Source organism: Haliotis rufescens, unplaced genomic scaffold (genome assembly GCF_023055435.1).
Source record: "Haliotis rufescens isolate VD_foot unplaced genomic scaffold, xgHalRufe1.0.p SCAF_18, whole genome shotgun sequence".
Classification (NCBI taxonomy): Eukaryota; Metazoa; Mollusca; class Gastropoda; order Lepetellida; family Haliotidae; genus Haliotis; species Haliotis rufescens.
The window spans coordinates 14,266,389-14,321,943 of record NW_025963868.1 but is presented as its reverse complement, the minus strand read 5'-3'; the positions used below and the strand labels follow the sequence as shown (position 1 = coordinate 14,321,943).

General features: G+C 39.8%; 1 protein-coding gene across 2 annotated transcripts; it reads right to left on the bottom strand.

Annotated features, from left to right (window-relative positions):
• Positions 1–5,391: 5,391 nt before the first annotated feature.
• On the bottom strand, positions 5,392–50,751 carry LOC124112974 (follistatin-related protein 1-like). Of its 2 annotated transcripts, XM_048398269.1 has the most exons (11): positions 50,461–50,751; positions 35,563–35,640; positions 35,168–35,183; positions 24,393–24,608; positions 21,615–21,752; positions 17,822–17,963; positions 17,051–17,163; positions 13,502–13,565; positions 12,332–12,405; positions 10,164–10,342; positions 5,392–7,710 (listed from the first exon to the last, which is right to left on the bottom strand). In XM_048398269.1, the coding sequence occupies exons 2-10, from the start codon at positions 35,638–35,640 to the stop codon at positions 10,164–10,166; spliced, it is 1,020 nt and encodes a 339-aa protein (XP_048254226.1). In that variant the 5' UTR covers positions 50,461–50,751; the 3' UTR covers positions 5,392–7,710. The 2 variants fall into 2 exon arrangements, with proteins under 2 accessions (XP_048254226.1, XP_048254227.1); XM_048398270.1 differs by lacking the exon at positions 24,393–24,608 and having other exon boundaries at positions 50,461–50,747.
• Between the last annotated feature and the right edge of the window lie 4,804 nt (positions 50,752–55,555).

Below are 55,555 nucleotides of genomic sequence, written 5' to 3'. Positions count from 1 at the left end.
CTCACTCATTAGACTCACTCATTAGACTCACTCAGTCAGTAGACTCACTCACTCATTAGACTCGCTCACTCATTAGACTCACTTACTCATTGGACTCACTTTGTCATTAGACTCACTCACTCATTAGACTCACTCACTCATTAGACTCACTCACTTATTAGACTCACTCACTCATTAGACTCACTTACTCACTCATTAGACTTACTCATTAGACTCACTCATTACACTCAATCAATCATCAGACTCAATCACTCACTCACTAGACTCACTTACTAATTAGACTCAATTGACTTACTAGACTCACTCACTCATTACACTCATTAGATTCACTAGACTCATTCATTAGACTCACACACTCATTAGACTCACTTGCTCATTAGACTCGCTCACTTATGATACTCTCACTCATTAGACTCACTCGTTAAGATCATCACTCCCTCATTAGACTCACTCACTCACTAGACTCATTAGACTCACTCATTACACTCACTCATTAGACTCACTCACTCATTAGACTCACTCACTCACTCATTAGACTCACTCACTCATTAGACTCACTCACTCATTAGACTCACTCACGCATTAGACCATCACTCACTCATTAGACTCACTCACGCATTAGACCATCACTCACTCCTTAGACTCACTCATTAGACTCACTCACTCATTGGACTCACTCACTCATTGGACTCACTCACTCATTGGACTCACTCAATCATTAGACTCACTCACTCATTGGACTCACTCACTCATTAGACTCACTCATTAGACCATCACTCACTCATTAGACCTTCACTCACTCATTAGACTCATTCATTAGACTCACTCACTCATTAGACAAATTCATTAGACTCACTCATTAGACTCACTCACTCATTAGACCACTCATTAGACTCACTCACTCATTAGACTCACTCACTCATTTGACTCACTCACTCATTAGACTCACTCACTCATTAGACTCACTTACTCATTAGACTCACTTACTCATTAGACTCACTCAGTCAGTAGACACACTCACTCATTAGACTCGCTCACTCATTAGACTCACTTACTCATTGGACTCACTTTGTCATTAGACTCACTCACTCATTAGACTCACTCACTCATTAGACTCACTCACTTATTAGACTCACTCACTCATTAGACTCACTTACTCACTCATTAGACTTACTCATTAGACTCACTCATTACACTCAATCAATCATCAGACTCAATCACTCACTCACTAGACTCACTTACTAATTAGACTCAATTGACTTTCTAGACTCACTCACTCATTACACTCATTAGATTCACTAGACTCATTCATTAGACTCACACACTCATTAGACTCACTTGCTCATTAGACTCGCTCACTCATTATACTCTCACTCATTAGACTCACTCGTTAAGACCATCACTCCCTCATTAGACTCACTCACTCACTAGACTCATTAGATTCACTCATTACACTCACTCATTAGACTCACTCACTCATTACACTCACTCACTCATTAGACTCACTCACTCATTAGACCATCACTCACTTATTAGACTCACTCACTCATTAGACTCACTCACTCATTAGACTCACTCACTCACTAGACTCACTCATTAGACTCACTCATTAGACTCACTCACTCACTCATTAGACTCAGTTACTAATTAGACTCACTCATTAGACTCGTTCACTCATTAGACTCACACATTAGACCATCACTCACTCATTAGACTCACTCACGCATTAGACCATCACTCACTCCTTAGACTCACTCATTAGACTCACTCACTCATTGGACTCACTCACTCATTGGACTCACTCACTCATTGGACTCACTCAATCATTAGACTCACTCACTCATTGGTCTCACTCATAAGACTCACTCATTCATTAGACTCACTCACTCATTGGACTCACTCACTCATTGGACTCACTCAATCATTAGACTCACTCACTCATTGGACTCACTCATTAGACTCACTCATTAGACCATCACTCACTCATTAGACCTTCACTCACTCATTAGACTCATTCATTAGACTCACTCACTCATTAGACAAATTCATTAGACTCACTCATTAGACTCACTCACTCATTAGACCATCACTCATTAGACTCACTCACTCATTAGACTCACTCACTCATTTGACTCACTCACTCATTAGACTCACTCACTCATTAGACTCACTCATTAGACTCACCCATTAGACTCACTCAGTCAGTAGACTCACTCACTCATTAGACTCGCTCACTCATTAGACTCACTTACTCATTGGACTCGCTTTGTCATTAGACTCACTCACTCATTAGACTCACTCACTCATTAGACTCACTCACTTATTAGACTCACTCACTCATTAGACTCACTTACTCACTCATTAGACTTACTCATTAGACTCACTCATTACACTCAATCAATCATCAGACTCAATCACTCACTCACTAGACTCACTTACTAATTAGACTCAATTGACTTACTAGACTCACTCACTCATTACACTCATTAGATTCACTAGACTCATTCATTAGACTCACACACTCATTAGACTCACTTGCTCATTAGACTCGCTCACTTATGATACTCTCACTCATTAGACTCACTCGTTAAGATCATCACTCCCTCATTAGACTCACTCACTCACTAGACTCATTAGACTCACTCATTACACTCACTCATTAGACTCACTCACTCATTAGACCATCACTCACTCATTAGACTCACTCACTCATTAGACTCACTCACTCACTAGACTCACTCATTAGACTCACTCATTAGACTCACTCACTCACTCATTAGACTCAGTTACTAATTAGACTCACTCATTAGACTCGTTCACTCATTAGACTCACTCATTAGACTCACTCATTAGACTCACTCATTAGACTCACTTACTCATTAGACTCACTCACTCATTAGACTGACTCACTCATTAGACCATCACTCACTCATTAGACTCACTCACTCATTAGACTCACTCATTAGACTCACACTCACTCATTAGACTCACTTACTCATTAGACTCACTCATTAGACTCACTCACTCATTAGACTCACTCACTCACTTATTAGACTCACTTACTCATTAGACCATCACTCACTCATTAGACTCACTCACTCATTAGACTCACTTACTCATTAGACTCACTCATTAGACCATCACTCACTCATTAGACTCACTCACTCACTTATTAGACTCACTCACTCATTAGACCATCACTCACTCATTAGACTCACTCACTCACTTATTAGACTCACTTACTCATTAGACCATCACTCACTCATTAGACTCACTCACTCATTAGACTCACTTACTCATTAGACTCACTCATTAGACCATCACTCACTCATTAGACTCACTCACTCACTTATTAGACTCACTCACTCATTAGACCATCACTCACTCATTAGACTCACTCACTCACTTATTAGACTCACTTACTCATTAGACCATCACTCACTCATTAGACTCTCTCACTCATTAGACTCACTCACTCATTAGACTCACTTACTCATTACACCATCACTCACTCATTAGACACATTAAAACCTCACCTGACATAACAGATTGCCCTGATGAAGATTTGGATTTGAATTGGTCTTTCAGCAACCCCTGCTTTTTGTTAGAGTTGACTTCTGGGATTGGGTGGTCAGACCCACTGACATCACATTCATTATGTAGATCAATGTTCATGATGTCAAGGCCGCTGTCATATAGCTGGACTATTGTGGAGTAAGTGTCTGTTGATTGTGTGTTTGTTAACAACGCACTCAGCAATATTCCAGCCATATGGCAGTGGTCTGTACATAACCATGTCTGAAACCAGACAATCCAGTGATTGACCTGACCATTGTTTGTTTGTTATTTAACGCTGCACTCAGCAATATTCCAGCTATATGATGGCAGTAATCGAATGTGGACCAAACAATCCAGTGACTGACATCATGAGATCGATTCCCAGCTGACTTTTCACCCTGTCTGGCACTTGGTATTAAGGGGATAAACCATTTACTGGTCAGCTTGGAGGCAATGTACAGTGTTTGATGGGGTATTCATGTTAAACTGCGGCATGGTATCTCAGTGGGCTAGCACTATGAAACCAGCGTACGTCCGGACAAGTACAAGCAGCCACACACACATGGCCGCACATCTCTGGACAAGTGCAACAATCTTGAACGCTAGGTTAGACCCTATTTCACCTCCCTCAGCTAATTATAGATATAGATAGGTTACAACACACCAGTCTTGCCCAGGCTCCCCTTGACAGGAGTTACCTCTGATTCAACACTAACGAATGAAGGGCGGTGGGGTAGCCCAGTGGTTAAAGTGTTCACCTTTGATGTCACAGGCCCAGGTTTGATTCCACACAAGGGTACAATAAGTGAAGCCTATTTCTGGTGAACCTGCCATGATATTTTAACTACTCACTCACCATATCAGTTGAATGTCACTCACTCACTCACACAATCACTAATAGTTGACCCGTGAAGATCCGGGGTAGAATAGGTCTTCAGCAACCCATGTTTGCCGTAAAAGGCGACTATGCTTGTCGTGAGAAGCGACTCATGGGATCGGGTGGTCAGACTCGCTGACTTGGTTGATGCATGTCTTCATATCCCAATTGTGTGGATAGATGCTCATATTGTCAATCACTGGATTGTCTGGTCCAGACTCGATTATTTACAGACCGCCGTCATATAGCTGGAATATTGCTGAGTGACCATAAACAACAAACAAACAAACCAACACTAATAGTTGATTATGACTCATCCACTCAGTTGATTGTGCCAAAGACATTTGAGTCATCTGTCCCTAACTTGTCTCTTGCCACCACTCCAGTAGTTCATAATGCCAGTGACCGCCTCCGTGGTCTTGTGGTAGAGCGTCCGCCCGGAGAGCGGAAGGTCCAGGGTTCGATCCCGGGCCGCGTGATACAAAAAGACGTTAAAAGATTGTACTTGTTGTTACCCTGTCTGGCGCTCGGCATTAAGGGGCTAAAACAAGGACTGGTCGGCTCGGAGTCAGTATACTGTGTCTGAGTGGGGTATTCATGTTAAACTGCGGCATGGTATCTCAGTGAGCTAGCACTATAAATCGGCATCAGTCCGGACTAGTACAAGCAGCCACACACACACACATACACGTGCATGCACGTCGCTATATAAGTGCAATAATCTTGGACGGGACGTTAAACCCTATTTCACCTCACCTCATAATGCCAGTACGTAGGCCATCACCTGAGGCGACTAGATTGAACATACTTTTACAAGCTTTAGACTAGTGGTTAAAACCACAGAATAGTTTGTATCAGAAAGATTATGTGTTATGTCAACATGCATAAATTCCAAGATGAACGTTCTAGACTTCTCCGCATCTGAAATAGGAGCTTCACAGAAGACCAGGATACAATTTTATCAACTACTTTTATTTGGAAAAATTGTAAATACATCAAGCTTTAGCATACAATGGAATTAAATATGACTATAAGAACACATGCATTTTGTTAAAATGTAACCAAATTAAAACAAATATCTCGACAAACAGAACTGCTACATTCACATGTGTTTTAAAGTTGTTTCAACCCAAGCTATCTCAATTACTTGTTCAGAATATTCTGGGGGCCATTTTTGCAATATTTTTGCCAACTTTTTGTTTGATCAATCGGCTTACAAATCTTGCAAAAGTAAAATGTAACTTGTGGGAATACTGGTCAAAATGAGAATAAAATAAACTTGCAAAAACATTGCAGTTTATCTCTCATAAAATCATCTAAAACAAAAAAGATGCTGCTTGGTTGGTTATTTTGTATGAACAACAGTAAAGTTCTAACCATTTTTATCAAATCTAGAGGGTTTTACATTACTGAAATTCAACAGGAAGAAAACTTACTGTTTTCAATTAATTCAAACCTTTGTGAAAGTAATGTCTCATTTTTGAAAATCATGTTTATGTTCACTTTTTCCTTTAAGAAATCGGCAGAATTGGCAGAAAATAAAACAATTTTTGAAATACTAATTTCCATATTTCTGCAATCCGTGAACCAAGTTAATAAATATGAATAAGATGTGAAATATGAAATATGAATTCATATAATAAGAAGTAGGCCACCTCGAGCCAGCAGAAACACAAACTGCACTCTTACTGCCATTTTGTTTCTGCCCCCGAGTCTTCAGTCCTGACAGTAGTTCTGAGTGAGTGAGTGAGTGAGTGAGTGAGTGAGTGAGCATAGTTTTACGCCGTTTTTAGCAATATTCCAGCAATATTACATCAAGGGACACCAGAATGGGTTTCACACATTGTACCCATGTGGGGCATCGAACCCGGGTTTGCCGCATGACAAGTGAACCCTTTAACAACTAACCTACCCCAGTAATTCTGACAAACAAGTAATCAATGATGTCTGAGCATAGAAAATTCCTATCCCTGAACACATGAACTTGACAACAGAATTAAGCAAAATAGTAAAAACTATTTATTTACAATTTTGTAAGTGTTTGGGTAGTAAATAAAACTACATAGAATCAGATCTGAATAGAATACTTGTAAAATTGAAGAATAAATAAGATGGTACACATATATATGCACCACATGAATATACACATTACACATGCAGGATATAAAACATCTATTGTCATGGGCCAATATATATGATATAGGCACCTGATATTTAGCAGAATAACTACCCTGTGTATTAATTAAGAGGTTGTCATCAAGCACTATACCTAAGGCTTCCAGACCTTAAGTATCACATGACACAAACATGCATTCTGGAATTCCTTTTTTCATATGACAACTTCCTGTAATAACAAATGATTATTTGCAGTTGTGCAGTAATTGTGCACTGACCTACAGTTGAAATTACCTGCCTAACGATCTGTTAACCATGTTAACAGACGAATAAGAATAATAAGCAGTGTCTGTGATCTCTAGAAAGTGAGAAACATTCAGAGATAAACTTAAAACTTTAAATCATTATGTATGCAGCAGGCATGGAGTCATCACACGGATGACATCTTAAAAAATAAAATCCACATGGAGCCCAAACAATCCTTGATTTCTAGACTTGCCAAATCATTCTGGACATGAGTTGGACTTTTTATATTTATTCTCTAGGGTCTGGGAGACAGACTAGCTGATAAGTAAACATCTTTGGTCATGCGCACAAAGCATCCCACCATGGATAAGAAGGTCCATGGTTTGACACCCGTCACGGGACTCAGAAACCTACAGAGATCAATCATGTATGTATTTTATATTTGCAAGATTTAAAGTTTATAATGGAATGCAAAATTCAAATTCAAACTATTCCTTCCCGTTAATATTGTGGGCTTGTCACAAATATGTAACACAGATTTATAGCTTTTGTAACTTTAAACAAGGTCATCATGAAATAAGATGAATAAAGTGTCACATTTCACATACCAAATGGACAGTAAACAACAGTTAACAATGATAATTAAACAACATCGAAGAACAAGTCATCAGCATAAACATCCAAATATACAAACCACTGAAACATGTACATGCTGGAGATGAGTGAAAGTTGACCTAGTACAGAATCGTAATGATTCCGAGGTACATGTTGTTATAACTTATATCAACGAGTAACTGTGATTAACCTGGTAAATATTGGTGGTATGTTCAGCCTCTGGTTTCAGATGGAAATTGCTGATGTCGTAATATCCGGCATCCGGATTGTGGCCAGATTGTCAGCGGTTCATCCAGCCCCTGTAAACAGAGATGGAGATGAGCTTTACTATACGCACATACCGCCTCCCTGGTCTAGTGGATAGAGTGCCTGCCCAGTGAGTGGAACGTTGGCCGTTCAACCCCCACCCATGTCATATCCTAAGACATTAAAAGTACTTGTTGTTACCCTGCCTGGTGTTCAGCATTAAGGATAAGACCAGGACTAGTTGGCTTGGAGTCAGTATACTGTGTCTGAGTGGGGTGTCCATGTTAAACTGGTTGGCTTGGAGTCGGTATACTGTGTCTGAGTGGGGTGTCCATGTTAAACTGGTTGGCTTGGAGTCAGTATACTGTGTCTGAGTGGGGTGTCCATGTTAAACTGGTCAGCTTGGAGTCGGTATACTGTGTCTGAGTGGGGTGTCCATGTTAAACTGGTCGGATTGGAGTCGGTATACTGTGTCTGAGTGGGGTGTCCATGTTAAACTGGTTGGCTTGGAGTCGGTATACTGTGTCTGAGTGGGGTGTCCATGTTAAACTGGTTGGCTTGGAGTCGGTATACTGTGTCTGAGTGGGGTGTCCATGTTAAACTGGTTGACTTGTAGTCGGTATACTGTGTCTGAGTGGGGTGTCCATGTTAAACTGGTCAGCTTGGAGTCGGTATACTGTGTCTGAGTGGGGTGTCCATGTTAAACTGGTTGGCTTGGAGTCGGTATACTGTGTCTGAGTGGGGTGTCCATGTTAAACTGGTTGGCTTGGAGTCGGTATACTGTGTCTGAGTGGGGTGTCCATGTTATACTGGTTGGCTTGGAGTCGGTATACTGTGTCTGAGTGGGGTGTCCATGTTAAACTGGTTGGCTTGGAGTCAGTATACTGTGTCTGAGTGGGGTGTCCATGTTAAACTGGTCGGCTTGGAGTCAGTATACTGTGTCTGAGTGGGGTGTCCATGTTAAACTGGTCGGCTTGGAGTCAGTATACTGTGTCTGAGTGGGGTGTATGAGATATAGTCTGACATACAAGGCTAGCTGAGAACCTCTCTTAGATAAAGGCTGATGAAATTGTACATCTTCATCCCAATTCAAGACATACATACAAAAAGAGCAAGTTATTGCACCTCCATGTTTTTCCTATGGTGTTAGAAAGTTGAATATTTATCATACTTGATTAAGATACATGAAGAGCCAGTTAAATAATGATTTATACAGAATAGAGATAAAATGTGATACAATATGTCAATGTGGTAATCCATGTGAAAACGCACATAATTATTTATTAGAGTGCCGAATGTATGTCCACCAAAGAAAAACTATGTTATTAATAATTCGGGACATTTTACAGAACGCTGTGAACAAAAATGTTAAATTAGATTTAAGTTTGATGTTAAACGGAAATGAATGTTTGTCCATTATCTAAAATCAACACATCTTTAAAGCAGTGCAAATGTTTATAAGTCATACAAAGAGATTTGGGTAACACTTTAATGTACATATACTAGTCTCTCTCTTGTACATTTCTTGTTATCTTTACACTCATATCCTTTTCTGTTTTCCTTGTATATGATTTACTGTACAAGCTTTGTAAATACCATGGAGAGGGAGTCCTAAGTTGGATAACTTGTTCCCAATCCATTTCAATCTGATTAAAATATGTTTCAATCAAATCAAAGGCTGATGTACAAAGCTTGAGGACCTCTATGAGATATAGGCTGATGTACAAGGCTAGCTGAGAACTTCTCTGAGAATAACGCTGACCTACAAGGCTAGCTGTGAGCCTCACTGAGATATAGTCTGACGTACAAGGCTAGCTGTGAGCCTCACTGAGATAAAGGCTGATGTACAAGGCTAGCTGTGAGCCTCACTGAGATATAGTCTGACGTACAAGGCTAGCTGTGAGCCTCACTGAGAATAACGCTGACGTACAAGGCTAGCTGTGAGCCTCACTGAGATATAGGCTGACTTACAAGGCTACCTGAGAACTTCTATGAGATAAAGGCTAACGTACAAAGCTACCTGAGAACCTCTCTGAGATAAACACTGATGTACAAGGTTGTCTGGAGAACCTCTCTGAGAATAACGCTGACGTGCAAGGCTACCTGAGAACCTCTCTGAGATAAAGTCTGATGTACAAGGTTGTTTGGAGAACCTCTCTGAGAATAACGCTGACGTGCAAGGCTACCTGAGAACCTCTCTGAGATAAAGTCTGATGTACAAGGTTGTCTGGAGAACCTCTCTGAGAATAACGCTGACGTGCAAGGCTACCTGAGAACCTCTCTGAGATAAAGTCTGATGTACAAGGTTGTCTGGAGAACCTCTCTGAGAATAACGCTGACGTGCAAGGCTACCTGAGAACCTCTCTGAGATAAAGTCTGATGTACAAGGTTGTCTGGAGAACCTCTCTGAGAATAACGCTGACGTGCAAGGCTACGTGAGAACCTCCCTGAGAAGAAGGCTGACGTCCATGGCTAGACCCGCTCCGAGATAGCACGGCTGACATACCTAGTGTGGAGTGTCCTTCTTGTTCAAGCCGTCCAGCTGCTGGGCGATGTCCCGTGAGTGTTGCTTGTTGGCTACCTGATCCTGCACAGCGCGGACGTACACCTCCTTGGCAGCCTTGAACCCTCGCAGAAATCTCTCCCTCTGCTCCTGTGTGGGCAGACGGCCACTGTGCACTGGCCCTGAACGGACAGTGTTAGTTATACTGTGTCTATTTACTCAACATCTAACATAGAGTCATTTAAATAGTGGAACTCCTTCTATAATGGCCTGGTGGGAGCCATCTCACACAATATCTCCACAATCAACATAATGTGACCATATTTACACTGGAACTTATCTCTGTAGATTGGGATCAAAATATTTTGTTCAATTTGGGAAGTTTGTAGATTCTTGTTTTCGTAATTTTAGAGGTACTTTAACTTTGCATTTTAAAATTGCATGGACCTTTCGGTCAGCTGAGCTAAAACTTCAACGTCGCAATTAACTGAGTATTTTGAACAAAAAAAAGCTTGAGTATTGGTAGTGTTTGTAGTTAATGGTTTGACACTAGATTCAGCATTATCTGTCCAGGATCGTCAACTATAGTGACTATCAAGGAATAGACATCTTCCCAAGGCAAGAGAGTTAACTGACTATAAAAGTCCAGTTTCTATCCTTGCTGAACTAGGCTGGTATTATGGAGTTACATTTTGGCTGGACTTACGAGTCTATGCATAGTCCTATCAAATTCGCGCACCGAAATCGAAATCTGGTTGGTAATCTGTCGTGCAGATTTCGGTCGATTGCAGGATTTGCATAGCATGTGCACTGCCAACTCGTTGTCAGCAGATATTTTCCAAATCTTTTCATGTTTTTAATCAAGGAGCTCACGTGATTTGATGCATTTCGCATGTAAGACCCGTTTTATGACAATATAGATCTTGATTATCGATCAGATCGTTTTGACTGGGAGCCACCATTTTGTGTGAAGCAAACGCAAGTGATACGAAAGGTGGCATCTGATTGGTCCATAGGAGAGGCTTAGAAGGGACATAACTGGTAATAGCCACTGGTGGCGCTACGATCGAGCCCAGTAATTCCAGCCTAGTTCGGTAAGGGTGGTAACTGGACTTTTATAGTCAGTTAACTCTCTTGCCATGGGAAGATGAGGAATAGATCGCTGATTCTATAAATGGTTTCAGTTTGCAAAATGAGTTTCAGACTCAAAACAGCTACACATTTCATTGCAAACTCATTCCTTGGACAACACCTAAGGATAATTTAATGTCAAAAGTTATCTTATTTTATTCATAATTTCAGATTTATTTATATCAGTCAATTCTGTAAGCCAACTTACTAAAATCTTTCAGACATATGATGCATGTGCCACCATTCAGTGAGAGAACCAATCAAAACTGGAGTCCCAAGTCCGCGGCAATATTCAGTAAAAATGTCCAAATTGGAAGAAAAAATGTCACGATTTATCTTAGGTACAGAATATGTTTGTGATCACAGTTTCAAGACATACAATTCTTTTTCTGTGAAAGTAGCAGCCAAACAATAAATTTTTTTAAACACATTTTTTCAGGAGATCCAACATGAACAGCTAACATTGTATTTCGTATTATTACCCACATGGTGAAGATACAGGTGGTGACATATTAAATTTGTTTGTCACACGTGTGTCGTACAACGTTTACCTTGTTTGTTTGTTTGTTTTGATTGGATAACCGTCTCATCTGTCACAAGGGAACATTATTTTTCATTAATAAAAAATCACGAGAAGTCATTCACTTTGATAAATACAAGACAGAACTGAAGGAATGTCATGAAAGCGAGAGACATTTACACACACTATGTTGAACCAAACAAGTTAGTCACATGCATCAAATAGTTCTCCAAGTGTGTGTTTTTTTGTTGTTTAATGGCACAGTCAGCAATATTCCACCTATATAATGGCTGTCTGTAAATAATCGAGTCTTAACCAGACAATCCACTGATTGCCATGATAAGCATCGGTCCATGCAATTCAATACGATGACATGCATCAACCATGTCACTGAGCCTGACCACCTGATCCCATTAGTCGCCTCTTACCACAAGCATAGTCGCCTTTTACAGCAAGCATGGGTTGCTGAAGACCTATTCTAACCCGGGTCTTCACGGGTCTTATTTTTACCTGTCCTTACCTGGAACCCCTTGGTTTCTCTTGTCCTTCCCACACGGCGCCCCTGTACACACCCAGTCTCCGCATGCACACACGCTGGAACACAATAAAACAACATCTTCGGAATCAGTTCAAAAGTTTGATGTTGGATAAAACAAGTTTTGAGGTATACCCTCAACCCACCCAAAACACATACTTCAGAAAATGTTGCAGTCTGGAGTTTTGTGACACCTTTTGTCATTTATTCTTGTGTTTTCCCCTGCTTTTTCAGAAATTTATCGACAGAATTTAATTTACTAGGTCATCATTACTGAAAATCATTTATAGAGATTTCCTAGACACTGCACTAGATGCACTTACCATGCTTACTACTATTGCCGGCGATGATAAAACCCTACCTCCTGGAAAGTCTGGATGTATTAATGCATCTAATAGCATAGGAACAAAAATAGGATTGATTTATTTTAGTGACTGTATAAAACATTGAGAAATCAGGTAAGCTGATTTTGTCGGATGGAAATGTTGAAAAATACCAGTCCTCACAACTTTTCAATAGACTGATTTCAACACTGAATTGAAGAATAAAAAACATTTAACAAACATATATCCTTTGAACCCAGAGCAAACGTTCACCACCCAATCTAAATGAAGGATGCATGGATTATTGAACCAATCACATGGCAGAGATTTAGCTTCACTTTTGTTTCCACCTTAAGTCAGAAATTTCAATTTATAAAAAAAGAACATCCACACAGAAGACGAATATTCCTTTGATGGTAGTCCCTTAAGGGTCAAGATGCCATGGCAATCAGGATGTATGATATATGCACAACCATATAATGGTTGGACTTTATTATTTCGATTCCGAAATGGCTGTTTATGTTCGGTTGTTTTCTAGATACAGATATCAAATATGCTGCTCAGAATACTCGCACTGAGAATTGTTTAGCCTTGATTCTGATGAGAAAGTTCAGAATTTCATACAGAGTAGTCATATATCCAAACAGATAGAGTATCGGAGTAAGAATCTGATTGACAAATTTCTTCCTGAGAAAATATTGTTGCACCTGAGTGTTTGACTAAGAGAAGTAACTAAGGCTGGAAGTAACCCAGATTGATGTGTCATCACAGCCTGCTGTGATAGGACTGACCCCTGATCGTTAATCCACAAATATGATCTGCTCATGCGTACCACACATTACAGTCGACCTGGGTCTCAGCTCCATCCCTGTACTTCTTGTCCTCCAGCTGACATTCTAAAGCAATAAAGAAAATCACTATAGGGTGAGTGAGCTGGGTCTTACAACACTTTGAATAGTATTTCAGCTGTGTAATATACCCCCTTGCACAGACATGATAACCCCCACATTCCCATCACACAGTGTTGTCATGTACAGAGTGACATCACACAGTGTTGTCATATACAGAGTCCCATCACTCAGTGTTGTCATATACAGAGTGACATCACACAGAGTGTTGTCATATACAGAGTGCCATCACACAGAGTTGTTATATACAGAGTGACATCACACATAGTGTTGTCATATACAGAGTGACATCACACAGTGTTGTCATGTACAGAGTGCCATCACACATAGTGTTGTCATATACAGAGTGACATCACACATAGTGTTGTCATATACAGAGTGACATCACACATAGTGTTGTCATATACAGAGTGACATCACACACAGTGTTGTCATATACAGAGTGCCATCACACATAGTGTTGTCATATACAGAGTGCCATCACACAGTGTTGTTATATACAGAGTGCCATCACACAGAGTGTTGTCATATACAGAGTGCCATCACACAGAGTTGTTATATACAGAGTGACATCACACATAGTGTTGTCATATACAGAGTGCCATCACACAGAGTGTTGTCATATACAGAGTGACATCACACACAGTGTTGTCATATACAGAGTGACATCACACACAGTGTTGTCATATACAGAGTGCCATCACACATAGTGTTGTCATATACAGAGTGACATCACACATAGTGTTGTCATATACAGCGTGACATCACACAGAGTGTTGTCATATACAGAGTGACATCACACATAGTGTTGTCATATACAGAGTGCCATCACACATAGTGTTGTCATATACAGAGTGACATCACACATAGTGTTGTCATATACAGCGTGACATCACACATAGTGTTGTCATATACAGAGTGCCATCACACAGAGTGCCATCACACAGAGTGCCATCACACAAGAGTGTTGTCATATACAGAGTGACATCACACATAGTGTTGTCATATACAGAGTGACATCACACATAGTGTTGTCATATACAGAGTGACATCACACAGAGTGTTGTCATATACAGAGTGACATCACACATAGTGTTGTCATATACAGAGTGCCATCACACATAGTGTTGTCATATACAGAGTGACATCACACATAGTGTTGTCATATACAGAGTGACATCACACATAGTGTTGTCATATACAGCGTGACATCACACATAGTGTTGTCATATACAGAGTGCCATCACACAGAGTGCCATCACACAGAGTGCCATCACACAAGAGTGTTGTCATATACAGAGTGACATCACACATAGTGTTGTCATATACAGAGTGCCATCACACAAGAGTGTTGTCATATACAGAGTGACATCACACAGAGTGCCATCACACAGAGTGCCATCACACAGAGAGCCTTCACACAGTGCCATCACACAGAGTGCCATCACACAGAGTGCCATCACACAGAGTGCCTTCACACAGAGTGCCACCACACAGAGTGCCACAACACAGAGAGCCTTCACACAGTGTTGTCATGTACAGAGTGCCATCACACAGTGTTGTCATGTACAGAGTGCCATAACACAGAGTGCCTTAACACAGTGCCATCACACAGAGTGCCATCACACAGAGTGCCATCACACAGAGAGCCTTCACACAGAGTGCCATCACACAGAGTGCCATCACACAGAGTGCCATCACACAGAGAGCCTTCCCACAGAGTGCCATCACACAGAGCGCCATCACACAGAGAGCCTTCACACAGAGTGCCATCACACAGAGTGCCGTCACACAGAGCGCCATCACACAGAGCGCCATCACAGAGAGCCTTCACACAGAGTGCCATCACACAGAGCGCCATCACACAGAGTGCCATCACACAGAGTGCCTTCACAGAGAGTGCCATAACACAGAGTGCCTTCACACAGAGTGCCACCACACAGAGTGCCATCACACAGTGCCATATCACAGAGTACCATAACACAGAGTGCCTTCACACAGAGTGCCACCACACAGAGTACCACCACACAGAGTGCCTTCACACAGAGTGCCATCACACAGAGTGCCACAACACAGAGTGCCATAACCCAGAGTGCAACCACACAGAATGCCATCATAAAGAGTGCCATTTTTATACACAGTGCCATCACACAGAGCGCCTTCACACAGAATGCCATAACACACAGTGCCATATCACAGAGTCCAATAACACAGAGTGCCTTCACACAGAGTGTTGTCATATACAGAGTGACATCACACATAGTGTTGTCATATACAGAGTGCCATCACACAAGAGTGTTGTCATATACAGAGTGCCATCACACAGAGTGCCATCACACAGAGTGCCTTCACACAGTGCCATCACACAGAGTGCCATCACACAGAGTGCCTTCACACAGAGTGCCACCACACAGAGTGCCACAACACAGAGAGCCTTCACACAGTGTTGTCATGTACAGAGTGCCATCACACAGTGTTGTCATGTACAGAGTGCCATAACACAGAGTGCCTTCACAGAGTGCCATCACACAGAGAGCCTTAACACAGTGCCATCACACAGAGTGCCATCACACAGAGTGCCATCACACAGAGAGCCTTCACACAGAGTGCCATCACACAGAGTGCCATCACACAGAGTGCCATCACACAGAGAGCCTTCCCACAGAGTGCCATCACACAGAGCGCCATCACACAGAGAGCCTTCACACAGAGTGCCATCACACAGAGTGCCATCACACAGAGTGCCATCACACAGAGCGCCATCACACAGAGCGCCATCACAGAGAGCCATCACACAGAGTGCCATCACACAGAGTGCCATCACACAGAGTGCCTTCACAGAGAGTGCCATAACACAGAGTGCCTTCACACAGAGTGCCACCACACAGTGCCATATCACAGAGTACCATAACACAGAGTGCCTTCACACAGAGTGCCACCACACAGAGTGCCACCACACAGAGTGCCTTCACACAGAGTGCCATCACACAGAGTGCCACAACACAGAGTGCCATAACCCAGAGTGCAACCACACAGAATGCCATCATAAAGAGTGCCATTATATACACAGTGCCATCACACAGAGTGCCTTCACACAGAATGCCATAACACACAGTGCCATATCACAGAGTGCCATAACACAGAGTGCCTTCACACAGAGTGCCTTCACACAGTGCCATATCACAGAGTGCCATAACACAGAGTGCCATAACCCAGAGTGCAAACCACACAGAGTGCCATCATAAAGAGTGCCATTATATACACAGTGCATCACACAGAGCGCCACCACACAGAGCGCCACCACACAGAGTGCCACCACACAGTGTGCCATCACACAGAGTGCCATCACACAGAGTGCCACCACACAGTGCCATCACACAGAGTGCCATCACACAGAGTGCCACCACACAGAGTGCCATCACACAGAGTGCCATCACACAGAGTGCCATCACACAGAGACCCCTAGTGTTCACCTTTTGAGGGGGCTACAAAGTTTGGCTCTAGCAGGTGCTGCAGCTCTGGTTTAGTCAGGACCCAGTTGTGTTTGACGGATGCAGTGCTGATCAGGGCATCAATACATAGACCTCTGAAAAAAGATTATTTTCACATAAATGTTTTGTTTGTCGCCATTCACACTCACCTATTTCCAGCAATATGACAGTGGCCTGTAAACAATCAAATCTAGACCTGACTATCCAGTGACTGAACAACAATCCAAGCCACTGGGACATGATGACATGCATCGACCAAGTCACTGAGTCTGACCACAAGATCCCATTAGTTGCCTCTTACAATAAGCATGGGTTGCTGAAGACCTGTTCTAAACAGAACTTCGTGGGAAAGGGAGACAATTCTTCACAAAGAAGGATGGAGGGTGGCCCAGTGGTTCAAGTGTTTGCTCATCACACTGACGCCCTGGGTTCTAGTCCTGATATGGGTAAAATGTACAAATATTGCTGGAAAAACGCAACTCACTCATCAAGAAAGTGGGTTCCTCGGGGCAACAGTTGATTAACTAAATGTAGCTGTTATTAAAACTGTGAAAAGAAACAGCAACTATGGAAGAGTTTTAAGACATAAATAACCTCTTAGTAGCGGTGCAGTGGTTAAAGCATTCACTCGTCGGTCTAGTCAAAGGCATGGGTCCAATATATGAAGCCTTTTACAGGTGTCCCCCACTCTGATATTGCAGGAATATTACAAATGGCATATGGACATACTAAGTCTTAGCAGTTTCTTTGTACCTGAGAATGTGTGCGTCAGTGTCCTTGACGTCTGTCCCCTCCTTCTCCATACACTGGAGCATCTCATCAGCATCCAGAACGCTGTTCTTGTCCTGGTCACACTCTAGGAACATCTGGTTCACCGTGGCCTTGTATGTTCTACCTGCAACCATGGACACAACAGCATTGAACAAAAGCATTGTATGTGTGTTTGACCTATAGAAACTCCAGTGTTCCAGACCTTTTCAAAGAAATATTCAACGGTTTAGGAGAGTTCTGTTCCATAAAAGGAAAATTGATGAAGGAAAGATGTTGTTCAAAACAGGTGATAATGAATGCTCAGCTTACATCACACAAACGGAAACGTGTGGTGGGTGCCACTGACTTGTGAGTGTGTGCTCCACACACTGTTTCAAAGTCATGCAACGTTACTTCTGGGAAAGTTCATACAGTGTTGGGATTATTTCACCTTTCTTGAGCTAGGGGCGGAATGTTACTTCTGGCAAAGTTCATACACAGAGTTGGGATTATTTCACCTTCCTTGAACTTGGGGCGGAATGTTACTTCTGGCAAAGTTCATACACAGAGTTGGGAATATTTCACCTTCCTTGGGCTAGGGGCGGAACGTTACTTCTGGCAAAGTTCATACACAGAGTTGGGATTATTTCACCTTCCTTGAACTTGGGGCGGAACGTTACTTCTGGCAAAGTTTATACAGTGTTGGGATTATTTCACCTTCCTTGAACTAGGGGCGGAATGTTACTTCTGGCAAAGTTTATACACAGTGTTGGGATTATTTCACCTTCCTTGAACTAGGGACGGAATGTTACTTCTGGCAAAGTTCATACACTGAGTTGGGATTATTTCACCTTCCTTGAACTTGTGGCGGAACTTTACTTCTGGCAAAGTTTATACAGTGTTGGGATTATTTCACCTTCCTTGAACTTGGGGCGGAACGTTACTTCTGGCAAAGTACATACACAGAGTTGGGATTTTTTCACCTTCCTTGAGCTAGGGGCGGAACGTTACTTCTGGCAAAGTTCATACACAGAGTTGGGAATATTTCACCTTCCTTGAGCTAGGGGCGGAACGTTACTTCTGGCAAAGTTCATACACAGAGTTGGGATTATTTCACCTTCCTTGAGCTAGGGGCGGAATGTTACTTCTGGCAAAGTTCATACACAGAGTTGGGATTATTTCACCTTCCTTGAACTTGGGGCGGAACGTTACTTCTGGCAAAGTTCATACACAGAGTTGGGAATATTTCACCTTCCTTGAGCTAGGGGCGGAATGTTACTTCTGGCAAAATTCATACACAGAGTTGGGATTATTTCACCTTCCTTGAACTTGGGGCGGAATGTTACTTCTGGCAAAGTTCATACACAGAGTTGGGAATATTTCACCTTCCTTGAGCTAGGGGCGGAACGTTACTTCTGGCAAAGTATATACAGTGTTGGGATTATTTCACCTTCCTTGAACTTGGGGCGGAACGTTACTTCTGGCAAAGTTCATACACAGACTTGGGAATATTTCACCTTCCTTGAGCTAGGGGCGGAATGTTACTTCTGGCAAAGTTCATACACAGAGTTGGGATTATTTCACCTTCCTTGAACTTGGGGCGGAACGTTACTTCTGGCAAAGTTCATACACAGACTTGGGAATATTTCACCTTCCTTGAGCTAGGGGCGGAACGTTACTTCTGGCAAAGTTCATACAGTGTTGGGATTATTTCACCTTCCTTGAACTTGGGGCGGAACGTTACTTCTGGCAAAGTTCATACACAGAGTTGGGAATATTTCACCTTCCTTGAGCTAGGGGCGGAACGTTACTTCTGGCAAAGTTCATACAGTGTTGGGATTATTTCACCTTCCTTGAACTTGGGGCGGAACGTTACTTCTGGCAAAGTTCATACACAGAGTTGGGAATATTTCACCTTCCTTGAGCTAGGGGCGGAACGTTACTTCTGGCAAAGTTCATACACAGAGTTGGGATTATTTCACCTTCCTTGAACTAGGGGCGGTCAGGTAGTCTAGTGATTAAAGTATTAGCTCATCATGCTGAAGACCCGGGATTGATTCCCGACATGGGTACAATGCATGAAGCCCATTTCTGGTGTCCCCTGCCGTGATATTGCTGGAATATTGCTAAAAGCGGCGTAAAACCATACTCACTCACTCCTTGAGCTAATGGCCTCATTTCATTTGCTAAAAATAGACATGCATCACCCCAATATGGCCTAGCCCCATGTGTATTCACTGTAATGGACGAATGAAACGTAAACAATCCCGTGAAGCAGTGATAATGGCCAACTTTACTCAAGTCCTGATTTCAAAACACTCGTTGCTGAATAAAATACATTAAACACAAACTGTTGCGCTAAAATGAGTATCATTTACAGGTGTGTGTTTAACTGAAGTAAGAGTGTGCTGTCATTTGAACCCATGTTCAATACTCTATCAAACCATTTTCTACAACAATCCGAGACTATATTTCTTTGAGCCTATCACAAGAAATCTTTGTATTCAGTGCAGGACGTTGATGCTATAAATAGATCCTGGACGCACCACTGACCCTTTTGTCCTTGCTTAAATATTAGATCTAGATCAATTAATATCAAGTGTCACTATTCTATTTTATCTTTACCCAAGGCCAGACATTCCATACAGCACTGCTCGCCTTGTTTAGTTGTTTCTAAAGGAAAATCGGAAATCAGGCACAAAAACTTCATAACTACCTAGTCTAGGGTGATTATTCTATCAGTTCCAATACATGACACGTACCAATTCTATATTGTAATGAAACAGTACCAACCGATAGCTGTCGACTGGCCACTTTGAAATCAACTGGGTACAAATGGCCGACATCAGACCCGTACCGAGGGGGGGGGAAGATGTTGGAAAGCAGCTTTAAGCAACGACACATGGGGCCAGTGGGAAACACCTCACACAGAAAGACTGCACAGATTGTGACTTTGTACTACCGCTGTTATTTCACCACGCATAATGATATGCCAGATCATGTTGTTCTCATAACTATTTCAACTATATTTCTGCCGGTACCAATAGCTTCTGGCATTCTCAGTCAAAGACACACTAAACCCTTTTTCCTGCATGTTTGTTACAGCTACGGTTCCCCCATCTTCCCGAGTCAAGGGAGTTAACTGAGTATCGAAGTCCAGTTTCCACCCTTGCTGCACTTGGCTGGAATTCTGGCAGGACTAACGAGTCATTGCATAGTCCAATCAAAATCACGTAACGAAGTAGACATTTGGTTCGTAAACAACCAGGATTTCAACTTGCAGATATCGATCAAATGCAGGATTTGCAAAGCATGTGTACCATCAACTGGGCGTCAACAGATATTTTGCAAATCTCTTCATGTTTTTAATCAGGGTGCTCAAGTGATTTGATGCACTTTGCGGGGTAAGACCTGTTTTATTACAATACAGATCTTCATTATCGATCAGATAGTCTTGACTTGGCACCACCATCTTGTTTGAAGAAAATGCAAGTGATATGAGAGACGAAATCTGATTGGTCAATAGGAGGAACTTAGGAGGAACACAACTTGTAATAGCAATTGGTGGCGCTACGATCGATACTGAAACTCCACCCTAGTTTGGCAAAGGTGGAAACTGGACTTTATAGTCACTTTATAGTCAGCCCTTGCCTCAGGAAGATGTGCCCTAATAAACTTGAATTGGTAGGTTTTTTAGTTATATTGATTTTACATCCCTCCGAGCCATATTTATTGTGTGAAGTTGATGTGAAGGTGAAGCATTTTTCCTGTATTTCCGACAGTATGACTAGCTTACCTTCGGTCACCACTCTTCGCTTGATCCAGTCCACGAGCAGCTGCCGCAGTTCATCTCTCTCCACCTGGTAGCACACCAGGGGGAGATTCTGTTTCCCGGACTTCTTCTCAACATCGTTCACAGGAACGTCGTTATTACCTGGGAGAGGGGAGATAACTCCAGTCATACAAATGTGAGAAGAGCTGGTGTAAATGTCTCTGGTATCATAGTCTAGACAGACAGAATGCTTTCCCTACACATAGAATGTTTACATTGATCATAATACAAATAATATTCAAATTTACTTTTCAAACGCAGCATACCTTATAAATATTCTGCTAATAGAAGTCAAAGAAGACACAATTTCTTAAAATGACTCCATATGACTAAACATATTCCAACTACACAACGGCAGTCTGTTATTCGGGTCGGGACTAGACAATCCAGTGATTGACATCATGAGCATCGATTGGGATATGATGACATGCATCAACCAAGTCAGCAAGCCTGACTACCCGATTCTGTTTAGTCGCCTCTTACAACAAGCATAGTCGCCTCTTTAAATTTAAATGTTAAATGTTTAAATTCTGTGAGCTATTCTTTATCCTATCAAGTTCCATGTGTTCAATAGGATAAAGAATAACTGTGTTATTTAAATTTGACAGAATTATGGTTTGGCAGATGTCCTACAAGGTATCATAGTGTCTGATGTCATACATGAATGTGTCATGTCATACATGGATTGTCTGATTATAAAACATGAATGTGTGATGTCATACATGGATTGTCTGATTATAAAACATGAATGTGTGATGTCATACATGGATTGTCTGATGATAAAAAATGAATGTGTGATGCCATACATGGTAGTCTGATGTCATACATAGATGGTCTGATTATAAAACATGAATGTGTGATGTCATACATGGATTGTCTGATTATAAAACATGAATGTGTGATGTCATACATGGATTGTCTGATTATAAAACATGAATGTGTGATGTCATACATGGATTGTCTGATGTCATACATGGATGGTCTGATGTCATACATGGAGTGTCTGTAGTCATACATGGATTGTCTGATTATAAAACATGAATGTGTGATGTCATACATGGATTGTCTGATTATAAAACATGAATGTGTGATGTCATACATGGATTGTCTGATGTCATACATGGATTGTCTGAGTATAAAACATGAATGTGTGATGTCATACATGGATTGTCTGATTATAAAACATGAATGTGTGATGTCATACATGGATTGTCTGATGTCATACATGGATTGTCTGATTATAAAACATGAATGTGTGATGTCATACATGGATGGTCTGATGTCATACAAGGATTGTCTGATGTCAAACATGGATTGTCTTATTATAAAAACATGAATGTGTGATGTCATACATGGAGTGTCTGATGTCATACATGGATTGTCTGATGTCATACATGGATTGTCTGATGTCATACATGGATTGTCTGATTATAAAACATGAATGTGTGATGTCATACATGGATGGTCTGATGTCATACATGGATTGTCTGATGTCATACATGGATTGTCTGATGTCATACATGGATTGTCTGATGTCATACATGGATACTCTGATGTCATACATGGATTGTCTGATGTAAAAACATGATTGTGTGATGTCATACTGTGGATTGTCCAGTGTTCGCGTTAACGCAGCAACCTGCATTTTTAACGCATTAAAATCATATAAACAAGCACAAATATGTTGCATGCGTGTTTTGCACGCACAGATTGTGATATACTTAATTTTGTATTAATACCATAAAATCTAAAACTATTCAAAGCTGATAGCCTGCTTACGATGTTCAGACGAAAATAAATCAAAACCTGGAAATTCCCATTGCTAAAAATAGAATGTGGCCAGATGGGGCTTTGAATCGTGTCCTTTATATTTCCATATATGGTCTTAGGGCAACAGAATAACTAATCTCAGCCACAGGACATTATTCGTTACTATCGATGGAATTCCCCGGAAGTCGTTCGTTTCATCCAATCAGAGCCCAGCTTACAAGTACTAGTCGGTAATATGAATGATCATAAACAGAGCGACAGAAGAAAACTTCCACACATGGGCATGTGCTAACAACAGTCATATTTATTTTATCAATGAAAGAATGTTCATCATATCAAAACTGGACCGTAAGTTAAAGCTTGGTCATAATTATTAGCTGTACTAGTACTGATTTTATTGAAATAAAAGCTTCACACGCGAAATATTTGAATTGAAAATTTATTATTTCATTTCTGCACGCACTGTACAAAAACCTACCACGAACACTGATTGTCTGATGTCATACTGTTCATTGTCTGATGTCATACATGGATTGTTTGATGTCAAAACATGATTGTGTGATGTCATACTGTGGATTGTCTGATGTCATACAGTTCATTGTCTGATGTCATACATGGATTGTTTGATGACAAAACATGATTGTGTGACGTCATACTGTGGATTGTAAAATCAAACTTTTAATGTTTCAGTCCATCAATTTTTAACTTTTCCACATGAACAGCAGTGGTTTAAAATATCAGCACTCACTGCCTGCTGCCACAAGGAAAACTCATCAACATTCATTAAGCCATGATCAGATTACACACTCAGCACACAGTGAGATGAATTATGCAACACTAACAAAACTTGCCACCTCAAGAAAATTGTCTGATACTTTGCCAGATAGATGAATGTGTGAAGCAAGTCATCTTTACTTTACTTGTTTTCACATAGAAATTTGACAGAATTAAAACCGTGAAAATGGTTCCTACTTGGACAAGCTCCTTTGTGCTTAATTTTAAGTTTGCGTCCTTCAACACAGGCGATTCTGTGCAGTTCACACTTGTTGTAGTAAGTGCGGCCATCACTTCCGCACATAAGAAATTTTTTCTGACTACAAACTTTGCGGCAAATGCAAGTTTTCTGTCCGTCAGGCTGTGTGGAACACTGCTGTCCTGCTCGACACCGTTTTGTGCCACATTTGCGACCTAAATACACATGTGCAGAAAAACAAACAAAAAATAATCAAATAATAATAATTGATCAAACAAAAATGAACTAAATATCAAACAAAACAAAATTAAACTACAGTGAAACCCTGTTAATCCAGACGATGCTGTTTCCGGGCAAGTCCAACATCCTCCAGATCACCACACTTCCAGAATTATGAACAAATCATGAGAACCTAGGGACCAGTTCTAAAGTTTGATGTCGGATAAAAAACCTACTTCCTTAAGTTTCAAGACATACCCCAGTGGGACAAAACCATGAAATTTTTCAAAAATGAATAATTTCAAAGTACATATTTTCAAATTTTGAGGAATTTGGATTTTTTTATTATCATGTGCTGCAGACTTGGGGCTGAATATCGGCCTCTGAACAGGTCTAGATACAGTAAAGTACGGTTATAACAAACTCAAGGGGACTACTAATTTTAGTTCGTTATAACCGTAGTATGTTATAAGCATATATACAGCTACAGCAAATAGTCGGGACCAAAAAAGTAGGTTCGTTATATCCGTCAGTTCGTTATAAGCGTGTTCGTTACAACCGTAGTTTACTGTACATCCCTGAGTTACTACACAAAACATTGAGAAATCAGGAAAGTTAGATTTTGTTAAATGGAAAATCTGCAAGACCATTAACCACCCACAAATACACTTAAAGAATTAAGATTTTCACCCAACATCAAACTTTTGAGATCCCTTGTGACCAGCCAATTACACATATGTTTCACAAGGTCCTTCCAGAATAACAGTGTCCAGATTAAGGAGGTTTCACTGTACAATACTAAGTAATGTTCCCCTGGGGTGAAGCAGTGTTCAGTGACTCTATTCATTCGTGCCTGAGTCTCACAACAAAACATCGCCATCTTGGCTTTTTGTACTCAATACAGGTTGTACAGGTTCTGATCAAATAGGTCATACTTAATAAGCTAAATGAACATAGATTGCTTCGAAATACACAATATACTGGAGAGAAAAAAGTTCCCTTGCATATATGCTTATTCATCACATTGTGAACTTTTTGAAGTCAGCCATAACACTTATGTATCCAAATATTTTCCCAAAACATTTTAACTGCTTGTTACCTGGTATCTGTACGACAAAATGATCTTAGCACTATAACAGTAATTATAAGGATTATAGGTCTTAGCAGCCTAACGGTCATAGGATTATAGGTCTTAGCAGTCTAACAGTCATAGGATTATAGGTCTTAGCACTCTAACAGTCATAGGATTATAGGTCTTAGCACTATAGTCATAGGATTATAGGTCTTAGCACTATAACAGTCATTATAAGGATTATAGGTCTTAGCAGTCTAACGGTCATAGCATTATAGGTCTTAGCACTATAACAGTCATAGGATTATAGGTCTTAGCACTATAGTCATAGGATTATAGGATTTAACACAATACAGTCATAGGATTATAGGTCCTAGCACTATAGTCATAGGATTATAGGTCTTAGCACTATACAGTCATAGGATTATAGGTCTAAACACTATACATTCACAGGATTATAGGTCTTAGCACTATAGTCATAGGATTATAGGTCTTAGCACTATACAGTCATAGGATTATAGGTCTTAACACTATACATTCACAGGATTATAGGTCTTAGCACTATAGTCATAGGATTATAGGTCTTAGCACTATAACAGTCATAGGATTATAGGTCTTAGCACTATAGTCATAGGATTATAGGTCTTAGCACTATAACAGTCATAGGATTATAGGTCTTAGCACTATAGTCATAGGATTATAGGTCTTAGCACTATAGTCATAGGATTATAGGTCCTAGCACTATAACAGTCTATATAGTTACTGTTATAGTATAACACTGTAACGGTCATAAGTCACTGTTATAGTATAGCATTATAATGGTCATAGGTCACTGTTATAGTATAGCATTATAACGGTCAAAAGTCACTGTTATAGTATTGTATTCTAGGTCATAAGTCACTGTTATAGTATAGCATAATAACGGTCATAAGTCACTGTTATAGTAAAGCATTATAACGGTCATAAGTCACTGTTATAGTATAGCATTATAATGGTCATAAGTCACTGTTATAGTAAAGCATTATAGAGTCATAAGTCACTGCCATAATATTGTATTCAAGGTCATAAGTCACTGCCATAATATTGTATTCAAGGTCATAAGTCACTGCTATAATATTGTATTCTAGGTCATAAGTCACTGCTGTAGTATTGTTCTCTAGGTCATAAGTCACTGCTGTAGTATTGTATTCTAGGTCATAAGTCACTGCTGTAGTATTGTATTCTAGGTCCTAAGTCACTGCTATAATATTGTATTCTAGGTCCTAAGTCACTGCTGTAGTATTGTATTCTAGGTCATAAGTCACTGCTATAGTATTGTATTCTAGGTTATAAGTCACTGCTATAATATTGTATTCTAGGTCATAAGTCACTGCTATAGTATTGTATTCTAGGTCATAAGTCACTGCTATCGTATTGTATTCTAGGTCATAAGTCACTACTATAGTATTGTATTCTAGGTCGTAAGTCACTGCTATCGTATTGTATTCTAGGTCATAAGTCACTGCTGAAGTGTTGTATTCTAGGTCATAAGTCACTGCTTTCATATTGTAGACTATGTCTTAGCACTATAACGGTCTTAAGTCACTGTTAGAGTATAGGATTATAGTTCTTAGCACTATGATTGTTTTGTCAACAGAAAATAGGTGGTAAATAGGTTTTGAGATATATACACACATATTAACTGAATTTATTTTGCATATATATTTCTTTGAATGCAATCATCTAAATCCTAACATAAAATAGTTCACCAACTCATGTAACTGAACACTGCATTCACTGATGTGAGATAGTAACACAAGGGAGACAACTCCAGCAACCAAATATCACACACTGATCAACATTATTACAACCAAGTGGAATAAGGAAGAACTCGGCACAAACTGGAAGCAATAAAGATGCTGAACTTTGTGGGAGACTAAATGATGCATAAAACATCAGATTAACAGGCTATGGATCTCAACAAACAGTAGGAACCTGATGAAGAGCTGTCTTCAACACATCAAATCCACATTTTTTTATAATACAAAAGTTGATAAATTTATGCGTCGTAGAAAATTAACTCAGATCTCTGTGAAGAGTCTATACTAGGTCCCTGTTCCACAAAGTGATCTTAGCACCTAGACAATCGTAACTCTGATACTCCAACATAGACTCACGACAATCCTAAGCGCTGAGGCCACATCATGGAACAAGTCCAGGGCATTAGAGTTCTGTAGTAACTCCTTCCTGATTGCTAAAAATATTGATTGGTAGTGAATGCAGGAAGTTATCAAGGATTCAAACTTAGAATCAAGTGTTCTTGGCAGGCAAATTGGGGAAAAAATATTTAGTTCAAAATTAGGATACTTTTATGAAGTTCGTTTTGTTAGAATTTCAGTGGTATTTGTACCCTGCATGGTAGATATCTTGATGTATCAACACAAAATTATACACATATATTCTGTCATTCTGTTTTTAGAAGAGTAACACACAATCTGAGACAAAAAAACAGTGTTAGTTTTGTCATCCTGTAGAGAATAAATTGTTTGATAGGCATTACTTAGAAGTTGACGGATGACAAGGTAGACACAATTTTATGGATAACAACTTCTTTAATACTGTAAAAAGCAACTTTGTACGTTGTCAAGCAAGACTGAATGAGGCACATTGTACAGAATATATATTGTAGGTGGAAGATTAAGTGGAGTATTAATGATCTATACCGCAACGTCGCTTTTTACAGCATTAAAGTTGTTATCCATAAAATTGTGTCTACCCTGTAGAGAATAATGCTGGGAAATCTGTGTTAGGAGTGAGTGAGTATGGTTTTATGCAGCTTTTAGCAATATTCCAGCAATATCGTGGCGGTGGACACCAGAAATGGGCTTCACACATTGTGTCCATGAGGGGAATCTACAACGCTTTCTCTACTAGGCTACCCTGGCCCACCAACCCCCCATGTGAGAGGATGGTTTAGATACTTATGAAACTATTCCAATACCATGGCAACACTGTAAGGCTGAGACTAGTCCAAATGTACTACCCGGTTACCCACTGCAGGTCTCAAGAATTGGGAACAAAATGTCTGATTGGGAATTGTTTTACTGCATCCCTGGCAAAAACTATTTCGATACATGTATAAAATGATCAGATCATGCGTACAAAGAAGTTGACTGAAGCTTTATCTTTATCTATGGAATGTGTGCATGGTCAGGAAAAAATGCGAAATTGTGAGCTATAGTCAGTTTTTATCATTAAACAATATATCACATAACTAACCGAGGGTCCGGGTAGTACTGTGGGTACCCGGGTCATACTCAGGTACCACCCCGACCCATCCCATCCCAGCCCTACAATACTGTATTTACTTTCCAGCACAACACTATTGCAAGAGTAACTTGCCACTGCTAAGTCTCTGTGCCCATCCCTCTCCCAATGTGGGGTTCTGGGATAGAATATGGTTCCCTAGCAACCTATTCTTGTCAGTCAAGGCAATTAAGTGGCTCAGGTGGTCAGGTTGAGTGAATTGGTTAATTGCATGTCATATCTCAACATCATGGATTGATGCTCATGATGTTAATCACTGGATTGTCTGGTTCAGATTAGGCTGCTATATTGTAGCTGGAATATTGCTGAGGGTGGCGTCAAACAACAAACACACAAACTTTATAGTCTCCTCTAGTGTCACGTCATGCAGAATGACCCTGATATTATCATGACTCCTTTACTTAAATTCCCACAATACCTTTTATTAAGTCTTTTGTATAAAATACACTTTTTGTACCGATATCAAAAAGAAAATCCAGTCACTGAAGAAACCATGTCAGAACCACACATACAGCGTTTACGTGAACAGCTCAACATAAGAGATGAACTACTCTACTACAAAGGCGTCAGTTCTACCACAATCACTTCCACTAGGAAATATGGGTCACACTCCAGTGACTCCGTATTCACAGTTCCTGAGAATGCTGGCTTATGCAGGAATGCATTCATACAGGTTTCACACCTTTGTATGGTATGGCCTTCAAGGTTAACTCAACACTCAAACTAAAACTTGTATTGTTAGTTCTCTCAGCAGGACACATGTTGGGGAATAATAAAATTGGAGACCTGTTACAAAATCTATTTTATACATACTGATATTTTCTTGGGTAGAATGTGCACTTGAGTATAACATACAACCCCCATTTTGGGGTATAAGTTTGGGGAAAAATTGCTTTGTTGTATATAGTTGGTAGTCAAAAACTATATCGTAAGTAAACAATATTGTGATGTTGTAGAGGACCTCCTTGTCACAATACCAAGATCCATATGCAGATCTTAAATCAGGAGAAATATTATCATGGTTGATTTGAGATTAATTTTCTTAATTTTTTTTTTTTAAAAACAAGTTCAAATATGCTTCTGTTTCTCTAAAAACTGTAAATATATTGAAGAGGACTACCATGTTGTGTTACATGTGAATGATCTGCCATTGTAAGAAGAAAGTACCTCTGGCCATATTACACTGAATCTCCACCTCTGATGAAATTCACACAGCTAATGCATACAGGTGATCATCTTCTCCTTCATCACATGAGTGTGTTTGTAATAAAGCCAACAAAGTAAGAAACACCTGATACCTATTTTTTCAAGAATGATATTGTTTTATACTTTATTCATGCTATACTGATCTACTAATTTTGCCGGTGGCCTGCTACTGAATAAATTGACTCTGCATTTTTTCAGTCAAATACAGAATTTGTATAACTTTACCATTTTAAACCCAAGAGCTTTGATAAAATTCTGTTTTGACCTCAGAAAATCTGAAAATCACTAAATTCCAACTATGAAAGCTAGGCACAATATCTTAAAAATAAAAAATATCAAATACAGCTTGACAATGATGCAAAACTGCTGTTGTTATTTTGTTATTTCTAACCCTAAGTATTTCTGCAACAATGTTACTGTGAAACCAAAATTTCAACACTACCATTCCGCAAGTTCTCTATGAAATCAGCTTTATGCATAAATCTATCAGCCCCAACAATATTATTCCTCATAAGCACTTAAATCAATGCAAATCACAAAGCCAATACTCTAATACTTCTGCCAGGCTAAAAACAATAGCCCTTCCACTATAAATCATTGGCAAAATAGGAAGTAATAATGGTTTATAGATTTTGGGGCTGAATCAAAAGATCTTGCAACAAAACGAGACTGCGGAAATTGCACTGCAATGAAAGTCCTACCAATGTTATTGATTCTTGGCATAAACTTGTCTGACAGCGGGCATATTTACATTTAATTTGAGTATGGGAAAGTCACAATATGAGCGTGGCTGGTGGTGTGATTGAATATGCAAACAACGACTGTAGTTCGGATTGATTGAGGTAATTGGGAAATGATGTTGACTGATAACCCAATCGATGTGTAATAACAGTATCTAATTGACGTTCATCTTGCATAGAGTGCTGATCAATTTGAATCGTGTAACGCTTGCTGTGGCTTGTTTTTCGGATGTGTTTTTCGTTCTCTGAACAGACCATGGGTTCAAAATCACGACTGGCGTTAGATTGTTTGTTTGTTGTTTAATGCCGCAATCAGCAATATTCCAGCTATATGACGGCAGTGGTGTTAGAACAGGATTAGAGTGAGTGAGGGAGTGGGGTTTGATGCTTGTGTTAAGAGTCATAGGGTGTTGAGGTACCAGTTGTGGGCACACATGCACACAATGATCTTAGTGTTAAGTCTGATTCCATACTCTGATATCATCCATCACGCTCCACTTGCACACAACGATCTTAGTGTTAAGTCTGATTCCATACTCTGATATCATCCATCACGTTCCACTTGCACACAACGATCTTAGTGCTAAGTCTGATTCCATACTCTGATATCATCCATCACGCTCCACTTGCACACAACGATCTTAGTGTAAAGTCTGATTCCATACTCTGATATCATCCATCACGTTCCACTTGCACACAACGATCTTAGTGTTAAGTCTGATTCCAAACTCTGATATCATCCATCACACTCCACTTGCACACAACGATCTTAGTGTTAAGTCTGATTCCATACTCTAATATCATCCATCACGTTCCACTTGCACTGAAAAAATCGTAGTAGACAACTATTTTATATTCTTAGGGAGGGGAGATGAATTTGCTTGAGGTTTTATTATAAACTAGAGAAATGTAATAATTGTGTGATTGACAAAATTTGTTTGTCTCTACCTTACACAGTAAAACATTGATTAGTTCGAAGCCATGACCATAAAAATGTTAATTTCTGTCTTCAAAAATAATCACTAAGATAATCCTATATCAGACAAATTTGCACAAACAGGCCATATCGTTAAGACTATTACAACAGACATACAATAATTGTGTTAAGATTGTTTGTACAAATGGGCCTAAAACTGGTGCCTAAACCCCTTATAGCCTTCAAGGTGTTAAATGGGGTTCTATTCCCCACATGGCTACAATGTGTGAAGCCCATTTCTGGTGTCCCCTGCCTTGATATTGTTGGAATATTGCTAAAAGCAACATAGACCATACTCACTCACTCAAGGTGTTTAATGGATTATGAGGCCAGACTCGGTGACTTGGATGATTACGTGTCATCATACCACAACCCTGCAGGGTGGTGCTCATATCAGACTCCAATATTTAGAGGCTTCCATAATGAGCTGGAATATAACTGAGTGTGATGTTAAACAACAAACAAAAGAAGCAAGACAGCCATACAACAATGTTCCATCTCTCCTTGCTCTAGACATAGCAGAAAGGCATTTGTGAATATTTGCCACAAAAATCATCTTATTTAAAGCAGGACCATACAAGGCCAATTTACAGGTATCCAAGTGTACACAAAGTATGTGATCTCGACTACAAGTTGTCAGGACTTCCATTTGTGGAGTGAGTGAGTATTTTAGTTTGCTGACACTGTGTGCTGGCGATAAGGTGCCTCACTCTGAGGGCCTGAGAGTCTGGGTTCGAATCCCAAATGGGACTCAACCCCAAAAAGAAGAATTTGTACTTTACTAGGAAAGTGTAATCCCAAATACAACATAATTACAATATTCGACGTAATAAGCGTCCCGCTCTAATAAGCGCCCACGGCGATATTTGCTAATATATTGGCTAGTGAACAATCCCAATTAGCACCCCTTCCGATTGATCAATGTACACAAGACATATCTATTCTTGTATAATACGTGTGTTAAATGCACCCTTAATTATGGGAAATTAAATTCTGGAATAATAGATCTGTCGTATATAAACATTTCTGGCTGTCAGCATAAACCACGAAATGTACGATCTTTCAACTCTGTTGTTTTTCACCAATATAATATTCTAATAAGAGCCCCCCATTTCTAATTTTGAGAGCGCCCTGGGCGCTTATAATGTCAAATACGGTATGTATCTGATAAAACAAAATTTGGATGGTTTGTATGTCAAAAAACAGTCTAAAACAAAATCTGATAAAAGCCCCGATTATGTCTCATTAAGCTGCCCCACATGAATCCTACCCTGGATAACTGAGACTGATAGAACACCAGGCTCTAAACACTACACATCGATTTGGACTTCCTGAATAACAAAGATGGTGTTTTCTTTCAAAATATTTGGTTTGAGTCTAGCTGTTGGTAAAATGCAGTTGGAAAATCATGGACATGAGAAACTTCATGATCATGGTAAAATTCATGAAGGGGGACAGACCCAAGTTAAGCATGATGTATGTTTAGCTGAATCCTACTAGTGCAGGTGCTGACAAACCTGATTCATAATTATGGGGAATAGTGAAATCAAACTGGTGGTACCTTGCTAAGGGAAGCAACTGTGGCACCTCAGACCACTGGGGTTCCCTTGTCCCACTCATCCGGAGTGAGTGAGTGAGTGAGTGAGTGAGTGAGTGAGTGAGTGAGTGAGTGAGTGAGTGAGTGAGTGAGTGAGTGAGTGAGTGAGTGAGTGAGTGAGTGAGTGAGTGAGTGAGTGAGTGAGTGAGTGAGTGAGTGAGTGAGTGAGTGAGTGAGTGAGTGAGTGAGTGAGTGAGTGAGTGAGTGAGTGAGTGAGTGAGTGAGTGAGTGAGTGAGTGAGTGAGTGAGTGAGTGAGTGAGTGAGTGAGTGAGTGAGTGAGTGAGTGAGTGAGTGAGTGAGTGAGTGAGTGAGTGAGTGAGTGAGTGAGTGAGTGAGTGAGTGAGTGAGTGAGTGAGTGAGTGAGTGAGTGAGTGAGTGAGTGAGTGAGTGAGTGAGTGAGTGAGTGAGTGAGTGAGTGAGTGAGTGAGTGAGTGAGTGAGTGAGTGAGTGAGTGAGTGAGTGAGTGAGTGAGTGAGTGAGTGAGTGAGTGAGTGAGTGAGTGAGTGAGTGAGTGAGTGAGTGAGTGAGTGAGTGAGTGAGTGAGTGAGTGAGTGAGTGAGTGAGTGAGTGAGCAAGCAATAGTCAACCTATATCACAGTGGCCTGTAAATAATCAAGTGTGTTGCTGCTTGTATTATCCGGAAAAAAAGACGGTTTAATAGTGCTAGCCCACTGAGATACCATGCTGCAGTATACTGACCTGTCCTTGTTTTAGCCCCTTAATGCCGAGGGCAACAACAAGTACCATCTTTTAATGTCTCTTTTAAAGTATGATGCAGCTAACTATCGAACCCTGGACCTTCTGCTCTCCAGACATGCCTGAGGTCGCATTAGGTGAACTTTCTAATCAGCCAATCAGCATCAAGGCCTCTAAAATCTCAGTAAGTGGACAAAGCATTCAAACAAGCACATCTGATTTCTGTGTCTCAAAAACTAACATAATAATGAGTTCTGACTGCAAAATATTAAAGCCTCACTTTTTCTATATATTTTTGTGGATATTTTATACATCCTGTCGTTTCCTAGAACCATGGTCTCCTCACCAAAAATAATTGTACTAGGGAGGATTTATTTGAGTTCTGTGTGGTTTACTTTTTTTTTAAAGATCAATTTTTACAAATCATGTGGTAAATAAATTAAGCCGAATCATATTAGAAAACTAACATGTGATTGGCTCAAAATTATGTGCATCCTTCAATTAGCTAGCTCAGTATCTACCAGATGCACCTTCCGGTGGGGGTCCTCAAGACTTCATGCAGAGAGTTGGTGCACGGAAGTAACATATCTGACTTGACTGAGATGCATCTGCAATCTTTACTCTGTCCTCCCTGACAGTATGGCCAATTAGAAGTAGGTCAGGAGCCTCACAGGGCTTGATTTCAGCCTTGTTTTGACATGTGTGTGCTGGTACAACTACTCTAGATACTTGAAACACTCTAAATCTGCTCCATTTCCTTGCTGCCTACTTCAGCTTGCATTTGATGTTGAACTGTCTGAGTCTAAGAACATTCAGTTTCTTTATTTGAGTAATACAAACTCCAGCAGCCATGCTGAATTCATGTCTGTGGATCCATAGCCTGTTAATCACTGCTGACAGTCAAATGAAACTATTACACAAACCACAATCAGGGGAGGATAGAATAGTCGGTCCTACTTACTTTTCTGGCCACCTGTCTGAAATATAAAATACAACATTTAAATTTTAAATTTTAAAAATACATTTAAATTTTAAATTTCAAATATTTCAAAGTATTGATACATAAAATCGTTATTCTGGAAGAAGTTGGCGACCATTTGATATTATGGAAGAGGAAACCTTTTGTATATCATGAAACTCTGACTGAACACACATTCTGTCCCACACAGAAATCCCCAGAATACAAAACGGTTGGTCACTTATATGACGCCAAGTATGCAGGTTGAGATTTTGTCGTGTACAGTCATGACCGATGTACTGGACTTGAATTCACAGCGCATATTATGAATAATTATGATCATGATTATAATATTAATCTTGAATTTGTAAACAATATCCACCACAAATAGCCCTTACTTTCTTTTCTGCTTCCGATGACTGAATACTAAGGGCCAGCACCAGCACCACAAGCATGAACACCAAACAGTCCCTCATCTGAAACAAAACCACACCTACAGGTGAGCTAACATGCATCATTACACGATTCACTTGGAGTTGCTTGAGAACAAATGTGCAGGAAAATCTTCAAAATCCCAATAGTATATAACAACACAACATGATTACCATCTTCATGAGGCAAGGGACTTAACTGACTGTAAGGGTCCAGTTTCCACCTTTGCCGAACTAGGCTGAAATTATGGTTGGTTGGTTGGTTGGGTAGGGTTGTTGTTTAACGACACACTCAGCAATATTCCAGCCATATGATGGCGGTCTGTAAATAATCGAGTCTGGACCAGACAATCCAGTGATAGACATCATGAGCATCGATCCACGCAATTGGGATACGATGACATGTATCGACCACGTCAACAAGCCTGACCACCCGATCCCGTTAGTCGCCTCTTACAACAAGCATAGTCACCTCTTACAGCAAGCATGGGTTGCTGAAGACCTATTCTAACCCGGATCTTCACAATCTATCACTGTTATGAGTTTATGTGACTTAATACACACATTGGGCAGCACATGAACAGATACGAATTTGTAGTCTCGAGGAATTCCCTGAGAATGTCTGGATGAATTCCCTGAGAATGTCTGGATGAATTCCCTGAGAGTATCTAGATTAATTCTCAGAGAATGTCTAGATTAATTCCCTGAGAATGTCTAGATTACTTCTCAGAGAATGTCTAGATTAATTCCCTGAGAATGTCTGGATGAATTCCCTGAGAGTATCTAGATTAATTCTCAGAGAATGTCTAGATTAATTCCCTGAGAATGTCTAGATTAATTCCCTGAGAGTATCTAGATTAATTCCCTGAGAATGTCTAGATGAATTCCCTGAGAATGTCTAGATTAATTCCCTGAGAATGTCTAGATTAAGTCCCTGAGAGTATCTAGATTAATTCTCTGAGAATGTCAAGATGAATTCCCTGAGAATGTCTAGATGAATTTCCTGAGAATGTCCAGATGAATTCCCAGAGAATGTCTAGATGAACTGCCAGAGAATGTTCTCAGGGAATTCATCTAGACATTCTCAAGGAATTATTAAATTCCATGAGAATGTCTTGATTACTTCTCTCAGAATGTCTGGACAACTTCCCTGCACAATGCCTGGGATTTGATATGTATTCTCAGGGGTTTAAACATATTCATGACACTCAAAATTCCCCAAATATGCAGAAACGTAGTTCCCAATAGCATATTGCAAAATAAGTTTGACTTGGTAACTTCACATGGTGATTTTCATGCTGCACTATCTTAGCATGCTACAAGTTGGACTTGACTTGCATCACTTTAAATCTTCTGTGACATCATCAATGATGAGCTGTATGCAGAGCTGTAGAGCAGCTGCATATCTGCGTAAAATATGCATTAAATAAACTGAAATGCACTGACAAATCAAATCCCTAGCAGATCAAAACTGCAACAAAATTGCTTTTGAAATAATGAAATGAAATGAAATTCAAAATACATTTAATGAAATGAGTACGTTTCAGCTGATTCCGAAACTAATTTAATGACAGTAACATTCGGTAAAACATATGCATAATACTATAATGATTTACAAGGATTGTTACAAAACATGTTTTCAGGTTTAAATACCCAAATTTAAAGAAACTTGTGGGTAAAATTTCTTGATACCCAATAAAAATCAAACCCAAGTGTAAAATACCCACATAACCAAAAGCTTATCTGGAGCTCTGCAATGGATGATATTATTCGCTGGCTCGTGGTATTAAACCTAACGCAGGACACATAAAACCACATGTACCCCTCGCGATACTGCTACAACGAATTTATCTTACCGGCCTGTTCTAATATGACATTATAAATGAATTCAAATAAATTCAAAATTGATAGAAAACAGCTGTTTGATTGAGCATGTTGAGCTGAGGTTAACATGTGCTATATGTCACGTGACTTTCATTGACACGGAAAGAACGTGCAGCTTTCTGCTTTGAAGCGAGGTATGAGGGATTCAGAAATTCACGTGCAGCCTGTCTTGTTCATTATCGGCTATAAGGGATGTATTCTCCCGCTGAGAATTTTATTTCCCTCCTAGGCGGGATACATCATATTTTATCAAGATCACATGAACCAATCAGATCTCATCATTCTGACATGGAGTTATGATAACATCATTTATTAATGGCAGCAATGTATGATATATGTCATGTTGCTGACAACTACCATATATTACACTCAAAATACTCCAAATGAATAAAACTGCTTTTCCAAACATTAACTTAGCATATGAAATGCATTTGAGCCTTGAAATATCTTTGATATCAGCGTCTTCAATATTCCGAATATCCATTCCAGACTATGTCGGCCCAATTGCTGTACAAAACTCTCATGGGTCTTTAATAGGCGTGATTATTCTTGGAATCATAGGGGGCACGGGTGGCCTAGTCGTCTAAGGCGCTGCAATTCACTGTGCAGAGTTGCGTCCCTTCGGCACGCCAGAAACCTATGATTGTGGGTTTGAATCACATTTGGCCCCGATTATGTTTCTAGGCCTGTCAGCACCATACCCGTGCTCGTGGGTTTCACCGAAGTGGTAAACCTTTGAGACCTGCATCACTAGGGCTTTCCTCCCACCTGAAGCTGACATCATGTTCAAAGCGGCGTTAAACCCAACTCACCCACTCACTCACTCACTCGGAATCATAACAATTACAATAGCTTTTAGGTGTTTTAACATAACAGAGCTCGGCCCAAAGAACCAGATCTAAGTTGCACTAAGTGCACGTTGACATGAAAACCGAGTTGCACATGACAAAACAAGGTTAAACTCTGGTCCCATACATTTATCTAAAAATATAAAATCTCAGTTGTTTGATGACTATGTCAGGATTTTTTCATATAGTAAGTACTTGGTGTTACAGTATTTATCTGGTTATGCCATCAATTAATATCATACATTTTCTATTTTCATATTTAAGTGCTTATCAACTTGGCCCTATGAATTTCCCTTAGGATAATAGCCTTATCTCTTCTTATCTCATCTTAATGGCAACCATCACATCATCCATATTTACTGTTAGTAGTTTGATAATCTAAATATCATAACGTGATAAAAGAGTCAACGTCAGTGATAGATGAAGTAACAGTGCAGTACATGTACTCACCGTTTGATGGCACCAAGCTCAAGAAAGCATGACAATTTACACATAACACTGGGATTAGTCATATGTTATGGTAAATGAAGCTGTGAGGTAGATAAAGATGCGACTAACGGGATCGGGTGGTCAGGCTTGCTGACTTGGTTGATGCATGTCATCGTATCCCAACTGCATGGATTGATGTTCATGATGTCAATCACTGGATTGTAGGGTCCAGACTCGATTATTTACAGACCCCTGTCATATAGCTGGAATATTGCTGAGTGCAGCGTAAAACAACAAATAAAGAAAGAAAAGAAAAGAAAAGATTGATGTCATGTAGAAAAATAAGGTTTAGTCAAGATAATTTTTGAAGTTTTTCACATTCACTTGGTGCAAGTTGACACAAATATTAGATTACATTTTTCAATAATTGGATGCACTTGTGCATGTTAAATACAGCTAAATGGAGACTTGCTTAAGCACAGTTAATATAAGTAGCACCATATGTTCCAGTGATCCTTGCAAACTAAAAGCAGGACTGGTGCCACAACTGTAACATGTTATACACTGGTACAACATCAGGCGCTACATAATCTGCCACTTTACAGCTACTAGTCCAAAGTCTGCAAATGTCTTCTTGTGAGATACTATACTAACCTAAACAGTAAGATCAAAATCTACTGAAAACAATGCCAATACATGTATTTAAGTTCAAGACACAGACTGTACATAATCTTGGAGTGAGTGAGTGAGTGAGTGAGTGAGTGAGTGAGTGAGTGAGTGAGTTTGGTCAAATGCCTCTTTCATCAGTATTCCAGTTATATTGCAGCCTGTCAGCTTAATGTGGGAGGAAAGCCCGAAGTGATAGAGGTCTCAGACGTTTACCACTTCGGTGAAACCCACGAGCACGGGTATGGTGCTGACAAACCTAGAAACATAATCGGGGCGACCCGGGATTCAAACCCACAATCATAGGTTTCTGGCGTGCCCAAAGGACACAACTCTGCATAGCGAATCGCGGCGCCTTAGACGACTGGGCCACCCGTGCTCCCAGTGGTCACTGGAAGGCAGCAGAGCATAAGTTTGTAATTTCACATGCATACATTTGTTTGTTTGTTTGTGTGTTTGTTTGTTTGTTTGTTTCTTGTTTAATGCCTCACTCTGCAGATATATGTTGAAAACCTGTAAATAGTCAAATCTAGATCAGACAATCCAGTGATTGACATCATGAGCAATGCTCCACACCATCAGGGTACAATGACAAGTCACTGAGTCAGACCACCCGATCCATTTGGTTGCCTCTTTTTCTACTGGCATAAGATGCTGGGGACTATTCTAACCTGGAATGCCTTACAGGGCTATAATTTCACAGGATCATAGCTATGTTGAAACTAAATTCCTGCAGCAACATCAGTTACTGAGTTCCCAAACTGTGGCAGGAATTTCAAAATGCAAGGTGCAATATGCTCTCAAAGACCTATGGTTACATCATGTTTATGATGCACTAAAAGGTGCACATGTGCATCAAGGCGTCGCCCGGTTCCGCTGGCTGTTTTGTTAAACAGGTATATTGCTCCCATATACTTCCGAAGACTCCGAGGACTTGTTTACAAACAGTGCAATAACTTGACATTATACAAGCTCCCTACCATTCCTGCAGTGCAGGGCATTCGGCTACAATCTCATGGTGCTGGCGCTGTGCCTGTTTTCACACACACTTCACAACACATGCCACGACATTATCTCACCCTTACTGGGCAGGCTATATAAAGACTGTGATGGAGACAGGGATGGGGCAACAGGCAGCAACATTACATTATCTCACCCTTACTGGGCAGGCTATATAAAGACTGTGATGAAGACAGGGATGGGGCAACAGGCAGCAACATTACGTTATCTCACCCTTACTGGGCAGGCTATATAAAGACTGTGATGGAGACAGGGATGGGGCAACTGGCAGCAACATTACATTATCTCACCCTTACTGGGCAGGCTATATAAAGACTGTGATGAAGACAGGGATGGGGCAACAGGCAGCAACATTACATTATCTCACCTTTACTGGGCAGGCTATATAAAGACTACTGTGATGGAGATAGGGATGGGGCAACAGGCAGCAACATTACATTATCTCACCCTTACTGGGCAGGCTATATAAAGACTACTGTGATGGAGACAGGGATGGGGCAACAGGCAGCAACATTACATTATCTCACCCTTACTGGGCAGGCTATATAAAGACTGTGATGGAGACAGGGATGGGGCAACAGGCAGCAACATTACGTTATCTCACCCTTACTGGGCAGGCTATATAAAGACTGTGATGGAGACAGGGATGGGGCAACAGGCAGCAACATTACATCTGCATCTCTGCAATATTAAGGCCATTTACATAGCAATAATTATAATACATCACTGACGTATTACATTATATGAAAGACCTACATCATCAATATCACAGATGTGTCACACCTATATTACATCTGTAACACAATAATGTTACATATGTATAACAGCAATATTACATATGCATAACAGCAATAATACCTCTATAACACAATAGTACTACATGTGTGTAACAGCAATATTAAATATGCATTACAGCAATATTACAGCAATACTACATATATATAACAGCAATATTGCATATGTATAACAGCAATATTACATATATATAACAGCAATATTACATATGTATAACAGCAATATTACATATGTATAACAGCAATATTGCATATGTATTACAGCAATATAACATATATATAACAGCAATATTACATATGTATAACAGCAATATTTCAGTTTTATGACAGCCACAAAGTGATGTAAGATAAAAAAACACATAGATAACCAAGATATTTCACTTTATTATCCCTGAGGGAGTTGTTTTTTCATTCTTGGATCCACAAGGAATCAAATCTAAGTTCCCTTGGCAGGCAAATCACAAACAAATGTTAATGAGTACAAATTGGGATTTGTTTAAACTCTTTAATATTTTAATTCAGGTCTGTATGCAATAAAGTAAAATGAAGTCACTTCCTCGTTATTGGTTCTTTTATCTGTGAAATACAAGTCACATCAAAACCATCACAAATTCCCTCCAGTGACAGATTGTATGAGATGTGTCCCTCGCTGTCAGACTTCGATGTCACACAATCAACCAAATCACAGCCGCACCACAGAATGGTCGCCTCTTACAAGAAGCATATTTATTGGAAATCCTCCAAGAGTTGTATGAAGTCTGATGTGAATACAAAGCTTCAAGACATATGGAACGGTTTATGAGTTAAACTCTGGAAACAAACCCCACACTCATCATGCTCATATGACCTTAAGTCCAACTTGTTGCCTTAGAAACACAAAATGCCAAAAGGCACAAGTGAAGCATTTGCTTGATGAGAATCCAATTTTTCATCAAGAATATTGAACAGTTTATGAGTTCTGGGCCCCCGTTCCTCAAAGCGATCTTAGCACTACGATGATCATAAGCCTATGTTAATGTATGGGACTTACGATCACCTTAGCGCTAAGATCGCTTTGAGGAACGGGGCCCTGATCCGTAACAGAAATGTGACAGATGGACGGACAGAACCTGTTTCTATACTCTCCCTAAAACTTTAGACAGGGGGTAATTACTTGGGGTGAAACGATACAGCTAGGTCATGATACAATACGATACATATCGTGATACACATATTTAAGTCAAATTGCGAGGAAACCTCTTGACTAAAAATATACAGAGCATGTTCTAAAGGAAAAGCTAGCTGTAGACACTTGCTTGTAGCTGCTATTTTTAGCAGCGAACTTGGAAAGCTAATTTCAATACATTTTGTAATATCTGACTGAAAAAATTCCTGGGGGTCATTAAACGAGTAGTAAGTAATATATTTTAGCATGTATATCGTCTTGTATCGATACAGAAGAAAACGTATCGTGTATCGTATCGTTGCATGAAAACTTATCGTTATAGTCTCACCCCTAGGAATTACAAACGGAGGCAAAACACATCCTCTCCAAGTCCCAGTGGAAACAGATGGGTGTGGATGTTGGAATCATGAAACTTGAAGAATGAAGACAAATCTCACAAAGTCTGTCCAAACATTGATTGTATTTTTTACCCTACACTCAATGTTTGGACAATCTTTGTCAGATTTTTCTTCTCTCAGTCATAAACACATGATAAAGTTTCAATTCAAAGAAAAAAATCCCCATCCATAACAAGAATAAGGCATCCCAGATAGTAAGTGTAATCATATCGGCTGTTGATGCAGTGGTCACACTGGGACCACTGCTGTACTGCCGATCGTTGACCTGCCACTAGATGGACCTGGGTACACCCCCAGTGTCAGTTGACCAGCTGAGCCAGGAATCAGTCAAACAGTCTTTTATCCAATCATCTGTTCCACATGTGCTGTTTTTTAACGTGATGATATTCCCATACTATAACACAAAGCAGGCTATGCCCTTTTGAGGCGTATGCACAATGATCGTATCTGCAAATGTTTGTGCATATGACCTGACCGGAAGGTTTCTGCTGCAACCTGATGTACTTATAAAATATCGCCACGGTTACAGAGTGCAAGAATCTGACCTTTACCTTCAACATAAGGTCAGCAGACAGAAAATATAGACCCCAAAATAAACTGATATAATACATAATTCTATCAGGGAAACTGTGAGCGTTAAAGAACCCTCAAGTCTCTCACACAAGCTGAGAAGGGGATGTGTATAGGCTGCTAGAGCTGAGAAGGGGATGTGTATAGGCTGCTAGAGTTGAGAAGGGGATGGGTATAGGCTGCTAGAGCTGAGAAGGGGATGTGTATTTGCTGCTAGAGCTGAGAAGGGGATGAGTATAGGCTGCTAGAGCTGAGAAGGGGATGTGTATAGGCTGCTAGAGCTGAGAAGGGGATGTGTATAGGCTGCTAGAGCTGAGAAGGGGATGTGTATAGGCTGCTAGAGCTGAGAAGGGGATGGGTATAGGCTGCTAGAGCTGAGAAGGGGATGTGTATAGGCTGCTAGAGCTGAGAAGGGGATGTGTATTTGCTGCTAGAGCTGAGAAGGGGATGTGTATTTGCTGCTAGAGCTGAGAAGGGGATGTGTATAGGCTGCTAGAGCTGAGAAGGGGATGGGTATAGGCTGCTAGAGCTGAGAAGGGGATGGGTACAGGCTGCTAGAGCTGAGAAGGGGATGTGTATTTGCTGCTAGAGCTGAGAAGGGGATGTGTTTTTGCTGCTAGAGCTGAGAAGGGGATGTGTATAGGCTGCTAGAGCTGAGAAGGGGATGTGTTTTTGCTGCTAGAGCTGAGAAGGGGATGTGTACAGGCTGCTAGAGCTGAGAAGGGGATGGGTACAGGCTGCTAGAGCTGAGAAGGGGATGTGTTTTTGCTGCTAGAGCTGAGAAGGGGATGTGTATAGGCTGCTAGAGCTGAGAAGGGGATGGGTACAGGCTGCTAGACCTGAGAAGAGGATGGGTACAGGCTGCTAGACCTGAGAAGAGGATGGGTACAGGCTGCTAGACCTGAGAAGAGGATGGGTACAGGCTGCTAGACCTGAGAAGAGGATGGGTACAGGCTGCTAGACCTGAGAAGAGGATGGGTGTAGGCTTCTAGAGTTGAGAAGGGGATGGGTATGGAACGAGTATGACTGTTTTATTTGACATATGCCCTGGGGTCTGTGCAAGGGACTAGTAAGGTCAGCTGCCCATATGTAGCATGTATTGTGTCTCGACACCAGGCCAACAATTACATGTATCATTATTATCTCTGACATTTAAGTCTTCATCACAGCTCAACAGTGCTTACGATGACAAACTGGGACAAAAGTGGTGATTGAACAGTGATGCACATGAGAAAGAAGCCCAGGCTTTGAAATTCCTCGTACTAGAGTAAAATAGTAAATCAGTCCCTGAAGAATTGTATGTTAATATTATCAAAAGTCTGTTGCTAAAATTGCAACATTTTGTGGTAAAAACATTACTATTTCCACCTCCAAAATTAATACAAACTCATTTTTTGAAAAACTTAAATCCAAACCCGAAACAAATTTATTCTAAAAAAATGTTATAATAAACAGTTATCAATACATAAGTGAGTGAGTGAGTTATTCCAGTATTCCAGTTATATCGCAGCGTGTCAGCTTAATGTGGGGGGAAAGCCCAAAGTGATGCAGGTCTCAGATGTTTACCACCTCGGTGAAACCCAGGAGCATGGGTATGGTGCTGACAAACCTCATCACATAAGACATAAAATTACGCAGATAAATGTGCATAGTGTCGCTGATATTTATTAGTGCTCAGATGTAAACGTAGTTTATATAGGCATAATACCACAAGAGCATTTTAATGTGAGAATTATTTATTTCAAATTTTATCATATTGCAGGATTCATATTTTGTATAACTGAAACATATATGACACGTTTGGGAATCATTCGTGTTAGACAGGTTAGTCCTTAGGCCTGCATTCGACTCGAACCCATTTAACTGGCGACATGCTTAATAATAGCATAAGGACACCCTCATGTATAACTTGCAACAACTGCTTACCAATTACACTCTTATCATGTATACCATATGATATGCATAAATGCTCAGTTTTCTAAATATCAAAACTTTAAGTAGTTTAATATGTACCTCTAAACAGTATCCTGAATGTTATAAAAGTATTGGCCACATTTCTCGGCACACAAAAAAGGTTATAATAAGAGGTGGAAAGGGGCACGTTTCTAAATCATAACCTAAAATGTTAAGTTCTTATTTTCTAGCTCTTGTTTCTGGAGAATAATACCTGTGCTGTAGGTTTTACAATGAGGTGAAATGCCTGTTATACAATACAAACTCCACTCTGCTACCATGCTGCAGTTTAACATTGATACCCCACCCAGATACATGAACCTACCTACTGGCACTATTGTTTTAACATGTTTAGATCAGAAGGTCCGGAGTCCGAATCTTATCACAGGACTTGCTACATTGGCCCCCAAAATGGGGCTGAGCAGATTCATATCAAACTATAGCAAAATAAGTCTCAGTACCCTACTTATCCCCAAAGATCTTGGCTAGAACAGGTCTTCAGCAATCCAGATGATGCTTGCACTTACAGGTGATGGAACGGGATTGGGATTGGGCTCGCTGACTTGGTTGATGCATGTCATATCCCAATCGCACAGATAGATGCTCATGATGTCAATCACTTGATTGTCTAGTCCAGACTCAATTATTTACAGACAGCTGTCATAGAGCTTGAATAATTTGCTGAGTGTGGCATTAAACTTTCCCGAAATACTTTCCATAAGTTAACAAATACTAACGTATCACCGAGGTTAGCTATCACTGTCATAATAAGAAACAGGTTGTCTGTTCAGTCATGTGATGTTTTTTTAATATTGATATCTGTCCAGTTAAGCCATCTCATGTGTATTTAATGCTTAGAAATTAATAATGAACACCATTTTGCTTCCAGTATAAAAGTACCATGTGAATGTGATGCAGCTATCATAGCTATTGCTGTCAAAAACTAAAACACAGTATGTTTTGTCTGGTACCCCCTTGTAATGGTGTAACATAATGCAAATCTTCACTGAATTACTGCAGAATTATGCAGGTAGGCTATAAGTAAAATAAGGTCTGGTATTTGAATCTTAAGTTGTGCAGTGTTAACAATGTTAAAATGAGCATTTTGTAACCTGAAGCTTGTTGAGCCCAGGCCAAGAACATCATGAATCATACCACTTGTTTTCAGTTCAGGTTAACTTTAATAACTTTCCCTGAAGGAAACTCACTTTCTTACATCAGTTCAGTCTCCATACAAAGCTATTGTTTTCAGGTTCCCTGAAGCCTGTGAATGTGAAATTGTTAGCTGTTCAATTTCATCAACGAGAATGCTTACTTGATTGTATTTCAGTGCATGCAATTCACCATACTTGTTACCACGGAAACTTGAACATTTGATCCCTGTATCATTCAGAAAAACCATGACATTTATCATGTTAATACATTATGTAGACAGATTTTAGGTTTGACAGTTGTAAAAATATTGATTTATCTACAGTGTAGCCTCATTTCAGCCTTTAACACATTGTGTATCAACCAGTATAACAGTTATACAAAAAATACTTTAATTCTCTTTTTCATTAAAAATGTAAAATACAAAACCTTATCATAACAAGAATAATTCATTCTTTTTTTCAAAACAATATCTTGGTCAACACATAAAACACTCAAATATGGCCTGGAGGTCAGGGATGTATCTAGACTTGCTCAGAGGCCAGTGTTCAGCCCCAAGTCCCCAGCAAATGTCTGTAAAAACGCCCAAATTGGAATTAAAACATTCCCAAATAATGATACTATATACTGAACAAAACGGTTAGGGATCATAAAACAAGTTTCTCAGGGGCCAGTATTTGGCCCCAATGCTGCAGCAAATGTCATTTAGAACCCCCAATTGTTACCAAATCTTGACAATATATAGTGAACAAAAACATTAGAGAACATGAAATATTTTTTGATACCGTACATGTTTAAAGAAACTCATTCTTCACTACAAAACATGCCAAACAACCGTGAAGATCCGGGGTAGAATAGGTCTTCAGCAACCCATGCTTGCCGTAAAAGGCGCCTGTGCTTGTCGTAAGAGGCTACTAATGGGATCTGGTGATCATGCTCGCTGACTTGGTTGATTCATGTCATTGTATCCCAATTGCGTGGATTGATGCTCATGTGATCAATCACTGGTTTTTCTGGTCAAGATTTGATTTTTTTCAGACCGCCGTCATATAGCTGGAATATTGCTGAGTGTGATGGTAAACAACAAACAAACCAACACTACAAAACAATATCCAGAAATATTCATGATCCCTAATATAACTTTTGTTGTTCAGCAATGTGATGGCTTGGCCAGTTTCACTGATAGCAGGACAAATATAGACCAACAGGCTTGAATACTTAGTTCAACATTATTGAATATAAGGCCACACTTGTTTTTTCACTCGCTAAGGATCCGCCAACTGTAAATTTTGTTCAAATGGAAAAACACAATTCAGAATTTGCTCATTTTTTTCACACCACTGATAATCTGACAGCATACTGCACCCAAAAATATCTTCTGAACACGGACTCGCTGAAGTTGACATATATTAAACATGACAATCAAATAAAGTCTGTTGTTTCTCCTGAAATTGATAGGATGCATCTATAGATGCACAACAGTGTTCCTCTCGATTCCTCAGGTTTGCATTGCTTAAACTAGCAGCTACGTTGCAGGCTCTCCTCCATTAAACCATTTTTTTTTTTTTATACCAGCTGACCTATAGTGGAGCAGAAAAAAATAAATAGAATTGCGTTTCGGTATGGATCCTTATACGGCTCTCCTTGTTTGACAAGGGGATAAGGATCTATACCAAAACGTCATTACAGTAAAATAAAGAAGTTGTAATCTGTATATAATTGTGTCTACTTAATCATCCGTCAACTTCTAAGTAATGTCTATCAAAAAACTTAGTTGTTTATGAAGTGATGAATACAAGAAGTGATAGAAATCTATTATTCTTCTAGTGTGCCACCTAGAAGAATCAATATACTTCTCAACTCAAAGTGAAATATGTTATTTGGAATTCTGTACACTGAGCATGTTATGTTCTGTCCAGTTTACTTTATGCAAATACATTAATGACTGGCTTCACATAATGAATATCATCACAAGGTGTTTTTATTATACAAAGCATGATGTCTACAATGTTCTAAAAACCGCCTCCGTGGTCTAGTGGTAGAGCGTCCGACCAGAGGGCGGAAGGTCCGGGGTTTGATCCCCGACCGTGTCATACCAAAAGTCTGGCACTCGGCATTAGGGGCTAAAACAAAGACTGGACGGCTCGGAGTCGGTATACTGTGTCTGAGTGGGGTATTCATGGTAAACTGTGGCATGGTATCTGTGGTCTAGCACTATAAATAGGTATCAGTCCAGACGAATACAAGCAGCCACACACACACATGCATGCATGTAGCTATATAAGTGCAATAAGCTTGGACATCACGTAAAACCCCATTTCACCTCACCTCACCTGCAATGTTCTAAGTAGAGGTGTAATGATACAGTGGGGTTGCGATATGATACATATCCCGCTAATATAGGTGCAATACAATTCGTATCCCGATACAGTACTTTTATTTCACAAGTTCAAATTCTTTTATTTTGGATAAAGAGGACAAACCATGAAATACCAGAGAATATACAACAGCTGGTGGTTGAACAGTTTCTGTTATTATTCACATGTTTTTACACCAATACAACTTGTAATGAAATGTATCATATGTATCGTGATGCAGGGGTCGTAAATCGATGCATTGTGTCGTGGGCGACACAATACTGTATCGACGTATGTTTACACCACTCGTTCTTCATGTACCCTTACAGTCTTAAGGCATCGGGTTCTTATATTAACCCATGATTTTATGAATTTAACTTAATCTTAACCACGCTGTCAGCCCATTAATATTAGGAATTGCAAGTTTTATATTATCTCGAAGGTAAGGTATCAGAGTATGGCTAATAAGCAAGACACCAATACAACTGACTTTGGCAATGGGACCTGATATGTTAGTTAATAAATAGGAGAGATGATATATTTATTTTTTAACCATCATTTGGTTCTAAATACAGTCAAACACCATTGTGTAGGGACCTACATAAATACTTCGAGTTATACAATGTTCGACATAACCGAAAATAATAAATAAAGAGGAATATGCAGGGACCTTGATTTGATTTCGAGACACCAAAAGTTTGACACATCAAAGTCCAACACAACGGTGTTTGACTGCACCATTATTCTATAAGTTGCGGGTAATGATCAGAAGATCCATAATAGCGTTTTGGTATTAGAACTGAATATTACAGTTAGATTTGTTTTAGCCTCCTTTAGAGAAAGGGTTTGAACAAGCATTTCACTTTCAGAAAGATGCATAATCAATGATTGACATTTCTCTGCCAAATTGGGTACCAGGTTATATAAGGCACTTAATGATGCCTGTTGAAAATTTCATTAATCAGTGGAAAATCTGATTTCTAGTATGAAGCTGAATGATTAATACTGGTTGTATTGATTCTTTAGTGCATCAAATCAACAAGATGCATTGCACCTGATAGATTTATCAACGCTGATGTAAAAATGATAATTAGATGCCATCTGTGCTAGATTAATAAATAAATCTAAATATGAATATTACATTGACAGACTACAAGAATATTCAACTCTTTGGTATCAAAGTAATTGTTAATAAATTTAGAAAAAAACATATACTTGTCATAAACATAATAATCATGTTGAGGACTGAAGATATTTGTAACATGAAAGAACAAGTATTTGTTTTCTAATAATCAATGAAAATATGGAATGAAAGCCTTGGAATCATATGCCAAATTCAGTTTTATGAACATTATTTCTATCTTGAAGATATATCAAACCCCAAAAGTATCTTATAACGAGTGGACGATGACAAGACGATAATATACGCAGTGTCACAGCGCATCACTGTTGGGGATGTGAACACACTGCAAACGAAATTCCTGACCGTTGACAATGACAGTTCTCACTGTTTATAGCATAAGGTTATACGGTGTTTCTACTAAAAGCGTTGAGAAGAGAGTTTTGTTTATAAACGCGACACTTACGAAATTGATTGAAAACAATACCACAGAACAAACATAACCTTACCGTGAAATAGATCCAACAGACGTCCTGAGCGGTGCAGTTCTGACTTATCCACAATATGCAGCGTGCACAGGGTAATCAATCAGTGACTCGGCTACTGTTAGTTTCAGCGGCCGACACAACTTTCTAGACGGCTGTTACGTACTCCACCCTTGTTTGGTATAAAGTTTCACTTGCGATGTCAGAGTGTTCCTGACTGCTAAAGTCGGTTTGATATGTTGATGTGTGTTTTAGTCAGTTACTAGTAAGATTCGACAGTTTGTATAAAAGTTTAATGGATATTGTTTAAAGGTACAGCATACAACAGGGAGGGTAAAGAAATGGCCATTTGTTTGTTGTTCAAGGGAGTGAACTATACGCTGGTGTAGTTGCTACCCGATAAAATTGAGTTCTTGTCGCCACAGAATTTCTGTCGCAGTATTATTTGTAGACATGGCCAGGCAGGAGACATTCTCTGTGAAGGACGCTGCGCCCGAAGCGCTATTGCTACATACATACAGAGAGAAATGTCTCACCATCCCTTTTCTGTTGAGAATTAGGCAATATAAAGACGATTTCATTTTTTTTAAAAACGCAAGGCAAGCCACTATAACATGTACGGTGGCCCATAAGGGACATGGAGTTTGTTTTTCCATATTTTGATATTTCACTTACATTTGTCGTTACCTTGTGCAAATTAACACGATTTGTCTTACAAATATGTGATAAATCATGTGTAAAGAAGATATTGAATCGCAGAAAAGTGAAACGAAAATGTCCAAAACTAAATTGGAAATGTCAAAAAACAAAAACGAAAATGTAAAAAACGAAAATGAAAATGTCAAAAACTAAAATGAAAATACAGAAAAATATTCCCACCGCGGTGAAAATGTTATCACTGCGGTGAAAACTAAACCGTAAAAGCGTGTCCTTATTCTTATCACCATATGCTGCACGTGATTTCCAAACTTTACACACTAATCCTGCACGCGACAAATGGTGCTTCTCGAGCCATGGATCTATGACGCAACATAACGGTATGTTCGTTTGTGCATCGAAACAATCAAATATGTCTTGAATATGAGTAATTCTTCATATATTAACCAACATGTATGTATTCGCGTTTCTTTTTGCGGTGAGTATATGAGCAACGCTCCACGCCGCTAAGGTGCAAGCACGCGCAACCAACCAACACTGACCACCCCCTCCTTTACAAACGTCGCCTTTCGCGACCAGCACAGGTTGCTATGAATCCTATGTAACGCGTGAGGCCAACGCGATGGTACATTGCAATTACTCATTAGTGTGAGAATAAGGAATTAATGTCAGTTTCAAAGTTACGGTATTTTGCGATATATTTTTCTACAGTGCGAGTACATGAGTACGGAGGAAATGTACTGGCGGTAAATTGTATCGATAACTGGGGACCTAACGTCTTTGAAACTGAACATTGATATAAGAGAAACTGAACATTGATATAAGAGAAACTGAACATTGATATAAGAATAGTGTTCCGCCTCCCGACCCCACCCCTTTTAAAATAAAATAAGTACCCTCAAATGATATATGTTTAAAATATTTAAAAAAAATTAAAAATGCCCGGTGACAGGTTCCTGTATCTATGTTGTCTTGTTTACATTTCATACCATTCAGTGTTAAGTACTAAGTCTTGCATCATAAACCAAACTATCATCACGTCTCTTCATTTTCATATTCATATTTGTTCTCCATCAAGCATTGCGAGGACATCAGCACAAAAACATTTCCGTCATCCCTGCAAATATTGGGTCGTGCCACTCGTTCAAATTCAGTTTGGTCACAAGCCGGTCGTGCCATCTCTTCTGTGTCTACCAACAGTGGTATGTGCTGAATGTATATCAAAATCAGGCCTAGTCGGTAATCAAAGTGCTAATCGCGTACGTTTTATCAATATTATTTAATAAGATACGATCAATTCCATTTTAGTTCGGGACCTTATTCCCCGATCAACATACACGCATACGAACATGAAACACTTCCTATGTGCCCCAAATACCGTTTATCAAGTAAGGATATTTGTTGTATATATTTTATCAATTACAAAGACGTTATTACCCCGCAGTTTAAAACTACTTCATCATGTAGAGCGGGTGCTGTTACTTAAATGTTTGGTATCTCTTAGTAATTGGCGCGACAATTGTCAACGTACATAATGTACCTACGACGTGGATCCAATTATCTCAAATAAACTTTTGAATATTCTGAACTATTTCAGTGTAATATTATATACATATACATTATTGCACTGAAAATTGTAAAGTTCGGACAATCCTTCATTGGTAATACTTCCAAAACTAACATCGACCAAAAATCGAAGTCATAATTATAGCTCGCACGGCAAGCGGCAGTAAAATCTCTACCCTACATTCCCTGTCATCCCTGCATGGTATTTTCAGTGTATGACGAAAGAGAGCATGGAATTAATTCTTATTAAGTTTATCCTTTATTCATTGATGCCATCTTGTACATGTTTATAATCTGCGTGACAAGAATCAACGCTTGGGGCCGTATGCGTAAACTTATGGTGGTTAACTGTACACGAATGATTGAAGCTGGACATATACTCGTATATTGTGTTAAATCCAACAGGATAATTCTTGGACAAATGAAACCCGGAAGGTAATAATTACACGGGTTCCCCTTGGTGAGTGAGTGAGTGAGTGAGTGAGTGAGTATGGTTTTACGCCGATTTTAGCAATATTCCAGCAATATCACGGCGGGGGACACCAGAAATGGGCTTCACACATTGTACCCATGTCGGGAATCGAACCCACACCTGGGCGTGACGAGCGAACGCTTTAACCACTAGGCTACCCGGCCGCCCCTCGGATTCCCCTTAGACATTGTGGTTTAATACTTTGGTATTATTGATAAAGATGTTTCCATGTATAATGTATAAGACACTCTCTGCAATGGGAAATATCCGGTTAAGATTTCTTTGAATGCCCAGGTCACATTCAGATTAGAACGGATTTAATTAAGAAGTGCACCCTTTAGACCAGTCCATTGTGCAGTGACCTTTAAACAATTTTAAAGGTTTTCATATTTGTCTGATGTGGGTTTTTTTTTTGCGAGTATGTTTTTGCAATATTCCAGCAATATCACGGCTGGGGACACCAGAAATGGGCTTCCCATTTGTGGGAATGAAACCCGGGTCTTCAGCGTGACCAGCGCACCTTTAACCACTTGGCTACCCCACCGCCTCGCTTTTTTAGGGAATGTGTGCCTACTTTTAAGAGATCAAATAGTGTTTACTTGCGGCTTTTCATAATACATTATCACATTGCCCTTGAATAAACGCAGTTGATATGTTTGGCGCAAATAGACCCTTTGATGACCCAAGTCGCCCAAAAGACCTTACACACCAACACCACTGTCTGGCAATGTATCACATAGAGGACAGGGGAGCAAAAAAACACTATACCCCTCAGTTGACTATACTTTGTTGATGTTTGGTTTTGAATAGAACATGATTATATTTTTAAAATATGATTTAATTTTAAACTTTTAAAATTTAATTATTATTTTTGGGACAACACACAACTGCTGATGGATATCGTAGATATATTATTGAAATAAAATAAAATTTGCTTTTTTCGGCACAGATTTACAACTTTTCAAACATGTTAGAGGTCACGTGTTTGGAAATTCATTTCTTCATTGAACCAATAAATTTTTACACAAAATTACTTTTTGCAAACTGTTGCATGAATGAGTGATGAGATTAAAACAGACATACAGTAAACTACGGTTATAACGAACTCAAAGGGACCACTAAATTTAGTTCGTTATAACCGTAGTTCGTTATAAGCATATTTACAAGATATATACAGCAGATATACAGCAAATGGACGGGACCAAAAACAGTTCGTTATATCCGTCAGTTCGTGATAAGCGTGTTCGTTATAAACGTAGTTTACTGTAATAAAATTTAACAACAGTTCTTTCAATTTTTTCTTTAAAAACTCGTTATATTTTCTTTTGTCATTTAGGTTTGTATGGGCAAGGAGGGGCCCGTGTAGGGTTCTCGATAGGAAGCCACACCATGGAGCTGATAGTGTGCAGTGTATACCAGTCTGGTTTGTACAAGGAGGTTACATGGAGCTGATAGTGTGCAGTGTATACCAGTCTGGTTTGTACAAGGAGGTTACATGGAGCTGATAGTGTGCAGTGTACACCAGTCTGGTTTGTACAAGGAGGTTACATGGAGCTGATAGTGTGCAGTGTACACCAGTCTGGTTTGTACAAGGAGGTTACATGGAGCTGATAGTGTGCAGTGTATACCAGTCTGGTTTGTACAAGGAGGTTACATGGAGCTGATAGTGTGCAGTGTACACCAGTCTGGTTTGTACAAGGAGGTTACATGGAGCTGATAGTGTGCAGTGTACACCAGTCTGGTTTGTACAAGGAGGTTACATGGAGCTGATAGTGTGCAGTGTATACCAGTCTGGTTTGTACAAGGAGGTTACATGGAGCTGATAGTGTGCAGTGTATACCAGTCTGGTTTGTACAAGGAGGTTACATGGAGCTGATAGTGTGCAGTGTACACCAGTCTGGTTTGTACAAGGAGGTTACATGGAGCTGATAGTGTGCAGTGTACACCAGTCTGGTTTGTACAAGGAGGTTACATGGAGCTGATAGTGTGCAGTGTACACCAGTCTGGTTTGTACAAGGAGGTTACATGGAGCTGATAGTGTGCAGTGTATACCAGTCTGGTTTGTACAAGGAGGTTACATGGAGCTGATAGTGTGCAGTGTATATCAGTCTGGTTTATACAAGGAGGTTACATGGAGCTGATAGTGTGCAGTGTACACCAGTCTGGTTTGTACAAGGAGGTTACATGGAACTGATAGTGTGCAGTGTATACCAGTCTGGTTTGTACAAGGAGGTTACATGGAGCTGATAGTGTGCAGTGTACACCAGTCTGGTTTGTACAAGGAGGTTACATGGAGCTGATACTGTGCATCCAGTCTAACGGCGATGGAGTTCCACGGTTTGGTTACTCAAATTTCAAGATAAATGGTGAGGTGAAACATTGAAATCGCGTCCACTTATACAGCGACGTGCATGTACGTGTGTG

Bases quoted from the DNA above. Each gene is read 5' to 3' on its own strand.
- LOC124112974 (XM_048398269.1), bottom strand. From the start codon at position 35,640: ATGAGGGACTGTTTGGTGTTCATGCTTGTGGTGCTGGTGCTGGCCCTT. The intron at 21,753-24,392 runs GTAGGAACCATT...CCCCTCTCCCAG, and splicing joins GCACAAAGGAGCTTGTCCAA to GTAATAACGACGTTCCTGTG. The intron at 17,164-17,821 runs GTACAAAGAAAC...ATCTTTTTTCAG, and splicing joins ACTGACGCACACATTCTCAG to AGGTCTATGTATTGATGCCC.